Raw genomic sequence first — 72,089 nt, 5'->3', positions numbered from 1 at the left:
AGTCGGCATATTGTAAACTCCTTTTCTGGGCGAGATTAGGCCTAAAAAAATGAGGAGATTTTTTTTTTCTTTTACTTGCATTTTTCAATGATTATTCTCCCTCCGGTCCACAATAAGTGACTAATTTACTTTTGACACATCCATTAAAAATATGCTAAATCTATACAAAAATACCTAGTATGACTAAACTACCCTTAAATAAATATTTAATGTGAGGAGTAAGAAAACTTTTTAGGGATATATACATAAGGATAATTTTGTAAAAACAAATTGAATTCTTTCTTGATTATATAAATGGATACTTATTTTGAACCAAAAAAATAAATTGGTCACTTATTGTGGACCGGAGGGAGTATCAAGTTATATTTACTTATCTAAATTCTACCAACCCCTCTTACAAGCACCTACGCTTACATATAACATTCTCCCCTTTGATTTCCCTTTTGACCCGTTAGCTACTGCTCTTTTGGTGACTCAAACCCATATAAATGGGAGTGATGACCCTCTGAGCAATCCTTCTTATCTTTTACGGTATACCTTCTTAGCTTCTTTTACTTTCAAGTATAAACTAGAGCAAATTTCCTAGGGGCTAGCCTCTTTTTGTTGCCAATGATAGTCTTAAAGTTGTTGCTGTTATGAATAGTTTGTACACTGGATACTACATTGGATACTACATTGGATACTCATGTTGTGAATAACTTAAAGATTAAATTTCCTATTTTATGTCCATCATCTTTACTTTTTTTGCCTATAAAAGGCCATGTAATTGCAATGAAAAATTACACCAAAGTAAAAGAAGAAAACACTTCTCCATTCTCTCTATCTCTTCTTGTTTACATTTTACTGCATTGCTTTTATTTTATAACACGTTATCAGCACGAAGCTCTTTATTCTTAACTCCCGCTAAGTTGAGCCATATTTTATTAAGGTATGTATCATTATAATCATTTTATTTATGGCAGTACATATCATATGCTCATTGTTTGCAGATTACTTGTGCGCTAGGGCATCTTAAATAGTTTAAGTACATTGCAGTGATAAAATAACTATTTCCTTTCGTGCTCAACTCTTAGAGGACCTCAAAGTCATCAAACTAGCTATGCACTAATGTCATACTTATAATATTCATGGACTCCCTAGATCAAAACATATCTTTAAGGCATTTTGAAGAACTGTGAGAAATAAATTGACAAGCAATAATTTTATAGTTTAATTACTTTATATTTATTGGAACATATAAATAATGTTAGTCACGTTCAGTTCTATTAACACATATATATCAATAATATAAAGTGAAATGAAACAAGTATGTAATTTCTACTTTATGGCAAGAATAAAATGAAATAGTAGAATTGTTAATATGATATAGCTCTATTTTCATTTCTTTTACCTTAATCGTTTTGTTTTCATTAATTGTTTATTATTATAATTATTTCTCTAACTTATTCATCTTTTATGATAGTTTTCACTATGTCAAATTTATCAAAACTTGAATTTGTGGCACTTGACATCACCGGGAGGAACTATTTATCATGAGTTCTTGATGCTGAAATTCACCTTGACGCTAAAGGTATTGGAAATACTATTATACAAGGAAATGAAGCATCAAATCAGGATAAAGCAAAGACCATTAAAAACTGAATATTTAACCGTAAAAGATCCACTTGAATTATGGATTAATTTGAAGGATCGATATGACCACCTAAAACTTACGGTATTACCGAAAGCTCGGTATGAGTGGATACATTTAAGGTTGCAAGATTTTAAAACCGTAAGTGAGTATAATTCTGTTATCTTTAAAGTAAGTTCTCTATTAAAATTATGTGGAGACACTATCACAGATGATGACTTATTGGAAAAAATATTTTCTACTTTTCACGCTTCAAATATGGTGCTACAACAACAATACCGTGAAAAAGGTTTTAAGAAATATTCTGAGTTAATCACATGCCTACTTGTGGCTGAGCAGAATAATACTATATTAATGAAAAATCATGAAGCCCGTCCCACTGGGTCAGCTCCATTTTCGGAAGTGAATGCTGTAGCAACATATGATAAGTTTGAAAGAAAACAAAATAATTACCGTGGTCGTGGACATGGTCGTAAACGTGGACGTGGCAGGGGGCGAAACAATTATCGTCATTATGGTGGAAATAAATTGGAGAACAATAAGGGTTCTCAAATTAATCATTCAAAAGGTAAAGCTAGTATGTGTCACCGATGTGGTATGAGAGGTCATTGGGCACGCATTTGTCGTACGCCAGAACATTTTGTCAAACTTTATCAAGCCTCCCTCAAGAAAAAAGAAAATAATGTGGAGGCACACTTGACCTTTCAAAATAATGATGATGAAGCATGTCCCTCAAATAAATATGATTCTAAGGCACATCTTGCATATAAAGATGATGATTTTGAAGGCCTAACAAATATTACTCATTTAGAAGTTAGAGACTTCTTTGAGGATATTGACTGAAGAACTAATCATCTTACTGGGGAATGAAGCTATAAAAGTTATTATGTTTATGTTTGCAACTAGTTTATTTTTCTTGAGTGTATTTTCTTAATGCATCATGTGTTGCTAGTTTCTACATTTCTAATGTATTTCTTAATGTTTTTTTTTCCTTCTTGTCTTTCATATTTCTTATGATGTATTATTTGTCTTTTTTATGAAGAATATGAAAATTTCCCAATCTTCAGTTGGACTCAAGATTAATAAATATGATATATGTCTTCTGGATAGTGCTACAACACACACTATTTTAAAAGATAAGAGATATTTCTCTTATTTGGTAATGAAAGAAGCGAATGTTAATACAATATCTGGTAGTACAAGATTAATTGAAGGTTCTGGAAGAGCCAATTTATTACTACCAGGAGGAACAAATTTGGCTATTGATGAAGCACTATATTGTAGTAAATCTTAAAGAAACTTATTAAGTTTCAAAGATATTCGCCAAAATGGCTATCATATTGAGACTACAAATGATGAAAAGATTGAATATCTTTATATTACTACAATAATGTCTGGTAAGAAATATGTGCTTGAAATGTTACCTGCTCTTTCCTCCGGCTTATACTACACAAGTATTAGCAGGATTGAAACACATGCCGTAGTAAAAGAGAAGTTTACTAATCAAGATAATTTTATTATTTGGCATGACCGGTTGGGCCATCCTGGTTCTAATATGATGCGTAAAATAATTGAGAATTCACATGGACATGCAATGAAGAATCAGAAGATTTTTCAATTTAAGGAATTCTCTTGTGCTACGTGTTCTCAAGGAAAATTAATTATTAGACCATCAACTATTAAAGTTAGGATGGAATCCCCTGCATTTCTGGAACGTATACAGGGTGATATATGTGGGCCCATTCACCCTTCATGTGGACCATTCAAATATTATATGGTTTTGGTAGATGCATCTACAAGATGGTCACATGTGTGCTTACTATCAACTCGCAATATGGCATTTGCGAGATTGTTGGCTCAAATAATAAAGCTAAGAGCACAATTTCCAGATTATGCAATTAAGACAATTCGTCTTGATAATGCCGGTGAGTTTACATCTCAAGTCTTTAATGATTATTGTATTTCAACTGGGATAACAATTGAGCATCCGGTTGCTCATGTTCATACACAAAATGGTCTAGCAGAATCATTGATCAAACGTCTCCAATTAATTGCTAGACCAATGCTTATGAGAACAAAACTTTCCATTTCAGTATGGGGTCATGCTATTTTGCACGCAGCAGCACTTGTGCGGATAAGGCCCACAAGTTATGATAAAGTCTCCCCATTGCAATTGGCTTTTGGTCAGGAGCCAAATATTTCCCATCTTAGGATCTTTGGTTGTGCGATATATTTTCCAATTGCTCCACCACAACGTACAAAGATGGGTCCTCAAAGAAGGTTGGGGATATATGTTGGATATGAATCTCCTTCTATTATAAAATATCTAGAGCCGATGACTGGAGATTTATTTACGGCAAGATTTTCTGATTGCCATTTTAATGAATCAGTATATCCAACATTAGGGGGAAAAATAAGCAGATGAAAAAGAAGATAGATTGAAATGCATTATCACTGTCTCATTTAGATCCTCGAACAAATCAATGTGAACAAGAGGTTCAAAAGATTATTCATTTACAAAATATTGCGAATCAATTGCCAGATGCATTCACTAACCTACCAAGGGTGACTAAGTCGCATATTCCAGCTGCTAATGCTCCAATTCGAGTTGATATCCCGACAGAACAATTAATTAAAGCAAATGAGTCTAAGCCATGCTTGAAACGTGGTAGACCAATCGGTTCTAAAGATAAAAATCCTCGAAGAAGAAAAGGAGCAAGTGATCAAAGTGAACATAACACAGAGGTAGTGGCTCAAGAAGAGCCCCAAGACGTAACAAATGATAAGACCTTAGGGGAGGTCCAGGCACCTAAAAATAATGAAAATGAAGAGATATCAATAAGTTACGTCTCAACCGGGAAAAGATGGAACCGAAATAATATTGTTATCGATAACATTTTTGCTTATAATGTTGTTGTTGAAATAATGCAACAAGATGAGGATCTTGAACCAAAATCTGTCAATGAATGTAGACAGAGAAATGATTGGCCAAAATGGAAAGACGCTATCCAGACAGAGTTAACTTCACTTGGAAAACGTGAAGTCTTCAGACCCATAGTTCGAACACCTGAAGGCATAAAGCCAGTAGGGTATAAATGGGTTTTTGTGCGAAAACGAAATGATAAAAATGAAGTCGTTAGATATAAAGCACGACTTGTGGCACAAGGGTTTTCCCAAAGGCCTGGAATTGATTATATGGAGACATATTCTCCTGTAGTGGATGCTATCACCTTCAGGTATCTCATAAATATGGCAGTACAAGAAAAATTTGATATGCATCTAGTGGATGTTGTTACAGCCTATTTGTATGGATCATTAGACAACGAAATTTTTATGAAAGTAGCTGAGGGATTTAAAGTGCCAGAAGCGTATAAAAATTTTCGAGAAACTTGTTCAATAAAGCTTCAGAAATCTTTATACGGATTGAAACAATCAGGACGTATGTGGTACAATCGCCTGAGTGAATACCTGTTGAAAGACGGGTACAAGAATGATCCAATTTGTCCCTGTGTCTTTATAAAAAGGTCTAGATCTGAATTTGTTATAATCGCCGTGTATGTTGATGATTTAAATATCATTGGAACTCCTGGGGAGCTTCCAAAAACAGTAGACTGTTTGAAGAAAGAATTTGAAATGAAAGATCTTGGAAAGACAAAATTTTGTCTTGGTCTACAAATGAGTATATGAAAGATGGAATATTTGTCCATCAATCGACATACACCGAAAAGATTTTAAAGCGATTCTATATGGATAAAGCACATCCATTGAGTACCCCGATGGTTGTGAGATCACTTGATATAAAGAAAGATCCATTCCGACCTCATGAAAATTATGAAGAGCTTCTTGGTGCCGAAGTACCATATCTTAGTGTAATTGGGGCATTAATGTATCTTGCCAATAATTCCCGACCAGATATAGCTTTCTCAGTAAGCTTATTGGCAAGATTTAGTACTTCGCCAACACAAAGACACTGGAATGGTATTAAACATATATTCAGATACCTCCAAGAGACCATTGATATGGGTTTATTTTATTCAAATGAATCCAAGCCATCATTGATTGGTTATGCAGATGCAGGATATTTGTCTGATCCACACAAAGGTCGATCTCAGATAGGCTATTTATTTACAAGTAGAGGTACAACCATATCATGGCGTTCGACAAAACAAACTATGGTTGCTACTTCTTCAAATCATGCAGAGATAATAGCCATTCACGAAGCAAGTCGAGAATGCGTTTGGTTAAGATCTATAACTCAACACATTCAGCAAACATGTGGTCTTTCTTCGAAAGAGAATATTCCAATAATAGTGTATGAAGACAATGCTGTATGCATAGCTCAATTGAAAGGAGGATATATCAAAGGAGATAGAACAAAACACATTTCACCGAAATTCTTTTTCACTCATGATCTTTAAAAGAATGGTGAAAAAGATGTACAACAAGTTCGTTCAAGTGATAATTTGGTTGATCTGTTCACTAAGGCATTACCAACCTCAGTATTTGAAAAGTTGATATATAAGATTGGAATGCATCGTCTTCGAGACATTAAGTGATTTTTCATCAGGGGGAGTAACTACACGCTGCACTCTTTTCCTTAACCAAGGTTTTGTCCCACTGGGTTTTCCTGGTAAGGTTTTTAATGAGGCAGCAAGCAATGCATATTATAAATAACTATGTACATCCTAATATTTTTTTTGTAAGTTTTTAATGAGGCACATTATGTTACATGGACATCCAAGGGGGAGTGTTATGAATAGTTTGTACATTGGATACTACATTGGATACTACATTGGATGCTACATTGGATGCCCATGTTGTGAATAACTTAAAGATTAAATTTCCTATTTTATGTCCATCATTTTTACTTTTTATGCCTATAAAAGGCCATGTAATTGCAATGAAAAATTACACCAAAGTAAAAGAAGAAAATACTTCTCCATTCTCTCTATCTCTTCTTGTTTACATTTTACTGCATTGCTTTTATTTTATAACAGTTGCATATTACTACCTGCGTTTTAATAGTTGATTTAGCTCTTTTTACCTCATTAAGAAAACAATAAATATAAAGTATAATTTACTAAGTTATCCCTGAAATATTTTTTGAGAATTGAGCAGTATTAAAAAAATTGGTACTTATAATGTTAAAGGTACAATTGAAAATAAATAAGTAACAAATTTAGTCTTAAATTCCTGGAGTGATAATTATTTGAATAATTTTGTTTTAGCTAAAGTGACTATTTGGACGGATGGAGTACTGTATTGTAACTAGTGTATTGGTGAAAATCAATATTACATTTGAAATTAATTGTGTGGCTAACGTAGCAAGACACGTGGATCATTAGAAAAGTGACAACTGGATAAGAGTATTGAAAGAGATGCGAGTCTTAATAGGTACGAGCAAAGCATCTAAGAGATAAGAAGAAACGGTCGCTCGTGTCTCTTCATAATTTGAAGAGACACCGGCGGAATGAATCAAGACAGCAAAAAGTACAGATTCGTTAATCTGTAATTAATGAGCATGAATGAATAGAAATGTTATAGAATCTTCACGAAACAGTTACGACTAACAATTATTAAATGCTCATAATGACTCGATTATGATAGGGAAGAGACGTTGTACTTAAAAATAGCTATAAAAGGAAGAGAAATGACATTTGTATGGATACGTTCTGATCACTATTGGAATATACATATTTACTTTGTTTTATATTGATTGCTTTGTTATTTCTCATTCTAATTTTCCTTTCCCATTGCAAAAATATTCCTTTATTTGATTATCAGTAGCCCGAGTACTTTTAAAAATAAGCTTTGACCGAAATTCCTATTTTTTAGTTAAACAAATTGGTTCTGTTACCGGGAAACTGATAATCTTCTCACTTTCCAAATCTATTCTTTTGTCAAAAAATCATGTCGAACGTCAACGACAACGACCAACAAAACTTACAAAACCAACAAAATCAGCAACATTAGTTAAATCAGCTAAATCAACAAGGAGATGGAACTCCAATCCCCTCACCACGAAACTATCCTCGACAATCTCGAGAAGGGACACCTGACATATCTAAATCGAATATGAATGACCAACATGAGAACGATCAAGCTATTGATGCAACATTGAAGCAATTAATCGTCGAACAGGTCAACGATGCTCTTCAAGCTTTTGTTAGTAGGTTGTCAATTGTACCACCAACTCCACCTCCAAACAACACTGCAACTATAGAAAATCCCCGCTTGAGACTAGCTAATTCAGGCAGCGGAGGAACTCCCAGCGAATCTCGCGATGGAGGGTCAGGTAACCCAGTTAATTCTGATTTACAAAGTTAGTACTAACTTTGCAGAAGTAGCTCAAGGAGCAGAGCGATCGCATAGAGCAGATACCTGGTGTACCATCTATAATCAAGGGAATAGATATGGAGAAATATTCTTAACAACTTTGGAAGCCAAGTGCCGCACCTTTGCCAATTCCAAAAAAATTCAAGATGCCCGATATCCCGAAGTACGATGAAACAACTGATCCACGAGATCACGTAACTACATTTACAACTAGCGTAAAGGGCAACGACTTGACCAAGCAAGAAATTGAATCAGTATTGGTCAAAAAATTTGGAGAAACACTCACGGAGGGAGCAGTGACATGGTATTCTCTTTTACCGAAAAATTCTATTGATTCTTTTGCTGAGCTTGCATATTCATTTATAAAAGTATACTCGGGAGCTCAAAAAGTTGAAAAAAGGATAGAAGACATTTTTAAAATAAAACAAGGAGATACGGAGATGCTCAGGAAATTCGTAGACAAGTTCCAGCGTGAAAGGATAATGTTGCCCCGTGTACCCGATAACTGGGCGGCTATGGCATTTTCCAGTAATCTAAATGAAAAAAGCTCTGAAGCCACGAGGAGACTTAAAGAAAGCTTACTAGAATTTCCCGCAACAACTTGGAATGATGTTTATAATAGATACAGCATGAAGCTGCGGATAGAAGAAGACACTATCACTCAGTCTCGGAAAGATGAAAGAGTAAGTTCAAGGCGGGCAGAAACTAAAAAAGGTCTGGTAAAATAGGTACGAACCTTATATGGGACTAGCAGGAAGGGATTCACGTTCAAAACAAGAAAACCCAAGGTATGACCCTAGATCAAGGGACAGAGATTCGGGTTCGTCATCAAGGTTCGGAAAGGAGCGAAACACGCGAGATACGCGAGACGACGACAGAGGTTCAAGAGCAAAAATTGGTGGTTACAGTTTTAATGTTAGCACATCCGAGTTGGTGGCTGTTTTAAGAAGCATTGGAGATAAGGTACGGTGGCCAAAAGAAATGAGATCGAACCCAAACAGGAGAAATCTCGATTTTTTGTGTGAGTTTCACAATGATTACGATCACAAAATGGCAGATTGCAGATTTCTACAAGGTGAAGTAGAGCACCTATTAAAACAAGCTAACAAGGTTACTTAACTGAATTATTTAGTGAAAAGGGAAAGCAAACATATATGAAGAATAGGCAGGAATCGCCGAAACCTTCATCACCAAAGAGAACGGTTGTCATAAGTGGAGGGATGAGGTAAACGACGTAACATATACGGCAGCAAAGAAGGTGTCAAAAATCACAGTCACCCACGGGAAGCGAGTTCGTCAAGTTTTGGAAGAAGATAGTATAACAGTTGATGATGCTGATGCAGATGGCGTGTTGATCCTACATAATGATGCACTAGTAATATCTTTACTTGTACATGATACTAACGTAAAACAGGTTTTGATTGATCCAGGTAGTTCTGTAAATATCATTTTGTTAAGAGTGGTAAACGAGATGCAAGCCAATGACAAATAGGTACCCAAAGCACGAACCTTGTCAGATTTTGACAACTCGAGCGTTGTAACAAAAGGGGAGATAATACTCACCACATTCGCAGAAGGAATAGTCAAAGATACCAAATTTCAAGTGGTAGAAATGGACATGGCATACAATATAATTCTCGGCAGACCGTGGATTCACAAAATCGATGATGTTCCGTCTACCCTACATCAAGTTATCAAGTATCCTTCATAATGGGGAATGCGACAAATCTGTAGTGATCAACAGGCTTCCTGAAACATTAACTCAGTGGCAGATTCAAGCACGAAAAGCGACGTTGCAGATGAAAATAGCAATTATAGAATTTAGTTGAGGATTTAGCAACACAAGCCTCAATTGTAGACGGACAAACAGATGTAGGCTCAAGGCCTGATACTATTCAAGAACCAGAAGAAAATGAAAATATCAAAACAACAATCGAGGAACTGGAAGTTGTGGAATTATTTGTACATTGGCCGGACAGAAAAGTCTACACTGGAACCATCAGCCCGGAGATAAAAAGTAAGTTAATTGAATTTTTAAAAGCTAATGCAGATTGCTTTGCTTGGTCGCATTCAGATATGACAGGTATACCACCGGAGGTAATGACCCATAAGCTAAATGAAGATCCAACATATCCACCTGTCAAACAAAAGAAAAGGAAGCAAGGGTCCTTCAAGAATCAGGTGATTCAGGATGAAGTACAAAAGCTCTTAAAAATTGGGTCTATCCGCGAGGTAAAATATCCTGATTGGTTAGCTAATACTGTAGTAGTGCCCAAAAAGAATAGTAAGTGGCGAGTTTGTGTAGACTATACTGATTTGAATAAAGCTTGCCCTAAGAATTCTTTTCCATTACTGTACATAGAACAACTAATTGATGCTACTGCAGGACATGGGCTATTAAGTTTTTAGATGCCTATTCAGGATATAACCAGATAAAAATGGATCCTTTAGATGAGAAAAAAACTTCCTTTATTACAGACAGGGGGACTTACTGCTATAAAGTTATGCCTTTCGTCCTAAAGAATGTTGGGGCCACATACCAGAGGCTAGTGACCAAGATGTTTCAAGAACATCTAGAAAAAACATGGAGGTTTATATAGATGATATGCTAGTCAAATCACAACAAGCAGGGGATCATATCTAACACCTGTCAGATACGTTTCAAATTCTCCGCAAATTCAACATGAAGTTAAATCCTGAGAAATGAGCATTTGGCGTGTTGTCAGGTAAGTTATTGGGATTCCTTATTTCTAACCGTGGAATTGAGGTAAATCCTGCACAGATTAAGGCTATTGAAGAAATACCGGATATACTTATGAGCAAAAAAGAAGTGCAGAGGTTGACAAGTAGGATAGCAGCGTTGGGAAGATTTATTTCCAAATCTTCGGAGAAATGCTTTAAGTTCTTTTCAGCCTTGAAAAAGCAAGTCAGTTTGAATGGACTAAAGAATGTCAACAAGCGCTCAAAAATTTAAAAGCGTACTTGTCAAACCCACCATTGCTGGTTAAACCAAAGGATGGAGAAAAACTACTCATCTACCTTGCCGTTTCGGAATTGGCGGTAAGTGCCGTATTAGTTCGAGATGACCAAGGTAAACAATTTCCAATTTACAATGTTAGAAAGTCTTTATTGGATGCTAAAACTCGATATCCTCAATTTAGAAAAACTTTCACTAGCATTAATTATGGCATCTAGAAAATAAAAGCCTTATTTTCAATGTCATCCTATCTCTGTAGTAACTGCCTACCCCTTACATAATATATTGCATAAACAAGAGTTTTCAGGTAGGTTAGCCAAATGGGCTATAGAACTAAGTGAATATGATATCATATACCAACCTAGAACTGCAATAAAGTTACATGTTTTACCAGCTTTTGTGGCAGATTTTAGCCCAAGGATGGTAGCAGATGCAGAAAAAGAACTGCAGGTATTTAACGGGTCTAATCCAGGTACTTGGACCTTATTTAGCGATGGCTCTTCAAATGTAAAAGGAGCAGGTTTAGGCATTGTCCTGATCCCACCTGCGGGAGAGACTATATGACAAGCGATAAAATGTCATCCTATTACTAATAATGAAGCAGAATATGAAGTTGTGATTGCATGTCTAGAATTGGCACGAGAGCTCGGAATAGAGCAGGTCATAATCAAAAGCGACTCGCAACTCGTAGTTAACCAAATGCATGGGACTTATATAGCTAGAGAGGCAAGGATGTAGCAATATGTAGAAAAGGCACGGGATTTAATTAGACAATTCCAAACTTGGAAAATTGTGTAGATACCAAGAGATGAGAATTTCAAAGCAGACGCGTTAGCTAATCTTGCATCTGCTGCAGAAGTGACAAATGAAGAGAATACTTCTGTAATATATTTGTTTCATTCGGTACTCGACCAAGAAAAAAACGAGGTAAATTTCAATAATCTAACTTGGGATTGGAGAAATAAGATTGTCAATTTTTTGCAGTACGGAATACTACCTGAAGATAAGAAAAAGGCTCAGGCACTTCGTTGAAAAACTGCTCGTTACTGTTTAGATCGAGGCAATCTATATCAAAAAATGTTCGGTGGCCCTCTAGCAAGGTGTCTCGGATCTTCTCAAACAGAATATGTGATGAAGGAAGTACATGAGGGGCATTATGGAAATCACGCCGGAGGAAGATCCTTGGTAAAAACTTTAATTAGAGCAGGATATTACTGACCAAAAATGGAAGAAGAGGCAAAAAATTTTGTGGCTAAATGTGACAAGTGCCAAAGGTATGGTAACAACATGCATCGACCAGCAGAGTTATTACATCCGATTGTTGCACCGTGGCCTTTTATGAAGTGGAGGATGGATATCATGGGTCCACTACCACAAGCCAAAGGCAAGGTACGATTTCTATTAGCACTCACTTATTATTTTACTAAGTGGGTAGAAGCAGGTGCCTTCAAACAAGTATGAGAAAAAGAGGTCAGAGACTTCATCTGACGAAACATCATATGCCTGTTTGGAGTTCCAAAAGAGATCATATGCGATAATGACCCACAGTTTATAGGAGTCAAAAGGCAAGTGGCCAGAGGTGCTACCTGGAGTCTTGTGGGCTTACCGAACAACAACAAAAACAAGTACATGAGAGACACCATTCTCACTTATGTACGGTGTTGAAGCCTTAATTCCAGTTGAAATAGGAGAGCCAATTACGAGATACGCCCAAGCAACCGAAGAGTCAAATGAAGAGGAGATGCGGGTAAATCTCGATTTGCTTGAAGAAAGGAAAGAGACAGCTTTGATAAGGATGGCTGCACAAAAATAAGTTATTGAGCGATATTACAATCGGAAAGCTTGTCTTAGATGTTTCAAGATTGGGGACTACGTACTCAAGAAGTTTTCAATCCACAAGAGCAGCCAATGCGGGAAAGTTGAGTCCAAATTGGGAAGGATCTTATAAGGTTCGAGGTATCGCAGGAAAAGGTGCATATGAACTTGAAACCATGGATGGCAAGGTTCTACCTTCAAGTTAGAATGTTGTTTATCTGAAGAAGTACTATTTCTAAGGAAAGGAAATACCCACGGTCAGGTATCTCTTAATTACGATTTTTGTTTTTGAATAGTTAAAATTATACTAATAATTTTATATGATAGGCAAAAAGCTAGTCCGCGCCAAATGATGATATTAGACCTGAAAGACACGCGGAAGTAACATAATTTTCGGTCTAGGGTTACAACTTTTCTGATGGAAATATAAAGGGTTAAGCAGTCATCATCTAAATTATACCTCGGAGTCTCGTATGTTTTTCCTTTTCAGGAAAAGGACTGCGTGGAAGGAATAATCAAGTGCTCGAGATTTCATGCTTCAAAGCTCAAACACTTGGGGGACTATATATATATATATATATATATATATATATATATATATATATATATATATATATATATATATATATATATATATATATAGAGAGAGAGAGAGAGAGAGAGAGAGAGAGAGAGAGAGAGAGAGAGAGACTAAAGTCTACCCAGCAAATCGAAAGTTCAGAGTAAAGCCACGAGCCTGATTAAAAAACCTATGAAGAATACACTCGTGGATGTAAATTCCAAAATCTTACGAATGTTTAGGTTAAAGGCAATATTTAGTCATGGGTTGTCAAGATATACCCTTGAATATTTTATAAATCTGTTGTAAAGAAAACAGTTACGAAAGAGTTATAGAATGATACTTAAATACATGTAAAGTATTATTTAGTTCGAAAGTTTGAATGATACAAAACTTTCCTCAAAGTTATTTAAAGAAACGTGTATGTTCCTATTTCTTCTTTCGTATATTTACACCATTATGAAGTTGAGACGTCTTTTTCATTAAGTGTCATATATAAAAGGGACCTCTTTTATAATTCGTGCTTGATTCAAAAAGTCGCGAAATTAACAAAGCATTTTTAAATGAAAAAGTTAAAGGGTAAGACAAAAACCCAAACATTAAAATTAAAGTGGAAAGTAAAGCCCCAAACTTATAAAGAAAAAGGCATGGGTAGACCACTAAACCAACTTCAAGATAGGTGTAGCCAGGCTCTTTTACATGATAATATTGATGATCGGCCACATGATTTATACTTGGATAGAGTCAATACATTGCCTAAGGAGATCATATTGTAGCAACACTAATGATTGGAAGACTATGCTAGCTTCAATTCTGTGGTGGAGATGTTTGGAATTCATTTTAGCCTATGGACTGCATACCCTGGCGTTTGGTGAGAGCTTGATAGGTGCTGCTTGGTATTTGCCATTGGAAATTGGATTCACATACACTGACGGGAGAAGGAAGCATTCAGCGGACAATGTTGTAATAACTAGTTCATTCGACTTTAGCTTTTCTATCTTTTTAGTAGCTAGTAGCTAGTAGCTTCATGGAACTTCTATTTTGGTTTGAACATCTTGTAAGCTTTGGACCCATTTTGGGATTTTATTTATATATTAGCCACTAGGCAGCCTGCTTGGTGGTATATTTGCTAAAAAAAAGAGTAAAATAGAAACTCGAAATAAAGATATCATAAAAGTTGAACAAAAAACTTTATAGTATCTTAATAACTTAGTTAAAACTAAGTATGAACTTAGTTCCAACTTGATTATCTTCACAAAAAACCCCGAAACGGACTAGGGGTATGATATACCAATAGACATTAACCCTAAATGGGACTAGAGGTAAACCTTTAATTGTTCCACTATATAAAAAAAACAACACTTCAAATTTTCTTAAAAACTTTTCACTGAGGGGCAAAATCTGAACCAACAACGGTATCATCAGTGCTAGGATGGGCAACTTGAGCAGAAGGGGGTTGAACAGCCACTTCACCAGGATTAGCCTCATCATCCTCGGGAGTATCAGCCACGGGTGAAGAAAAACTCTGGCTTTGTTGGATTTTCTCAATTGTTTCCTTGATATTTTCTATCTCAGCAGCCAAGTTAAAACCTTCCTGGCTTACCTCCATAAGAGTATCATGACGTGCATTCAAAAAAGCCCAACTTACTTCAACAGTAACCTTTTCCTCAAGAGCTTCGTAATCTCTCTCCCAATGTTCAATCTCATTCCTAAGCTCTTCCTTTTCAGTTAAGGCAGAATTATAAGAATCCTATAAGGGGACAAGTGAACTCTCCAAAAATTGAACCATATCGGAATACACCCAGAGATCTTCTTGAGCTTGGGTGAGCATTTGAACAAGCTCACCAGCGTAAACTTCTTTATCATTCAGAAGGGCTTTCAGACCTCTGATCTCTTCTGTGGCCTTAGAAAGCTATTCAGAAAAATAAGACTCAAGAAGGTTCTTGTCCTTGCCCGCTTGATTGGAAGAGGCTTTCTCAACTGCTAGTTCTGCTGCCATAACCTTTATTTGCTGCTCCAAGGTACATTTATTTTCCTCTAAAACCTCCATCTCAAGTTGAAGACTCTCGTACTTCTCTTTCCAATTATCTGCCTCAGTGTGATAGTCATGCATTAACTGTTCCGTATGGACAACCCTTTTCATCGTCTCCGTACTGATGAGATTGATCTACATAAAGAAAAAAAGGGATGAGATCCTAACGAAAGGAAAATCACATAAGATAAAAAGGAGGACTTTATACCTTCAAGGATGACTGCACAATATCATTCATCCAAGTTAGAGAGCTATGACTTTTCAGTTTTGACTTCTCAACCGGGCCTATCAGAGGTTTCAGCCACATGTCAGCCTGGCCTAACTTCTTCAAAAGGTTACCATCTGCAGGAATCTCAATGGTAACTTGTTTCATTGCCCTACTTCCACTAGAAGAACCAATTTTAGCACGAGAAGTTGTAGTAGTAGGAACAGTTAAAGAAGTCAGAATAGCCACGGGTGGGGCAGTAGCTGCAGCAGTTGAAACAGGCAACTAAGGTTCCATTGGAACAGACATAGGAAAAGAGGTAAGGGGCGCTTCCTCAGAAATTAAGCCAAAGTTTTCATCATCAAACCCATGATAAAAAAGGTGTTCAGTAGAGTCACGGGGTGCTGCGGGCATCTCTTCATCAAAACTCATTAAAGTAGCTTCTTTGGGCTCGACCACAGAAACAGGACGAGGAGGAGTAGCTTCATCATCCGAAATGACACGTTTTCTGGCCCGTGGCTTACGAACTAATGAGCTTCCATCCCACTCCTCTTCATCTTCAGAATCCTGTGGTCTATCGCCTTTTTTTCTAAGAAGAACTCAAGATTATTTCCCGGGCTCTTGCTAGAGAGAGCCTTGAAGCCGTAATTGATTCAGCACTCACACACCAAATGGGAAACCCTAACGAAGAAAAGGGTTAATAAGTCTTGAGATGATAGCAAGAATAAAGAAGAAAGTGAAAGAGAAAGTTACCGCGAGTCTTAACTTTCCATCCAAACCTGTTTGAAAGGTATTTCCAAGACCTTACTTTCATAGGAGCAATTGTTAACAATTTTTCTACCCAACCACAGAAACCGGAAATCTCCTCAATAGTTCCCATGGTTGCTGAAAAGGAAAAGTAAAACAGTTATAGGAAGTACAGGCTCTACACAAAAAAGAGAGAAAAAAGTAAAAATTAAAAGGGAAACTTACGTGCAAAGTTCCACTTCTCAAGGAAGGGCATATTCTCTTCACCTACTAACCCACTTGTAGGAGTAGCAACAAATCGGGCGTATCAGCCACGATCTTTATCATCCTCAGGGCTGACTAAAACTCTCTTACTTCTCGCCACGAGAGTAAAAATCCCATGACGGAATAATTTGGGAGTGTAGAGATGGATTAGATGATAAAAGGTGAAGGGTAATTGAGCCATGTTAGCCAAATACCTAAGGCATTCTACAGCCCTCCATACAATAGGGCCAATCTGTCCTAAAAACACATCGAAGAAATGGCAAAATTCAATAATGACAGGGTCAATACGAGGCCTAAAACCTAATTGTATACGACAGAAATCGGTGGTTAGATTTTACAATCATCAAGGCGTCTCGAGGTTTCCCAGTGATCGACTTCGAGGGTTCTTAGCGATCGACTTCGAGGCAGTGTAAATCAGTGGCTCCGGTGGATCGATGTGAGGTTCCCAAGGCACGTGACCAGAGCTGACAAAGACTATTAGGCTAGTCCAGGTCCGCATCATGGCATTAAATTGTTGTACCAGCCCCATATCTTTGTAATAAATGTATTTGTACTACATTGGGATTCCCCCACACATATAAAGGGGATCCTTGTCATTTTGTAAAGGATTTGATGCTCAATATTGAATGTAAGCACGTGATTTTTGCCCTTTGAAAGAATTACTCCCAAAAATTCAAAATAAAATAATTTTTCTTGGTGTGCAATTTTGAGAATTTTTGTGACATTTTTGGATGATTATTTGTATTTGTCTGTGCATGTTTATTGTTAAATTAATAAAAAAAATACAAAAATATGTCGCATTTTGCATGTAGGATTTAATTCTACAATTGTTAGTAATTAAGTTTGTTTTCCAAAAATTGAAAATTACAAAAAATAGGCATCTTTTGCATTTTTAGCATTTAATGTCCAATTGTACAATTTTATGCTTAATTATTACTTAATTGTGTGTTAATTGTTATTGGGAGTTAAGTTGCGCTTTTATAACTTAATTTAGTTCTTAATAATAATTTAAGGATTTTTAGAATTTAGTTTTATAAAAATAAAAGAAGAAAAGAGAGCAAAAATACAAAGAAAAATCAGATTGGGCCACTTCTTCAATTTCAAACCACAAGCCCAAAAAATTGTCCAACCTTCCCCATGACCCGGTCCATCTCCACACGGGTCGACCCGGTCCGCCCCATAACCCCAATACCTAACCCCTCTTCATTTTTTCATTTTTCTCCCAAACACAAAACAAAACAAAGAAAACCCTAAACACTAAGACATCCGCCCCCCTCTTTTCTTCTCCAAAACCCTCACCATGAACACACATCCATGGCTGCCATGGCTAAGCTCCAACAGCTTCATCTTCTCGACACACACACATACACGAACAGCCCCTCTATCGACCACCCTATCTCCATCATCGTCCTCAAGCAGCCATCGTCGTCCTCAAGCTGCTTCACTACTGCACAACCAAGCTGCACCCGCTGCGCTGCTGCTGCCTTAGCTTCGACCAACTTCCATCACTGCTGCGTCTTCATCTCCTCCATGGCGAGCTCAGGCTCGTCCATGGATGCCCTCAACCTCGCGTCTGTTTCTGCTCCGTCTCCAAACGACCACCATCTTGCTAACCAAAACAGTCCCCGACGTTCGTCATCGCCATCGTCCCCAGCTGCTCACTGCTGCGTGGTTGCACGTTCTTCTCCATTGATGCTGCGTCGACCAGCTGCTTCTGCCTTCTGCTTCATCGACCTCCGCCCAAACGACCACTGCCTCGAGTCACCTGTTGTTCCTTCCGCCTCGAGTCACCTGTTGCTTCGCCGTCGAGCTCGAACTCGAGATCCCATGGCTGCCCACGCTCACCTCTGTCATCTCCGAGCTCCAGCCATGGACGTGGGGTTTTGTTTCACTTGTCTTCATCCAAACGACCAGCTACTACTGCTTCTTCTTCGCTACGTCCAAACAGACCCCATCGTTGCTGCTTCATATTTTGCTTCGTCGCCTTCAGCCCCAAAACGAGACTCAACCATCTCGTTTGTTCGAGCTTTGGTCGAGGTTTGTCGAAACAGTCCATACATACGAGTTCGTCGTTGGTCAGTCATTGTTCGTCGTTTCGATCCGGTTAGTGGGTTTTGAGTTTTATTTTTGTCCGTATTTCGTTTTGATATTCTCGAATCTAAAATCGGTAAATGTTTGATTTTTGTTTTGTTCGTGTTCATTGTTTTGTTAATTTTTCAGTTTGTTCATGTGAATGTTGTTAGATTCAAAATTGAAGTTTAATTAATTATTTCTTCAGTTTGTTTCATGTGTTGTTATGTATTTTTTCAGAAATTGTTAATATTGTTTTAATCGTTTGAATCCGTCATGTTTGTTGTTTAAAATAGATTTAATTCATGTTCATCTTTGTTTGAAGTTCGTTTTTAATCCAGTGATTTAATGTGAGTTTGTTTTGTTTTTGATTTGTGGATTTAATTTGAATCATGTATTGTGTTGTTAATATTGTTGTTTCCTTGCTCATCCATTTTTGGTCTAAGTTAACCAGGATTGGTTCCCAATATGGTTAATTTATTTTCATTAATTTGAAGTTGTATGATTCATCTGTGTTCATATGATTTGTTGTTGAATTTGTTTAGAAACTGGTCGTATTTGCTATATTTTGGTTGAATTTGATTAGGTGAATTGGTTATAGCTGATGGGGTAGTTTGGTAAATTGCAGTACGTTCAGGGGTAAAATGGTAATTGCAATAAGGTCGGAGGGGTAGTTTGGGAATTGTACATTTTTGAATAATTCTTTATGTTAAGCATGGGAGACAAGACATAATGTAGTGGAGGAGAATATTGTAATTGTTTATGTTAGGCATGGGGGACAAGATGTAATGGGGTGGGGTTGATACAATTATTAATATAATGGGGGACAAGACACAAAATAGTGGGGAATAATTCATTTGTTTAAGAAAGTGGGAAACAAAGCATGCTTTGAGGGGAATATTTCGGGTTGGGGATTCAAGACAAGAGTCTTATTATATATAGGGTCATTTGACACATTATTAGGGAGACTTTTACACTTGAGAGCTGACAGACTTTTTTGACACTTGAAAAAAAAACAGACTTTATATACTTGAGAGCTGAACTGAAAAAACGGGGAGTTTAAAAAAAGAAAGAGAGTTTTAGGACTTGAACTTAGAAAATACTTTTACACTTGAAAAGACTAAGACTTAGAGGAGAGAGACTCGAACTTGAAAGAATCTTGAGAAATCAGAATTTGAGAGTAAAAGAGAGAGACAATTTGAACTTTCACTCGAATAATTTTCGTTTGCCTTTCCTCGAGTGTTATTCAAAGTCAGTAAACTACTGCATCTTGTAGCCGTCTCTCTTTTTCTTTGACTGCGATTGCACTTTGGTATTGCTGAGTTTTCAATCTGTTACTAGGTTATTCTACTGGTTGTTACTGGTTTTGCGGTGTTGCTGAATCTGTTGTTGCTGTGTTATTACTGTTGCTGACTCCTCCTTCTTTTGTTCTTGTACTGCCATTTCCAGGTATACATTTGTACACTCTCGGCTTGACGCGAAATGAAATATTAATCAGGCTTTGTTCCTGTTGAATTCCTCTTGTTTAGATTTGTGTTTGAATATAATTTTCCTTTCTTTGTATAAAAATGTAGTTGACTGATTAATGAGTAATGAGGTTGCATAACTTCTTCATCTAATAATGTTAGTTTAAATTAATCAAAGAACAGGTAATCTGTTTTGATATTATTGTGCGTAAATCTCATGTTCCAGTGATATTAAATAATAGAATATAGAACGGAAGCAATCTCTCTTTGTACAAACTCGATTGCAATTTTCCATTTGCATTAGCCGTAAACTAATAACTAATAAGTTCGACTTTTTCAGCATGTAATTAATTGAGGGATTTCCTTTTATTTTTAGAGACGAACTTAATAGAAGAAATGTAGTCACTATAGGTTTATCCTTTTAAATAAAAATGAGACGAGTCTCGCCAAATAAAACACACAGATTGCGGGGCCCTCACAAAAATATATGTGTTAATTACTTAGAATTCGGGAGGGCCGTTTAGCGAATTTCACGGCCTTCCCAAAATAATAACGCGATATTCTCTTTAGGCGCGTGTTTAATAGTTTACTTTCTTAAGCTTGGGTGTGTATTTCATGCGACCCAAATCCAAATCCCAAAACATCAAATAATATGTGTTCCGGATTGTGGGTGCATTTCATGTGACGCAATCCAAAGACGTGTTTTAAGCGATGTTCACATTCTTTTAAAAATAATAATAATAAAGTGGTAAAAAGTTAAAATTGACACATCAGTTCATAATTGTATTAAAATCAGATAAATAAGCCGAATATGACAGTTGAGCGACCGTGCTAGAACCACGGAACTCGGGAATGCCTAACACCTTCTCCCGGGTTAACAGAATTCCTTATCCGGATTTCTGGTACGCAGACTGTAATATGGAGTCATTCTTTTCCTCGATTCGGGATTAAAATTGGTGACTTGGGACACCCTAAATATCCCAAGTGGCGACTCTGAAATAAACAAACAAATCCCATTTCGATTGTCCTTTAATTGGAAAAACTCCTTCACCCCTCGCGGGGGCGGAAAAAGGAGGTGTGACATTGAATATATAAGAACATTCTCTCTGCTCTCTAACATATTCTCTTGATCTCGTTACTTCCATTTATTGCTTATATTCATTGTGTTCTATTTATTGTTCTTCATTTATTGCTTATTATTGACCATAAAGAGCCACCATCAAAGCTGCCATAACTGTTAATCCTCCATCGACCGCCCTTGACCGGGCGCCCGATTTGACTTCGAGGCCCCGTGTACGCAAGCTCGAGGCCCCGATCTCCAGCCACTTGGTTTGATTATTACACTATCTACAGGTTGTTATCTCATTTTCTAATCTCTTAATTAGCATCTATTGTCCAACAACTAGCATAAAAATAGATCACATATATTTAGAACCACAAAATCAAATCTAATTGTAATTACCATTTTCACGGTAAACAGTTTGGCGCCCACCGTGGGGCTAAAAATAATAGTGATTATTTTCTTGCTGGTTTACTACATAACGCAAGTTACCTTTCACACTCTTTTTTGTCCAAGATCTTTGATTTCAGGTCAAAATGTTTAACTCAGTAAACGCACGTGAAAACAACAATCTTGAGGACCATAGAGAGAATGGTATGGATGTTCCAGGTGTTGGTGTACCACCACGAAACCCTGAGAATGCACCAGAACCAATTCCCGTGGATGTGGTCTCGCGCAACGCTCAACACGTCAAAATAAGCTTCCACACCAATAGGAGCATACACCAAGAAGATCAACAAGAAGCTCAAAAAACCCCGATTCAGGAAGAACAAGGGGTTAGCCTTCACGTCATCTTCGAAATGTTACAAGCACAACAGTTGGTGATTGCTCAGCTGCAAAGCCACCAAAAGACTTCCAGCATAGTAGCTCGGGAAACGAAACCCTGAGAATGCATCAAAACCAATTCTCATGGACGTGGTCTCGCACAATGCTCAACACGTCGAAATAAGCTCCCACACTAACAGGAGCATACACCAGGAAGATCAATAAGAAGCACAAAAAACCCCGGTTCAAGAAGAATAAGGGGTTAGCCTTCACATCATCTTCGAAATATTACAAGTATAACAGCTGGCGATTGCTCAGCTGCAAAGCCACCAAAAGACTTCCAGCATGGTAGCTCGGGAAACAGCTCCCCAATCCGATCAGGTACCAGAAAGATCAAGCAACAACGACTCGTCAATCGACCCTGCCATCATAAAGATGCTCGACGACCTCACAAAGAGGATCGAGTCGGGCGAGAAAAAGATAGAAGCCAACGACAAGAAGCTAGAGACCTACAATTCTAGGGTCGATCAAATTCCAGGCGCACCCCCAATTCTGAAAGGTGTAGATTCAAAGAAGTTTGTACAAAATCAGTTCCCACAGGAAGCGCCCCAAAACCAATTCCAAAGAAGTTCAGAATGCCCGACCTTTCGAAGTACAATGGAACCTCAGACCCCAATGAGCACATCACTTCTTACACTTATGCAGTGAAGGGCAACGACCTGAAGGACGACGAGATCGAGTCCCTCATACTGAAAAGTTCGGAAAAATGCTTTCAAAAGGGGCAATGATGTAGTATCACAACCTGTCCCCAAACTTAATAGATTTATTTGCCATGCTGGCAGATTCTTTCATAAAGGCACATGTTGGTGCCATCAAAGTAGCTACAAGGAAATCTGACGTCTTCAAAATCAAGCAAAGGGAGAACGAGATGTTGCGAGAGTTCGTATCTCGCTTTCAAATGGAATGAATGGAACTACCACCGGTCTCCGACAATTGGGCAGTGTAGGACTTTACTCAAGGTTTGAACGAGCAAAGCTCGGTAGCTTCGAAATGGCTGAAGCAGAACATAGTCGAATATCCTGCCATGACTTGGTCGGACATCCACAACCGATACCAATCAAATATCAGGGTCGAAGACGACAAACTAGGAGCCCACTCGGGCTCGGTGTATCCTAGCAGGCTTTCGGTGAAGGAGTCAAAGCCGAATAAAGAGAGATACAAACCATACACTAAAGATAGAAGAAACGCCCCAAGTCGCAACATACCCCGCAATGACCGAAGGATAGACCGAGGCCAGAATCCTCGGGGACTTGTTAGCAGAGCTAGATTTGACAGGCACACAGAGCCGATGGAGCCGCCCCGCTTGTCGGAATACAACTTCAACATGACGTTTCAGACATCGTATTCGCCATCAGTAAATTCAGAGACACCAGGTGGACAAGGCCTGTATAGTCGGATCCCTTGCAAAGAAACCACAACTTAGTGTGTGAATTTCACAACACGCACGGTCACAGGACCGAAGATTACCGACAACTCCGAGAAAAAGTAGCCCGACTACTCAGCAATGGTCACATCCGAGAATTCCTCAGTGACCAGGCCAAAAATCAGTTCCGGAAAAGAGAGACGATAAAGAAAAATAAAATAAATGAGCCACAACATGTCATCCACATGATCTTATGAGGCATCGATGCTCCACAAGAACCCATGATCAGAAGAACAAAAATATCCATCACCAGAGAAAAGCGAACTTGAGGTTACATACCCGAGGACGCTCTCACATTCAGCGACGAGGACATCGAGACCTTGTCACAGCCTCACAACGACGTATTGGTAATATCTTTCCTCGTAAATACATTTCAAATTAAACGTGTACTTGTGGATCCAGGTAGCTCGACCAATATTATCGGGTCGAGGGTGGTAGAGTGGCTCAGACTGCTTGACCAAATCATGCCCGCCTCTCGAGTCCTCAACGGGTTCAATATGGCGAGCGAAACAACAAAAGAGGAAATCACCCTCCCGGTCAACGTGGCTGGCACAACTCAAAATGCCAAATTCCATGTCATCGAAGGAGACATGAGGTACAACGAATTGATCGGGAGGCTATGGATACACTGCATGAGAGTAGTACCATCCACCCTCCATCAAATGATGAAATTCCTGACAAAGATGGGGTAAAAACCATCTACGGGGAGCATCATGCGGTAAAAGAGATGTTCCTGGTGCACGATGTGGCACCAACACCAATACCTCCACCATCGAAGGAGCCGAAGGATAAAAAACAGTAAGATAGCGATAACAAGCTACATTCTCGGCTATGCCCGACTAAACAAAACGAAGGACCATACCGAGTCCTTATAATAAACGATTGAATCACATCGATGTCTCGAAGCGCTGTCAGCACTAAGGTATGGTCATCTCCCTTTTTCAGTTACATTTTATACTAACCTGAATGCAGGTATCCAATCAAAACGGACGAAGCGCTTTCCAACTCAAAGGCCTTAGGTTCCAAAGGCATACGTTGCACTTTTTTCCTTCGACTGGGTTTTTATCCCAAGGGTTTTACGGTAAGGTTTTTAACGAGGCACCATCTATATACTACCTAAGGAAGACTCAACAAGTATTCAAGGTTTCTTTTTCAATCAACCTCGAATATTAGAGGGCATCCCCCTGGAAGGTCACCTCCTCGGAGAAGCCAAGATGCGCTAAATGAGGTCTCGATAGGAAAATAATGTACCGGGCCAAACGGTTGAACGAATCGTGTCCGTATAGAATAACCGAGCCCTTAACAGCAAAAACGTGTATACTTGTACCAAGTAATCAAAGAATACTTTCCAAAGCATTTCGCGTTTCAAAGAAGCTCGGTATTTTTGCAAAAACGGCTCCAGAGCCAAAAACGTCCCGGACACTCGGGGACTGGCGTCAACAACTCGAAACCGTACGACCTCCGGGTTAGAGCTTCAAACTTGTAAGCCCTCAATGAGGCAACATCAAGTTCACAAAACGGCTCCAGAGCCAAAAACATCCCGAACACTCGGGGACTGGCATCAAAAACTCGAGGACGTATGATCTCTGGGTCGGAAGATTAGAACTCATAAGCCCTAGATGAGGCAATACCAAGTTTACAAAGAATGGCTCCTGAGCCAAGAAATGTTCGACGACTCGGGGACTACCACCAATCGCCACCCCCATCGACTTATTAAAAACCTCGAGGCATAAGACCCTATGTGGGCAGTCTCGGTCTCGTAAAACCTATATAAGGCAACAACAATATATGTAAGACCTCAAGCAAGGCATGAACCACACTTGTACCAAGTGACCAAAATTGTAAGACCTCAAGCAAGGCATGAACCATACTTGTACCAAGTAACCAAAACTGTAAGACCTCAAAGGCACGTAAAAATTTGTAAGCCCTTACAAAAGGCATAACCCCGATCTTAAAATTAAGGCTATATATCAAACTTGTAAGACCCCTAAAAAGACATACCATCGATATAGACGCTGAAACTACTTCACTCGGGAACTGAAAGCTCCGGAAAAACACAATGACTATAGTCATAAGGCTGTACCAGCCAAACCAACGTGACTCGAGGATGCCCGACCATCGCTACAAAATCACAGGCCTTCAATTACTTCGAAAATACTTCATAAAGAACCAGTTAAACATGTTACCCTCGACACAGGCAAAAGAGCTTCGACTATGTTAGCTCCAAACTATAGGCTTCGAGATACTCAGCCACCTAGCCAAACCTCCCGAGGTGCTCGATCATCACCATATAACGACTCATAATCGAGGTTTTTATCAAACCATTGAAGAGTCAGACAAACACAATTTCAAATTTCCTTAACGAGGGAAAAATAAAGCCCATACTAGAGGTCGTACCGACCCAATGCGTAAGAGCCACTACCGCCAGCCCATACTAGAGATCGTACCGACCCAATGCGTAAGAGCCACTACCGCCAGCCCATATAAAAGGTCGTACTGACTAAACGTGTAAGAGCCTAAGGGCCAACTTTAAATTCAAAAACTTAAGGGTCGAATGAGCTCAAGTCGAAACCCGACTCGGAGCCTGAACCCAAAACAATTAACTAAATATGCCTAAGAGCAAAAGCATAAGAGCTCAAACGTCAGCTTATACTAAAAGGTCGTACCGATCGAGCGTGTAAGAGCCTATGGGCCAGCCCAATGGGCCCCAGGGCCATTCTATAAATCTGAGGATTTCCTTTTAACTCGAAGACCAATTTATCTGGCTAACGGCTGACAAAGGGAAGTACATGAAAAATGAAACCGCGAGGTTTCCTCTTATACATATATGAGAAAAAACTACAAAACTCCATTTATAGTGTTCTTTAAAAGCACTATGCACAAATTTAGAAAAGAAAGGCCTAATCTGCATCCCCCTCAGGGACTATGGCCCATTGATCTCTTTCTCGCTATCTTCGGCGTTGAATAGAAGGAACTTAGCGTCATATTCATCCGCCTTTGCCTGCTCTATCTATTCTAAGAGAACGAAGCCCCTGGCATGGATCTTCTCAAGGGTTTCCCTCTGAGATTTACACCTGACATACTCGTTGCACCTACTCTCCCGGTCGAGGGCCCCTCTCAGCTTAGCTCGAGCGTCGGTAGCATCTTGCAAATAGATGGCCACTTTTTTATCAGCCTTGGTTCTGATCTCTTTAGCTTCAGCCCGAGCATCTACAACCTCGGCATTTATCTTTAGAAGCTCAGACTCGAGCCCCGCAATCATGCTCGTTCGAACCGAACTGTTTGCACGAGCATTTCGGAGTTGCACTTCAAGGGCGAAAGCATTGGCCAAAGCATCCTTTTTGGCCGCAACTTGGGCATCTGCCTGAGCCTTTAGCTCGTTACACTGACGCTTAAACTGACCAACTTTGCCCTAAAGTCTCTCCAGATCCTCCGTTTTTCTCTACAGCTGAAACAGGAGAATATTAGCCTACAAAGGCAGAATAAGGAGCACACACCGGCTCAAAACAAGGGTTACCTGTGTTTTGAGATAGCCCTCGTAGTTCCGACTTCGATCTACCTCATAACGCAGGCATACTAGCTCATCTCCCCTTTTCTTGCAAAGAAGACTGAGGGATTTCTCCCCATCCAAAGCTTTCCGCAGCCTGGCTTCACGGCGAAGTAGCTCGGACTTAAGCTTGTCAAAGGCCTGCAAAAAGGGAGCTCAATAATAAGGGAAGACGCAAAACTAAAAAAGCCTGTACCGGCTGCCAAAACTCACCATGAAACTGAGTCGTTGAGCTTCGTCAGAGTTTGAACACACATCTACTGGCTTGGCCTCATCAACCCCAGTAAAATTACTCTCGAAGGGGGTATGGCTGCCCGGCGCTCCATTTGATTCGCTCAGCCCCTGGCCTCAAATGTCCCTCGAAGTGCCTTCGACGGGAATGGGAGGCGGCGACAAGAAATAAACTGTCCTTCCAAAAATAGAGGACTCAGAGGCCGCAGGATCAACTGACACGCCTCTTTTGACCTTCTAAGTATGGCTCGCTTCACTACAAGCATCCTCGCCCTTCGAGGATTCCTTCTATTTGTTATCAATCCTCGGTCTTGAGGTTGGCAATCTTTCCTCTTTCCCGAGGGGACACAACCTCATCTCGGAAAACCCTCCAACACCTGTGGCGGTAGAGTTAGTGCGCTAAAAATAAAGTACCTTTTCTGAGAAAACAAGCCACTATGCACCTACCATGATGTTTTGCCTCCCATCTCCCCTTGGACAGGTCTCGCCATTTGCACTTATCATAAGTCGAGCAAGCTGCCAGCTTACGAGACTATTCTGCTAGATCGGGAACCTCGTTTGGTAGCCAAGAGATCGCTACAAAAAGAAAACAGAAGAACATCTTGACGGAGCTCGCCTCCACCATGGACAAAAATAGTAAAGGCACAAGTGTACTACTTATGTGTGAAATTCCATTTCTCAGGAAATGGCAGAAACTCTCCATGGATAATATCGATTGTCCGTGCTCGAACAAATCAACTCATCCACCACCGGTCCTTGTCCTCTTCATCGTTAACGATGAGGGGCCGGGTGGATCGACGTCGCAGAGTAATCAAGCCCTGATAATGCAAGGGCCGATATAACCTAATGAGATGACTATGGGTGAATTCGAGCCCAGCCTTATCCGCAAAGTACCTTATCATCAGCACTATCTTCCAAAAGGATGGGTGAGCCTGTTCCAAGGTAACCTGATACCTTCTACAAAATTCAAGCACGACCCTGTCAAGAGGGCCCAATGTAATGGGGTACGTATACACGTTCAAGAACCCCTCAACATGAGCCATGATGCTCTCCTTCGGGGAACGTGCCTACAATACCACCTCTCTCCCCCATCCGTATTCTTTTCTGACTGCCTCGTGATGCTCATCCTCTATCGAGGAGATAAACCTCGATGAATGCTCCCGATGGCCCAGGACATTGGGAGGTTTCTCTAACGAAAAGTCCCTCTTCGAGACAAAGCACCTCGATGCTAGCTCACCAGACGTCGGCGCTGTACCACCGACCGAGCACAAAACTAAGGAAGAACCCTCCTCTTCTTGACAAGCGGGAGAAGGAACAGCAGCCATGGCTATGGTAAAGCAAGGAAAGGGGAAATGAGAAGATTTAGGCAAAAACTTTGAGGTAAAGGGAAATTGGCACAAGAAAGGGGAACCCTATGAAAGAGATAGTCGCTCAATATAGTATTATCTTCAAATAAAGGGAAAACAAGCACATATATAGGGCAGGTGGCGACTATTCACCTACTCTAGAGACCAACAAAATCTGGCCATATCAATATCATTTTATGGGAAGTGCACTGGCGGGACCACCTCGGTTGATTCGCAATCGTGCATGTAAATGACACTGTTATGAAAGCGCTCGGAGGTCATCATACCTCGAGAATTTTTGTCATTACAGGCATCGGCCCTATAGAAACTATCGGCCCAAATTTGAGATGGTGCCCAATCTCAAAGGCCTCGATTGCTCCAAGTATATGCCCCAAAGAGACAACATCAGAATTCGAAATCAAAAACATTAAAACATAGAATGCGAAATACTCGAAGCAAAAAAATTGTCGTACTTCCAAAAACACATTTACAGCAGGGGAGCATTTACAAAGCCCTTCCCCTAAAAAACTCTTGTACAAAACGGGAAAAAGAGACGACCTAAATCTACTCTTCACTCCCACTACCCTCGGAATCATCATCGGAGCCCTCATCTGAAGTGGAAGAAAGGGTAGATTTTTCCTCCAAGGTTCAGGCTTCCTCGATCTCGACCGAAAGATCAGCGCCCTTATTGCTCGCTCCTCAAGAGCCTGCCTCCTCGCTTGCGCACGAGCATAAGCGACGGCCCGAGTCAACTTCTACTTGGCCTTCGCCAAAATCTCTCGAGCTCTCTCATTCGCAGTGGTGGCATCTTTCTTATACGAGGATGCCTTTTCCTCTGCCATAGACTTAGCCGATGACAGCTCGACAATCTCCTCCTTGGCACTTTGCAAGAGGCCCCGGGACGACGTCAGCTCCGTCAGTAGAGAGTCCCTCTCCGAGGCCACGACCCCATTTTGCCTCCTCAGGTCAAGGACCTCTGCATCCTTGGCAACTATCTCCTCTTGAAGACGCCTCACATGAGCATTCTTTTGCTCAACCTACAAAGGTGAAACAAATTGGTAAGTATCAGGTTACAATAAAAGGCAGGTTTGCAAAATACAGTACTACCTGCTCATTAAATCAAAGAAAAAGAAAAGAGAAGGGAGTTTTTGTTGGTTCCGGTTTAGGCCAAAATAAGGTCTAGGCCCAAAAATTTCCCTCATTTAAATTGCCCTATACCAGCCCAAATCCTCTAAAAACTGGTCCAGCCCCCCACTTGACAAAACGATGTCGTTTTAGTAACGACGATCCTAGCCGTTGATCGTTCTTGATCGAACAAACCAGAACTCAATACCTTTACCCCTTATAACTGTCTAAACAGACTCCCTAACCCCAAAATACCCCATTCTTTCTTCTCTCTCAGAGACTAACCCTAGCCGCCCTAAAACCCCTCACCAGCTTCATCGTCTTCCGCCGCCTGAAAATTGCCTCATGGCGGAGGACCACCACCAAATCACCCCAAAACTTAACCAGACAATCTTCAGCCCAATCTTTTCACTAATCCACCTTTAGTTCCCCCAAATTGCTCACCAAACTGGTCGAATTTCAGATCTTAGAAATCATGAAAAACCTAGGTTTACCTTTTCTTTGATTTTTTCTTCTAAATCGGGTTTGTTTAACGTTACAACTCACATAAATGGATTTCTCTTGTTGAGAGTTATCGATTGGTTTTAGTTTCAAAAAATTTGGCTCTAATTCAATTTCCAAACCTCCCCAGAATCATATCTCACTTAACCCTCAATCCAAAACCCATCAAAATCTTCCGACTTTCAAAATCAGAAAACCCAGAAATCTTAATGGTCATTGGTGTATCTGGTTTTTCAGAGGTCCTCATGGCAAGATGTCCCATCCAAAATTCAAATTTTGGATGGGTCTCTTGACACAAGGACTTTTCGCGACTGGGTGAATTGGTTTCAAATTAGTAGAATGTGGTTTAGGTATACCCCTTTTCTTTCTTTCTTTTTCCTTTTCGTGCTTGATTCATTTTACTATTATTAGTTGTTTTATTTTTCTCTTGTTTTTCCGTTTGATTAGCAATTAGCTTAAATCATAGGTTTGTTCGATTTAATCAAATTCAGGTTAATTAGGTTAGTGTTAATTGCATCATTGTCTTCTATTTTTCTTCTTTATATTGTTGTTTTTCTTTTATTTTGTTGTTTTGGAATTCAAGTCTGTTTAGGTTTATTATTCAAGAGTAGGGCCATTCAGCTAATTACTCTAACTCAATCATTTGCTTAGGTTTAAATCAAGATATTTGTTTAGCTAAGTTCATCTAATAAGATGCCTTGATTTAGCTTTAGTTATTTGATTATTTAGGTTCGAATGAGTTAAGAATTGAAAGGGAAATAACAGAAGTTTAAGGGGGTCAATTGAAAACCAACATCAGAGAGTCTCAATCTAGAATTGTTTGGAAGGTTCTAGAAGACAATGGTAGGGACTAAAATGTAATGAAACAGCTGAAATTAGGTCAGATTAGGTAAAAGGGTAATAACAAGAACTTACAGGGGTTTAATTGGGAAGTTAAAATGGAGAAAAATATCAGAAGGTTCTAGTATTGGACAGTTGTCCCTCTTTTTAGTATGAAAATGCTTAATTTGCGTAAAAAAAAGACAGACAGATGTTAAAAGATGTTGTACTATCTGACATTTCAGAATTTTAGGGTAGAATATTCCTTTTTTATGCTATCTTTTTGCATTCTATATAAGGAATAGACCATCACTCACTCTCACACACATTTTCATCAGCATATTCACGCTCAAAATACAAACACACAAAAGGCCTCTGAGATTTAGCCCATTTTTCATTTTTAAGACTGATTTTGAGACTCAAAAATTATAAAAAGTTTGAGAAGTCCTTTCTCATTTGGCAAGGAGTTTTGGCTTTAGAGTTTCATTTGGTCCTGAGTTTTCTACTGCTATGTTGTTTCGTTTGTTGTTGCTATTTTCTATTTTTCTTGCTGTTGCTTTTCTTCCAAGATTTTCCAGAGATTTATTCTCTTCTTTTTCTACTGTTGTCAAGGTATACATCCATGAACTCACATGTTTGACTTGTAGTTTCTTCTATGATTTCTTGGGTCTTTATGTGTCTTTTGTGATGTAGTTTCTTATATTTCATGTAAAAGGTTGTAAATGTTTAAGCATTTGGAATGGAAATCTATTTCGATCTTACTGTTGCATTACTATCTTTCAGGTACTTTAAAGCATGTTATCTCTCTTAGGTCCTATTCTGATATTCTGGGCTATTTTGAGCATGAATTTTAATGCAAATGATTCCTAATGTTGTACTAAGTATCGTTGGCAATAAACTCGTTGTGAGCACGTGATTTTTGCCCTACAAGAACTACTCCCAAAAATTCAAAATAAAATAGTTTTGCGTTGCTTATGATTTATTTGTACTTTTCTGTGCATGTTCATTTTTACTTTAATTAAGAAAAATACAAAATATATGTGTTGCATTTGTATTTACAATTTATGATTAATTAAACAGTAATTTGTTTTACGAAAATAAAAAATCGAAAAATAACGTACTTCGCATTTTTAGGGTTTAATGGCAAATTGTGTGATTATCTTTGTATTTAATTTTGTGTGATATTTGTTTTTAAGAGTTAATTAGCATTTTTAAATTTGGTTTTACAATTTAAATTAGGATTTTTAGGATTTTAATTTTGAAGATTAGTTTAAAAGGAAAAGAAAATTGAAAAAGGAAAAGAGAATAAGAAGAGGAAATCTGGTTGGGCCAATTTGGCCAAGCTCAAGACCAAAACCCAGTTCTTACCCAAGAAAATCAGCCCAATACCCGCTCCAATCCAGTCCGTCTCCAGGTATGCCCAAACGACGTCGTATCTGGCCAATAGACCTAAGCCATTGATTTGTTTTGATCGAACGGTCCAGATCACCCCTCCCATAACCCGTTTTTGACCCATTCCCTGTACCCGGTCTAACCCCATCCCCTCGCAAAACCAGACGATGTCGTTTCTCATTAGTGAAGTGATTAAGGTCGTTGATCGTGAATGATCCAACGGCCAAGATCAAATCCCCACCCCACTATATATTCCTAAAACCATACCCCGCCCCCTAAGTCATACCCCCACTTCGCCTTCGTCTCTAACCTAGAGACAGTCCCCAACACCCGCCGCCTTCAACCACCGCCCTCCGCCCACCGGAAATTGCCTCACGGCAGTTCCGGTGGTCCAAACAACCCCAAAATTACACCATAGCCTCCCCACGACGTCCTCTTTCCAAATCCCATATCAGCTTTCCTCGAATCAGTACCCAACATTTCGAATCTTAGATCGAAGAATCGAACCAAACCCTAATCCGTCCAATGACCACCAAAATTACACCACAGTTTCCCCTCGACCTCCCCAACCTAACCCCTCTAACCATCACCCTCGAATCATGGCGACTGCTTCGAATCTCAGATCAAAGGCACGACCTCAAACCTCAAACCTACCTAATCAGTCCCAAGGTAACACCACTGAACCACCTAGCTACCCCCGTCCCAAATCCCACCCAGGTTATGTCCAAATCTTGTTAGAGCCTTTCGAATTTCAAATCGAAGGCAAACCCTAGAGGAACCAGCTTCAGACTGTGTACGAGTTAAAGGTTTGAGGTCTTAACCAACTTTAGTCGAGTGTTATCAGTCGATAACACTCGATTAAGGTCCGTTTTGGCTTCAACATTTCAAGACGAAGTGTCAATGAGAACAGAGTTCATTTGGTTTCTGATTTTGGAGGTATTTCTCCTCTTTTCCCTTTTTCCTTTTTGATTGTTATTTGTGTTTTCCTAATTAGGTTTCAGTGTTGTGATTGTCAATTATTTCTTTCCCCCTCTTTCGGACCTTTTCCCGGTCCAAATTTTCATCACTGTATTAATTGGATCTTATAGTTAATTGGATTTGATTAAAATCGCTCGAACCCCTGTCTGTTTGTTTTCCCTCTGGATTAGTTTCTTCTTTACATTGTTGAGTATCTCAGTTTAGGCAAGTTCAGTGAGTGATTGTATAAAACTGTGATCGTTTGATATTACTGTTGGTTCAAATTGTCTTATTATGTTATGTTTGATTCTTTCCTCCCCGTTGCCAATCAGTTGGTTACATATGAATTTGTGATATTACAATATATCATTCATTTTGTCTGGGTTTGGTTTAGAATTGTGAATGCAGTCAGTTATTCCCATATACATGTGCATCTTAGCAATTTAATATCAGTTTGATATTTGATCTAATCTGTGTAGTTTGAGTTGTTGTTTGATTTTGATTAAGGGAATTGGTTATAGCTGATGAGGTACAAGAGATTGGACTAGGACAGTAAATCACAGTAGTTTCAGGGGTAATTTGGGAATTGAAAACTTAAAGAAATGGGTAAGTTGAATGTTCTATCAGTAAAACACTTAATTAACATTAAACTAATGCATTTGTTTAGTGTTAATGGGGAACAAAACATAATGGTATGGAAGGCTTAAAAGGGATTGGTTAAAATAAGTTGCACATACCTGCTTGAACATTAAATAAGGAAAAGACAAGGGATAATGGAAACAAAACATATTCTAGTGGAGTTTTAAAGGTATCATGGGCAGAATGAGTTTCTTAATTCTGCCTAGTGTTCTTACGAGCTGGCAGGGTCAGTCTTTGGGTATAAAGGGAGGGACTTAAGACAGAGTTAGGGGGCAGACCTTAAGGAAAAGAGTTGAGAGAGCTTTTACTGTTTCATAACCTGAATTAACTTGTCAAAATCTCAGCCAGTAGTCCAGCTCCCTAAGAATCATAAACAGTTTTAAAATTCTCTGATTCAAGTTTCATAGATCACTTTTGAGAGTTTTTAATCAGTTAGAAAGGGTCTTGAAAATCAGTTTCTAAAGCTTAAAGACTGGAGAGCCTGGTCAGTCTTTGAACAATATTCTGAGGAGTTCAGAGAGTTTTTTTGAGAGAGTTCTTTTGAAAGACAGTCAGTTTTGGAACTAATTTTGAAAGCTTAAAATCAGTTTCTGAGAGCTTAAAAGATCAGTTTTGTAGTAAAATTTTGGCTTGACTCAAGCTCGGTTGAGTCTGTTTGTGGCTGTTTGGAACTTCAAATTGCTGCTGTAAACTGCTGTTGTATTGCTGCCCGTATTACTGCTGCTGATGATCTTTCTTCTACTTTATTTCTGTTCCAATTCCAGGTACACATCTTGACTTCAATAATTGTGAAGCTGAAATGTAAAGGATGAATTTGTAATTGAAGCCTGAAGATTTTAATTTAATTCAATTTCTGATTTGTATATTGGAACATTTTTGTTCGTTAAGAATGTTTAGACTCTTGTTTATAGTTGCATTGGCTAAACTGAACTGGGCTATGCAATAACAGGATTATAGGCTATTATAGCTTAGTTTTCTTGGATTGGTTTTTCCAGTAAATCACCAAATTGTAGTTAATTCCTTGTTAGCTGATTCTTGCACCTGTTGAGTACTGGTTGTAGCCAAATTCATGGTACAAAGTAGTTCATGATTAGTCATAGTTAATTTCATGTTAAAGACCTTTGTGAATCCGTTCAGCATAGTATAAGATAAAACCTGAAGTGGCTGTTTTGTGTCATTCTCAACAAGTAATTTAAATATGACCAGGCTGTATAGGGATTGTAGTAGACTGCCAAAATTTCCCTAGATGGTTTACTACGGCTGTATAGTGTGACTTGATTTCAGTAGTTCTTTTAGAATCTTAGTTAAAAGGCCTACCTTGAATGTTTAATTTCAGTAGTTATAAAATAGGCTTGAATGGTTTTTAGTCTCAATGTGTCCTTCAGCAGTTCTATTAGGAAATCGTGAATCATTAAAGTGGTTAGTGTTAGTTTATTTTTTTCATGACAGTTCTTAAGCATTGATTCGTTTCAATAGTTGTAAAAATAAGTTCAAATAGCTCCGGATTTCATATAGTTCACTCCTGTATCCCAATAGGTTAAAATACCAAGTTAATCAAGTACTAGTTCAGTACTGATAATGTAAATAAAGTACTGTTTGGGTCTGGGCCATCAGATGATTCGTTTGGAGCTGATTGGGCTGCCCAGATTCGTGTTGCGATGTTCCCGTCCAGGCTCGAACCCCGGGCTCGTTGGGCTGCAAACGTCCTTGTAGGCCCAATGTTGGAGGCAACCTTTCTCATAGTAAGGTTGTTGACGTATTAATTAATTAGGGCCTTTTCTTTATTTTTTAGAGATAAAAATAAAAATAGCAAATCATAGTCGCTTTTAGGTTTGCCCTTTAAATAATAAATGAGACGAGCCTCGCCAAACAAAAATACGTAAATTGCGGGGCCCTTAATAAATGGTTAAAATGAAACATTTAGAATTCGGGATGGGCCGTTTAGTGAATTTCACGGCCCTCCCCAAAAATAATAACGCGCTAGTCATTTTAGACGCGCTCTTAATAATTTACTTTCTTAAACTCGGGTGCACATTTATGTGACCCAAATCCAAATCTCAACGAAGTCGAAATGTGTCAATAACCACGAGTGCATTGATGTGACGTGGTTCGAGATATGTTTTAACGACGTTGAAATTCTCGTTAAAAATAATAATAATAAAAACGGTAAAAAGTTAAAATTTGCACATAGGTTCAACATGTATAAAAATCAGATAAATAAGCCGAATATGACATTTGAGCGACCGTGCTAGAACCACGGAACTCGGGAATGGCTAACACCTTCTCTCGGGTTAACAGAATTCCTTATCCGGATTTTTGGTCCGCGGACTGTAATACAGAGTCAATCTTTTCCTCGATTCGGGATTCATCCAGTGATTTGGGACACCATAAATCTCCCAAGTGGTGACTCTGAATCAAATAACAAATCTCGTTTCGATTGTCCTTTAATTGGAAAAACTCCCCTACGCCTCTGCGGGCGCAGGCAAAAAGGAGGTGTGACACTCGTGACAAGGAAAGGCTCTTGTTTCAAATAAAGAGGGTTGTAGTTTAGATGTTACGACTAAATTGGTGAAACCAAAGCCTGGCCATAAGAAGTGGTTGAAGTCATTGCACTCTTGACTGATTCTTTTTTTAAGACTGTAATACGAAATTTTGGCATGTAAACTTGGTTAATCAATTCTGTATTTGTATTTAATCATCTAGATCTAGCATGTTTAACTGCAATGTTTGTTTGATTCTTCATCTCTTTCAATTTCGGAAATCATTATATGTGTAGAAACTCGATCCTAGCGTTAGATGTTGGTTAATTGATAATTAGTTGTGTTTAAATGATAATACCTAATCTGAATTCACTTGCCATTTAATTTAGGATTTGTCCGGTTTTATTCTGATTAGATTTCCACCAGCAATCATGGATAGAATCTGAAATTGAAAACAGATGGATTAGCATTCCTCATTGTAACTATTAAGTCACTTTGGTGTAATGAGTATATGTTGAAAATAAGGCTCAAATTTCTTGTTTGCTATAGTGATCAAGTTTGCAATGTCATGAACAGTCACATGTTTAATTTCTGAAAAACATAGTTATCCATGCTTAACTTTGTAGTTTGGAGTGCTCACTGTTGGATTGATGAATTTAATTGGCTCATTTCGTGTCTTGGCTAATATGGTACAAGTTCCTGGGCTCTATCAAGGATAGCCCAGTTTTGGCTTGGGTATGTCAAAGTTATTCAGGCCCATTCACAAATCAGTACTGATTACAGCCCAAAGGGCATGTGGCCACATTTATCAGTCCCTTTTTTCTTATGAACCTCAAATCAATACGACATCTTCATACAGTAACTTCCATAATTCAGGTCTTTCACGCGTAATCTCAAAGTAGCTTAGGAGATAATTTGAACATCGTAGTTTGCTTTAGGCGTGACTATTAAATGAATCATTACGGCTATGGGTACGGTTCCCGTAGCATAGTCGTGATACCTAATCCCCAAATTCGGATGCACATTTTATGTGACCCGACCACAACTTCGAACAAATAATAAAATTCACATATTGTAGATCGTGGGTACGGTTCCCGTGACATGATTCGCAACATGTACAAAAACACACAGGTGCACGACAATCGTGACTTGTTCCAGAAATAAATTCATAAATAATTAAAAGTTGGTAAAGGTTAAAAATGCACAATAGGTTTAAAACATATAATAAATTAGAAAATTAGGCCAATTAATAATAGTTGAGCGACCATGCTAAAACTACGGAACCCGAGAATGCCTAACACCTTCTCCCAGGTTAACATAATTCCTTACCCGGATTTCTGTGTTCGCAGACTGTAAAACAGAGTCAAATTTTCTCGATTTGGGATTTAAAATAAATCGGTGACTTGGGACACCATGAATATTCCAAGTGGCGACTCTGAAATTAAATAAATAATTCCATTTCGATTTATGTCACTTAAATTGGAAAAACTCCCTATCCCTTTTATCCCCCTCGGGTAAAAAGGAGGTGTGACAGCTCTGGTGACTCTGCTGGGGATAAGAACCTAGAACTTCTTGTTCAGGGTTCAGAATTCGAGCTTAGAATAACTGTTATACTTGGATTTTATTTATTATCTAATTTTTATTACATGTTTGAGCCTAATGTGCTAAATGCCGTTTTTTTACCATTTTAATATTGTTTGAGCTGTATATAAACTGTTATGAAACCCTTCTTCTCTCTGAGTCTTCTAAATCTTTTGGGAAATGTACGCTGGCATGACTTCTTTTCTGTTAGAGTCATATCCCAATTTTAGAACGAGGTTCGGACAAGTTTTAAAGTCGGATGATCTTTTGGTTACCGGTACGCTGCCCCCCTCCCTCCCCCGGCTCGAGTTGTCCGCTCGGGTAAGCCAGGTCTAGAACAATACACCCAAGGTTTAAACCTAGAATAACATAGCCTCATGCCGGATCCCTAGTAGGAACGCTTGTTTGCATCATGTGCATTTGACTTTGGGGACTCAACACAAGGGTTGGGTCCGTCTAGGACAGGTGTACCCGAAATAAAAAGACCATCTTGATGCATTTTACGTGCTATTTGTATATTTATTTGCTTCGATTTGCATGTTGACCTGCTTCTTGAATAGGGAAGAAAAGTCAAGAAAAATCAAATTGAGGTAAGAGAGAGAAAATTACCCATTGTTGAAAAAAAAAACTGGTGTTCAAAATATCCCGAAACTCTGCCGAAATTTTGAGATAAAAAAAAGAAAAAAGAAGAAAAAGTCATTTTAAAATAAGTCCTGCTTTCTTATTTACGACAAATTTACCGAACTATGCGGGTTTGGTTCTCACCGGATGTGGGATACGTAGGCAACCCTCATCGGGTCCAGCCCGTTCCTTTTTGCAAATAACCAAATATGAAGTGTCGTCATTTTTGTCATAAATAAAATTAGGTGATGCCATTTTTGCCTAAATAGCCATAAATGTCCTAACAAGATGCTAGAAGGCCGTTTTTGCAAAGATAGCCACCAACGGTCCCTTTATCAATTTTTGGCCACCCAGCAAACCTGCCCTAAAATCTTCCCTTCTGAAGTGCTAAAGGGTCGTATTTGCAAAAGTAGCCATGATTTGTTTTAATTTGAATTTCTGCAAAAATCCCCTTTTGATCAGTTTTAAAAAAAATGAAAGCTCACATGTTTTAACCCAATCACCCTAATCTAATGTGTAGAATGAGCACAGTTCAGAATTTATCGGTGAAGGTTATAATTGAGATTACATTAGCACTCCACATGTGGTGGGAGGATTTGGGGAAACAGGGGCGAGACAAGGTCAACCACTATCTGGGGGCACTCACTGGATTATTGAAGATTAAGCCTAGGAGTGATGTAATAGAGACATTAGTAATATTCTGGGACCCCGCTCACAACGTTCTGCATTCTCAGATTTTGAGCTTACACCTACATTGGAGGAAATGGCGGGTTATGCTGGGAGTACAGATGGTTTAAGACACAAATATTTGATAGCTCTAAGGACCGTTACTGCTATAAGTTTCTAGACCTACTAAAAATAAGCAGGCGGATCCAGTATGCAGATTTGGCGGGGGGATTTTCCACTTTACACTTTTTGTACCAGCGATATGGGCATTTAGGAGGATTGGAGGACCTAGAAGGTGGACTTTGCAGTAACGGAAACTGATCAAAGTAGGAAATACATAGATGCTTTGCTTTCATGGTGGCATTCCTAGGCCTCTTAGTGGTTTCCAAGGAAGGACGGGAATACTGATTTGCATGTATCTGGAGTCGTCTATGTTTTGACTACCAATGCCAAGAGTACCCTCGCACCCATGATCGTATCAGATATATTCTGAGCTCTCACAGCCTATAAAGCCGGAGTAGAGTTTTTTTAGGGGTGCAATCTGTTATTGCAAATGTGGATGATTGAACACCTTTGTCACCGTCCTCGATACATGAACTACGAGTCTACGGGAAAAAGCTGCATCGAGTAGTTTGGTACACGGGTGACTGGATTTGAAATACAGGAAGGAGTCAAAGGTTGGACATCTCACCTTTGTTCCATAACTGCGAATCAGATATAGTGAACACTGGGTTGACTTCCTATTGATGAGATTGTGTACATGCCTGCCACCGATCCCTACTTCCTACTAATGGGTCTCCGAAGCATCCAACCCTATGCCACATACCGGGTTTTGAGACAACTTTGAAGATGCCAGGTAGTTCCCAAAGACGAAGATCTTAGTATTCATATGGTCGAAGTCCGCTCCAAAGCTATATTTCTTGAAGAAGCGGTTCACCATATTTGGAACGAATGCCAGTATTTGAGGGTGAACACCCGAGTACGCAATTTATTTAGGGGCAAGGTCTCGCCTGGTTATCTTGCTTGGTATAGAAAGAGAGTCGCAGCAGGTGACGAATCTGAAAGGCTAACCAAAAGGCCCTACACCCAAGAATTTGTTGAAGTATCGCAAGAACAATAGGCTTGGTTAACCAAAGAGAATGAATATAGGGCTACCATAAGCAGATTGGAAGGGCAAATTAGAGACATTAAATTTGATAGTGGTTTGCAGGCCGCTGCGGATGAAGGAGGGAAGAAAAGGTTGGCTCGAGAAAACGAAGTCCTCCAAGCTCAGATTCAGAGGATGAAAATAGCTGCTGAAAACCTTGGAAGAAGCAAAACAGATGAAAAGCTCATAAACGTTCTTAGGCGAAAAATGCGTGATTATGGGGCTGATTTGGAAAAAGCCAAAGATGAATTGGCAAAAGCCCGGGCAAAGTTGGCAAAGAATGTAGAAGAACGGGCAAGGTTTGTTCAGCAGCTAAAAGAAAAATATTACAAATGAGTCACAAGTTTAAAGAAAAAGCTGACTACTCTTGAGAATGAAATGGCCCAGCAAACAAAGAACTTCAAAGCGGAAAGAGAGCATTGTTATGCATTGATGTCTCGATTGGAAGAGGACATGCAGCAGTTGCAGGAGCAAAACCATATGGCCACCTAGGTTTTGGAGGCCAGGTCTCAACAGATTGGATGCTTACTTCAAGAAAAAGGCATCATTAGAGAAATGATTAGAGGAATTGCTGATTATATCGTCATGAAATGCCATAAGTGCGAGAATATGATGAGGTCCATGTTTTTTGCCACTGTGATGACTTTTGTCCATCAGATAATGGACGACCTAGACCGCCTCCAAGAATATATTGCACGCAGGCCCGCGTCGAGACCGATTGATGTCCCGCGGGACCCTGGAGTAGTTTTGGAGGCTCTTATGTATTCCTAAATTTTTTCAAGTATGTATTTTAGTTTTTAGAGTCCGTTAGTCTTTTTTGAGTATGTTTTTGTTTTCCAGTTCTTAAGTCTGTATGTCGGAGTCTTTGTAATAGAAAAAAACAGAAGTTTTTATTTAATGAAATATTGAAAACCCAAAAATTTTCTTTCTTTATTTCGCATCTATCCCCTGAACTATGTAATGATCTGATTCATACGGCGTCATGATACGTAGGTAATTCCTATTGGATCCGATCATAGCTATAGACAACCCGAAAAAGGGGGGGGGGGAAATAAAAGAGCGCAAAGAAAGAAAAGATTCAGGATTTGGAAGTGGACAAAAAGAAAAAGCCGGGATGAGACATACAGCCATTGAAAAAATATTTAGAAAAACGTTTAACTATTTAGGTGCATTGCATTCCCCAACATGTGATTCCCTATGTGTTAAATGTCTCAAACTAACCGGTTTGTTGTGTATGTTGTTTAAGAACAGGTTCTGTTTTTAGGTGGTTGGTTTTGTGGTAACCTGGCTTCGCACCCTTACTTCACAAGATCTAAAGGGAGTGTCGCAATGATGTCAGAGAGTCATCTACCAATAATTAACCCCTCAGAGGATAGCCCGGTAACGATTATCCCTGCCTCAGAGCCAGCAACTAATGAAGAAAACAAATTACTGTGTCTCCGCATGTTGGAGATGTGGGACGCTTGGTCTAATGGTAGAGAACCGCCCAGTGCAATCCCCGGATTTCCCGAACTGATTCCCAGGACAAGTGGAACCTCCAACGTCCCTATTCCCGTAACCAACCCGTTCATCCCATTCGGATACCCCACTATGTCAGCTAATTTCACCGGTATGCCTTCTAAGGTTCTCCCCCAGGCACCATTTTCAGGAGTATATTCCATGATATTCACTGCACCATCGGTCTCAACTACGACACAGCCAACAGTGCCTAGTCCATATGTTGAACAGTTAGTCTTCACTTTCCACGTACCCCAATTTCGACTAGACACGGCTCATGTCACCCCAAATTCCTACCCTCAGCACACCCGGTATGAGTCTCCCATGGAACAAGAAAGAATTGCGAAGAACCCCGAACAAGAAGAGATAACTCGGAAAATAAAAAGCATCGAACAAAGTCTCAAGAACATGCAAGGCCTGAGTGGCCAAAAGAGTGTCTCTTACGCTGATCTGTGCATGTTTCCTCACGTTCACCTTCCCATTGGTTTTAAAACGCCATAATTCGAAAGATATGACGAGCATAGAGACCCGATCGACCATTTGAAAAGATATTGCAATCAACTAAGAAGGGCGGGCGAAAAGGAAGAACTTTTGATGGCCTATTTCGGCGAGAGCTTAATCGAAATTGCATCAGAGTGGTACATGGACCAAGACATCTCCCATTGGCACATATGGGACGACCTGGCACGGGAATTTGTCATACAATTCTAGTACAATGTGGACATAGCTCCGGATAGAAATTCTTTATCCAATCTCAAAAAGAAATCTTCAGAAAGCTTCCAAGAATACGCTATCAAATGGCGTGAACAAGTGGCTAGGGTAAAACCATCAATGGATGAGGCCGAGATGGTCAGTGTCTTCTTACAAGCCCAAGAGGCCGATTATTTCCAAAACATGATGTCTGCCATGGGCAAACCGTTTGCAGAAGCCATAAAGATTGGAGAGATGGTAGAAAATGGTTTGAAAACAGGTCACATTATGAGTCAATCAGCTATAAGAGCCATTTCCCAAGCAATCCAGAGTGGTTCGGGAGGTTTAGCAAACCGGAAAAAGAAAGAAGAGGGAGCGATGATGGCTTCAAGCTTGAAGAATTCCCTTCAACCCCGAGGTTACTTTGGTTCCCCTCCCAGGCCCCCATAATATTACTACCCCCACTAGGATGAAGCAATGAACGCCCAATCATACACTCGTCCATAACAACATTACAATCAGAACCGAGCTCCACCTCCAAGAAACAACAATCCTCACCAAGCCCCGTATAATCCACGTCCACCACAGAATAATTACCAATATAACACCTGTCCCCGTGAACCACCCAGAAAAGCTAATTTCATACCCATTGGTGAGTCATATTCCAGCCCTTTCCCTAAATTAGTCCAAATGGGCCTGTACCTCCAAACAGGAAGAACCCAGAATTGCCGTCCTATCGGCCAGGTACCAGATGCACTTCGCACTCATGGGTGGAAGGGCACGACACTGAAGATTGTTGGACCCTTAAGAGGGCAGTCGAAAATCTAATAGAACATAAGCGGGTAGTGTTGAGGGATGATAAAGTCCCCAATGTAACTGATAACCCATTACCGGCTCACAATAATGGGCCAGTCATTGGGATGATCTGTGAGGACAAAGAATTCGACCCAGCTTTGAAAGCTATCATCGCTATCCTGACTTAGAAAAGAAACCCAAAGCGTAAGCAAAACAAGCTAAAGATGAGAAAAAGATCAACTTCACTCCCAAAAGCGCAGAAAAGGATGTGGAAACAAAGACAGGGGCAACACCACCTAAAGATGTCATTCTCTATGTTCCTAGGGCCCCCAGAAAGGAACAATTCGTGTTGAGCCCTCCCAAAAGGCTTGAGTAAAACAAGGTCATGCTGAAGGTACCAAAGATGTACTTACCAAAGGGGAATTATATGGCGCGGGGGCCGATAATTTCACCCAGGCTGACTGAGCCCGTGGTTATCAGCCGTGCACTATAGAGTCCCATGAAAGACCCCGCTGCCATCCCTTGGAACTACAACAAAGCAGTGGTCAGATACAAAGGAAAAGAAATCATGGAGGAAGTAAATGAAATGAACCAATCTGGGAAGTACCTCAACCTAGAAGAATTGAACAAAACAAAGCAGAAGCGGTTTCCGCTTAAGAAGCCAGTTAGTGCTGAAGAAGCGGAGGAATTTTTCTGAAAGATGAAAACCTCAGAGTATTCCTATGAGCATGTGATTTTTGCCCTATATGAAATACTCCTACAAAATCCCAAGAAAATAGATTTTTCTGTTAATTATTTACCATTTTTTAGGAATTTTGTAAAATTTTCTTAATTATTTGAATTTCTATGCATGTTTAATTTTATTTTAATCATGAAAAATACTAGAAATATCATGCATTGCATTTAGGATTTATTTTTACATTTTTATAATTAACCAGTAATTATTTGTTTTATAGAAATTCGAAAATCATAAAAATAGCTCATTCTTACATTTTTGTCCTTTAATTTTTAGTTTATTGATTTTCTTCTTTTAATTTAGAAGTAAGTGATGTTTATCATTTTTATAATTATTTAAATAGTTTAATTTCATATTTTAGATAATTTAGGATTTTAAATTATTGGGATTTTTAATTAAAAAAAGAGATTAAGATTTAATAAAAGAAAAGGGGAAAAATGATTTTTAAAAAAAGGGCCCAACACACTTGGGCTGCACCTTTGGACCCTCAGCCCAGATACCCCTTTTCTACTGCCCCAGCCCAAACAACTACCCAAACCCGCCTAATTGACCCGCCCATTTCCCCTCCATATAAAACCCCTCATAACATTTCCCTAATCAAACCCTATACCTAGGAAAAATCAGAAAACGGCGCTCCTTACACTGTTCATTCATCTTCTTCGATCGATTCAGCTTCAAATCGCCTGAAACTCAGGCGAGTTCACTCAAATGGTCCCCTCCCCTCCACGTCACCTTTATTCCAACGGTTTTTGTCAAAAAGAAACGAATATTCTCTCCGAATTTTGCACGATTTTTGTACGAATGGAACGATTTGCTGGATGAATGGGAGCCGTGGATAGATAAATCGATCCACGCCTTCCATTTGTCCCAAAAATCGTTCAAAAATGTGAAGATTTTCGGATTTTTTGGGCAGAAGATTTGAGAATTTTTGAAGGCTATATATAGGAGGTGAGTTTTATTGTTTTAGAGGAAGAAAAAATCAGATAAAAAATCCAGGAAGAAATTTTCGGAAAGGTTAGAGTAAACTTCAGGGTTTTTGAAGTTTTTCCTTCTCTTCAGGTCTTTTTAGTCTACATCTTTTTTTAGAAAAAACGAAGAGCAAGAAATAAAAATGGTCTGAGTTTTCATTCCGAAAGAGTCAGAAAATTACAAAAAAAAAGAGAAAAATTCTGCAATCTGTTGACTCTTTTTTTTAAAGAGTGGAGTTCAATCGAGTCTCAGACCAGTCCATTCGTGATTCCGAGTCGTATTCGTGATTTCTGTTCGGGTTCTTGTTGCTGCTGACCCTTACTATGATTTTGGAGCTGTGTTTCTTTTAGTTGTTTTCTGCTCATAGCTTAATCGGGCTGGAGTTGAAGGAAGAGTTTACAATTCAGTTATTTGGTGCCAGAGATCCACTTCCTTGTTGTTTGTTCTGCTGTAATCAGGTAGACACTTTGGGTTGAATGATATAAAGCTCATATTTGCTTGGGTGAGATTTGTATGGAATTATTCTGGTTTCATTTGTTTCATTTCCACGATTGATTGATAGCTAAGTCTTGTTTCCTTTTGCGAGTTTGCTAAGCTATTCTGATTTGTTTGAAATATGGTGTAGCTTCAAAGGAGTAACTTGGTTAAGTTTGCTTTTTTACTTTGAGAAGTGAATTTTTCCAAAACTTTCATATTTATGTTGAGCTACTGAAATACTTACTAGAAAAGAAGGCATTTGGTTAATGTTCAGTTGGCAGGTTGTTGTGTATTTTGAGTTGCTTAAATAAGGTGATATCGTCAGAAACTTGATACATGTATAGATAGTTTTTTCACTGTATCAACAAAAACGATGAAGGGGTTTAATTCTAGCTTTCTGAGAATTCACAAAGTCCTGCTTTTCTTTCCCTTCGTCGTTAAATTGAACCAAGCATAGTGTTAACGTTGCAGCTATGTTGTAGGTCTCTTGATTCAGTGTTATTTGTTTCTGAAAACTTTTTCAACTCCGCTGTAAAAAACTAGACTGTACAAAGATTCCAAGAACATAAACTAACTGGACAAAGATTTCTAACATTTCCCTTCTTGGAGAAAAGACTATTAATGGGTAGGAACACTAGTTTTAGGAGACGCCCAAAATGAGTACTCCTAAAAGGTAGTGTAAGAAACAATGGGATGTTTGCTAGTTAACAGAATGGTGTACTTGAACGACAAAAATCTGTATCCAACATGTCTTCACTGGTAACATTTCTAATACCTCCCCAATTATAACTTGTGAGAATTGTTTGAAGTCTGCCTATTACTGATTTAAATGTAGAGTTTGAAATGCTAGCAAAGAGTTCGACACAAAATTAAAAAAAAACATTATGGAATATAGTTTAGTTGAGGTGTATTTGTTATAATCCTGTTGGATTCAAGAAAAAGAACTGGATTCATAAAGTGTGGTTGGTTGTAAAGGAACTTTGAATTTCAATTCAAATCTGCTTTGTAATGTTGATTGTAATGACCGTGTATTAGTATTTGAAAAAATGTTAGGCTGCTTAATTGAATCTAGGATGTCCTTGGTTCAAGTTTATATCGTGTAGGCATCCCCTTTCTGATTCCACATTTTGGATCGTTTTGGTTTGGAAAATTGAGAACGTGAAAACTGTGTTAAAGAAAATTTTGGTGGAACATCTCTGAATTTGTGTTCAATAATATCCAAGCTCTATGAAATTATATTGATCCAAAGCAATCATATCCTTGCGTCTGGAGCGTCCATGGAAGCTCTAATGTAACACATTGAAACTGCAGATCTTGCTATTTGTTAGTATACATACTAAACAGTAATACAACTTTGACTCTGTTAATTGAGTATGGTTTACTTATGCTAAAAAGCCTTTCTTGTTAATCATAGGGGTGAATCTGCACAACTTGCTTTGTTTTATTATGCACAACAAAATTGTTTTCCTTCAAGTCTATAATCCCTCTTGTAACCATAGCCCCTTTGTAAATAATTTCAACGTAGGAAAAAAAAATAATTCATGAACATCGTAGATTGCTTTTAGGCGCGCAGTTAAATTATTACAACTCCGGGTACGGTTCCCGTGATGTGGTTGTGATAATTAACTTTAAATTAGATTAAAATAAGAATACCTTTGGTTTGCCTTTTAAAATATATAACCCTTTTTCTTAAAATAATTTGAGGTGTGCCATGCCTTAAATCTATTACACATGGCCCTTGCAAATTTAGATCAAGAACTAATTCTTCTTAAAATAATTTGGGGTGTGCCATATACAAATAAAATCCTTTAATTTATGGCCCTCATATAAATACAAAATTAGTTTAGAAATGCCTTGAACCTTCATAGTTTTGCTTTAGGCGCGTTAATCAAATAATTGTCATAGCTACGGGTGTAGACATGTGATTTTTGACCCTCCCCAAGATTTTCATATTTTAGCATGTAAATATTTAATTTAGGCCTAATATAGCTATTTCAACTCATTTTTACTCTTTTACTTTATTTTATTACAAGAAAACGAAAATTACAAAAAAAAGGTTTTGTTTTAACGGTCGGTCTTATTTTAATAGTTATTTTGTTTACGTAAGATTAATTAATAAGTAAGATCGTATTTTTTTAGTCTCGTTCGCGGGGAAAGAATAAAATTTGGGATCAAGCGACCCGTTTTTAGGCCTAATTTTTGGACCTAGCCCATAATTCCCAAACCCTTAATTCATAGGCCTATACCCCTTAACCTAAATATAACCCTAAAATCCTAAACCTATAAAAGGAAGCTAGACCTACAAGACCTAGGCGGACATATACACAAAAAAAAACCTAAAAACGCCTAGAGAAAAAAGAAAGGAGGCGCTGTTGTTGACCATTTTCGAACCTCCCTCCTGTTCTTCACCTTCTTTAACGTTTGAGGATAGCAGCCATGACCATCTTCTTCAACAACAAAAATCACAGATCCTAAGTCCTAACACACACAGGGAAACGACGGGTCTCCCCAAGTGAAAGACCCCATCGATGCTCTATACCTCCATCTCCGAACCAAAAAACCAGTAGCAGTACCCTCGTCCGTCCACCCCCTGAACTTGAAATCGACTCCAAAAACCACCAGCATCAACCTTCCGTTTCCACCCAAAAACCCGCCGGAACAGACTACCCCCAAAACGCATGAAATCAGTCCCAAAAATTGCATCAAACCAGCTGCGAAAATAGCAGAAACGCGGCTGCAAATCAGCAAAAAAACGCTCAAGAATAGTCCAATGTCACGTCTGTTCTGTTTCTTCTCTTCGATTTCGATTTTTTGCTTCATAATGGACTTGAGTTTTGACAGAATTTGAGGTGTTCGGGTTTGATATTGGCGAAAGCTTTTTGTGAGTTTTGTTTTCTCTTTCTGGGTTAAAGTTGAGTTCATAGCTGTTTTGTTGAGTTCGAATCTGTTGCGGCTGAGTTTTCATCTTGACGACGCCTTGTTGTTTTTCACATACTGGCCCTTATTTGGTTCACCTTCCTTGTTTGCCTTAGTTGAGAGGTACACAACTGTAAACTTACACTTTTCTTGTTGAATTAATTGAAATTGGCTCATGTTCATTCCCTACTTCTTCTATTTTCTTTTACGATCTTGATGAATTGGACATTGCTAATTTGTTTGTGAAAGAGTGGCTGGGATCCACATCTGTTAATGCTGAGTTTGTGGTTGTTTTTTGACTAAAATTGTTGATAAGCATTCTGCATATCTGTGACCTTAAATTAATGATTATACTGATTTTCAGCTTCCCTTTAGTAGCTCATAACTGCAATTTAGTGATAGTGGTTATCGCTCTAGGCTTCATTTATGTATTTTCTATTATTTGTTAAATAAATTAGTTGAACAAGGTTTTATTGTAATTGAATCTGATTTAGAATTTTGGAAAGTTGGTTCAGTGTTTTATTGATGGGTCGCCCTATAGTTAGTAAAATCAAGTGCTGTCGTGTGGTTTAAAATAGCTGTGATTCAAGCTTGTTTGTAATTTGTCCATCAATAGTTCTTCTATAGCTTCTCCATATAATTAATTGACTAATAAATTAAAAAACATATTTTTGTTTCGTTGACTAGTAGGCGGACGACTAAATTTGGTGTTTCTTGTAATCAAATGAGGGAAAGCTGTTCAGAATCTTTTGCAATGTCATGTAGACTTTGATTGTTTATATTTTTCTATTGATGATAAACTTAGTAATATCAGAGTTTTATCCATATCCAAATTCTTTAAACATTAAGAGTTCAAGCTTCCTTTGAAATTGGAATCGAGTTGTGCCATGCCAAATAAAATCTCAAAATGCATGATCCTTACTTAATTTTTAATCCTTAGAAATCGAGATGTGTCATTTAGTTAAATTTTCCATGGCCCTCGCAAACTTGAAAATGCGTAGTTACTTTAGGCGCGTAATTTAAATTAACTTCCTTAAACTCGGGTGTGCATTTTATGTGACCCAAATTCAAATCTCAACAAGGTTAAATAAAATGTGTCGCGGACCGCGGGTGCATTTCATGTGGCGTGGTTCAAGACGTGTTTTAGATAACGTTGAATCTCCCTTAAAAATAATTAAAAGCGGTTAATGAGTTAAAATGTACCATAGGTTAAAACATGTATTAAAATAAGATTATAGGCCAATTATAATAGTTTAAAGCGACCGTGCTAGAACCACGGAATCCGGGGGTGCCTAACACCTTCTCTCGGGTTAACAGAATTCCTTATTCAGAATTTCTGGTTCACAGACTTCAAAAGGGAAGTCGAATTTTCCTCGATTTGGGATTTCAAAATAAACTGGTGACTTGGGACACCAGAAAACGAACCATCCCAAGTGGCGACTCTGAATAAAAATGATTAAATAATCTCATTTCTAATAATGTCACTTAAATTGGAAAAACTTCCCTATATATATATTCCTTCGGGTGTGTAAAAAAGAGGTGTGGCAACGGGTACTGTTCCCGTGACGTAGTTTGTGACGCCTAATTACTAAAATCAGGGGGTACATTTATGTGACTCGGCCATAATTTAATCTTTAAAAATTAAACATGTTGTAGATCATGGGTACGGTTCCCGTGACATGATTCACAATATGTAACAATAATTAATCAAAAGCGATTCTCAGGTTAAAAATGCACAATAAGTTTAAAAATGTGTAATCAATCAGTTAATAAGGCCAATTTTAATAGTTTAAGCAACCGTGCTAAAACCACGGAACCCGAGAATGCCTAACACCTTCTCCCGGGTTAACAGAATTCCTTATCTAGAATTTCTGGTTCGCAGACTTATAAAGTAAAGTCGAAATTTCCTCGATTTGGGATTTTAAAATAAACAGGTGACTTGGGACACTAATTAAAATATTCCAAGTAGCGACTCTGAATTAAATAATCCTATTTCGAATAATGTCACTTTAATTGAAAAAACTCCCATATACCCTCGGGGTGTAAAAAGGAGGTGTGACAGCTCTGACGACTCTGCTGGGGACTCATAACCCAGAACTTTTGTTCAGGGTTTAAGAATTCGAGCTTAGAATAACTGTTATATTTTGGCTTTATTCATTATCTGATTTTTACATATTTGAGCCTAATGTGCTAAATGACACTTTTTACCGCTTTGATATTATTTGAATTGTATATAAACTGTTACGAAAATCTTCTCTTCTCATCTTCGAGGATGTGCACGCTGGCGTGACTCATCTTTCTGTTAGTGTCATACCTTGAAATAAAAAAGAGGCTCGGATAAGTTACAAAGCCGGATGGCCTTTTGGTACCCGGTACGTAGCCCCCCCTCGACTCGAGTTTTCTGCTCGGGTACACAAGTCTAGAACAATATACCCAGGTTTTAAACCTAGAATAACTCAGACTCATGCCGGATCCCTAGTAGGAACGTTTGTTTGCATCATGTGCATTTGACTTTGGGACTCAACACAGGGGTTAAGTCCGTCTAGGATAGGTGGACCCCAGAATCAAAGACCATCCTGATGCATATTTTACGTGCTACTTGTGCAATTATTTGCTTCGGTTTGCATGTTGACCAGTTACTAGAATAGGGATGGAATTGAAAAATAAAAATAAAATTGAGGTATGAGAGAGATAATTACCCGTCTTCGAAAAAACCTGTTGTCCAAAATATATCAAAACTCTGCCGAAATGTTTTGAAAAAAAAAGAGAAAAGAAGGAAAATGGTTTCAAAATATTTTATTATGTCAAAACTGACCGAACTACGCAAGTTTGATTCTCATCGGATGTGGGATACGCAGACAACTCTTACTGGGTCCAACTTTATTTTTGCGAAAATAACCCAAAAAATGAAATGTTGTTATTCTGTCTTAAATAAAATTAGGTAATGTCGTTCTTGTCTAAATAGCCCAAAATATCCCCAAAAGGACGCCGAAAGGCTATTTTTGCAAGAATAATTACCTACCGCCCTTTTTCAAAATTTTGGCTACCTAGCAAGCACAACCCTAAAATCTTCCTTTTCAAAGTGTTGAAGAGCCGTGTTTGCAAAAGTAGCCATGTTATTTAAATGTTTTCAAAATTGACCTCTTTTGTAAAATTTGCTTTGTTTTAAATCAATCACCTTAATTTAAATGTGCAGAATGAGCACGAGTCAAAACTTGCAAGATTCCTTTGGAACTGTATATGTGATGGGAAGATCTGGGTGAATCAGGACGAGATATTGTCAACCTTTACTTCGGGGGTCTCACCGGGTTATTGAAGATCAGGCCTAGAGGAGACATAATAAAGGCACTGGTTACGTTTTGAGATCTAGCTCACAACGTGTTTCATTTCTCGGATTTTGAACTCACACCCACTTTGGAAGAAATAGTCGGGTATATTGGGAGCATTGAAGCTCTGAGACACAAGTATTTGGTCGCTCCAAGAGCTGTCACTCCACACAAGTTTCTAGATTTACTAAAGATAAGCAGGGGGTCCAATACCCAGATTTGGCAGCTGGTTTTTCCACTCCACAATTCATATACCAGCGATACGGATACATAGGGGGTTTCAACAATCCAGAAAGCAGAATTTACAGCAAAGGGAATCGACTAAAATGGGAAGAACACAGGTGCTTCGCTTTCATGGTGGTATTTTTGGGTCTTGTAGTGTTTCCCAGGAAATATGGGAATATCGATGTACGGATAGCTGGGGTCGTCAACACTTTGCTTACTTAGGCCAAAAACACTCTCGCACCCATGATAGTGTCTGAAATCTTCCGAGCTCTCGCAGCCTGTAAAGTCGGAGGAGACTTTTTTGAAGGGTGCAACTTGTTGCTACAAATGTGGATGATTGACCATCTATGTTATCGTCCTCAGTACATGAACTATGAGTCGACAGGAGAAAGCTGCATAGGGGAGTTTTATACAAGGGTCGACGGGTTTAACATGCCAGAAGAGGTTGCAGAATGGATATCTTGCCTCCGCTCCGTCACTGAAAATCAAATAGAATGGACGTTAGGTTGGCTTCCTGTTGATGAAATCATATACATGCCAGCTACCGGTCCTCACTTCCTCCTGATGGGTCTCAAAAGTATCCAGCCTTATGCCCCATACCGGGTTTTGAGACAGCTAGGGAGATGTCAAATAGTGCCCAATGATGAAGACCTTAGCCTTCATGTGGTCGAGATCCGTTCTGATGGCCAGTTTCACGAAACAGTGGTTCGCCAGATTTGGAGTGAGTGCCATTATCTGACAGCAAATACCCAAGTGTGTGATCTATCCAGAGGTGAAGTCTCACCCAGTTACCTCGCCTGGTACAAAAGGAAAGTTGAGTTTGGAAGGCCAGCTAAAAGACCCCACCTCCAAGAGTTTGTCGAAGCATCACAAGAACAGTGGGAGTGGTTGACAAAATAAAATGAATATCGGGCCACCATAAGCAGGTTAGAAGGACAGATCAGAGACCTTAAGTTCGCTAGTCATGTGCAAGCCGTTGCAGATGAGGGTGAGAAGAAAAAATTAGCCCAAGAAAATGAAATCCTCCGGGCCCAAATCCAAAGGATGAAGATAGCTGCTGAGAATCCGGAAAGAAGCCGAGCAGATGAAAAACTCATTCATGGCCTTAGGAAGAAAATATGTGAGTACGGGGATGATCTAGAAAAATCCAAAGGCAGTTTGGCAAGAGATAGAGCATAGTTGGCAAAGAACGCCGAGGGGCGGGCAGAGTTTGTTCGACAACTAAAAAGGAAATACGATGGAGAAGTCACAAACTTGAAGAAAAAGCTAACCACCCGCGAGAATGAGATGGCCAAACAAGCCAAGAGCTTCAAAGCCGAGAGAGAACACTACTACGCTTTGATGGCACAGCTAGAGGGAGACCTACAACATTTGCAAGAACAGAATCACACTGCCACTCAGGTCTTGGAGGCTAGATCTCAGCAGATTGGGCGGTTGTTGCAAGAAAAGGGCATCATCAGGGGAAGGGTTAGAAGAATCACCGACTACATTGTGATGAAATGCAACGAGTGTGAGGACATGACCAGGTCCATGTTCTTTGCCACAGTAATGATCTTTGTCCGCCAGATAATGGAGGATCTCTATCGCCTCCAAGATGACATGTCGCGTAGGCCCGCAGCAAGACTAGGTGGTGTCCTAGGACAGGATTGGAGGCACTGATGTACTTCTGATTGTGTTTTCTTTTTCGAGTCTGTATTTTCATTCCCTAAAGTTAGTTTCGAGTCTTTTTTTAAGTTTTTAATTCTCAAGTATGTAGGGTTGAGTCTTTGTAATAATGAAAATTAGAAATCTTGTTTTAATGAAAAAGTTTGAAAAAACCAAAAATGTTTTTATTTATGTTGCATTTATTCCTTGAACTATGTGATGATCTGATTCACGCGACGTCGTGATACATAGGCAATCCTCATCGAATCCGATTATGATTTTTGTAAATAACTCAAATAAAAGAGAAATGTGAAAAAGAGAAAACCAAAAAAAGAAGAGAGAAGACACAAGGAAAAAAGAATGAGAACGAGAGAGAAAATGAGAGTGCAAAAGAGAGCAAGATAGAAGATCGGGGAGATAAACAAAAATCGGGATGAGACATGCAATCGTTGCAAAACATGTAGAAACACATTTAACTGTATAGGTGCATCACACCCCTAATGTGCGATTTTTTATGTGTTAATTACTTCAAACTAACCGGCTTGTTGTCTACTGTTGAGTTCAGGTTCTGTTTTTAAGGTGATTGGTTTGTGGTAACCTAGCTTCACACCCGTACTTCACAAGATCAAAGGGCAGTGTAGAAATGTCATCAGAAGGTCTTCCACCAATAATTCCCATCTCAGACGATAGACCGCTATCGGTTATCCTAATCTCAGAATCAGCGGCCACTGAGGAGAATAGGGCACTGCGCCTCCGCGTGCTAGAAATGTGGGATGCCTGGTCTAATGGTAAAGAGCCGCCGAGTGCCATACCCGGTTTTCCCGAGTTACTTCCCAGAGCAAATGAAAATTCTAATGTCCCAATAAATTACCCAAATACCCCACTTGGATACCCCACCATCTCAGCTCACTTCACCGGAACACCTTCTGAGGTTCGTCCCTAGGTGGTTTCGGGAATGGCCTCCAACATATTTACCACACCACCAACCTCGGCTGCGGTGCAACCCACTTTACCCAGGCCAAGCTTTGATCCATCATCGTTCACTTTCCAAGTACCATCTTTTCCGCCAGAACCTACCCAGTTCACCACCAATTCTTACCCTCAACAACCCCGGTACGAGTTCACCGCGGGACAGGAGAAGGCTACAAAGAACCCCGAGCAAAAGGAAATTACCCGAAAAATGAGGAGCATGGAACAGAGCCTTAAGAATATACAAGGTTTGAGCGGACAAAAGAGCGTATCCTACGCAGATCTATGTATGTTCCCACATGTGCATTTGCCCCTGGGTTTCAAGACCCCAAAATTCGAAAAGTATGACGGGCACGAGGATCCCATAGCTCACCTCAAGAGATATTTCAATCAATTAAGAGGGGTAGGCGGAAAAGAAGAGCTCCTAATGGCTTATTTTGGAGAGAGTCTAGTTGGCATTGCATCTGAGTGGTACATGGACCAAGACATGTCTCGTTGGCCCACCTCAAGACCAAGACAATGTCCCATCCGGAATTCAAATTTTGGATGGCTTTCTTGACACAAGGACTTTTGGCGACCGAGTGAATTGGTTTCAAATCGGCAGAATCCGGTTATACCCCTTTTCTTTCTTTCTTTTTCCTTTTCCTGCTTGATTCCTTTTACTGTTATTAGTTGTTTTATTTTTCTCTTGTTTGTTTCGTTTGATTAGCAATTAGCTTAACACATAGGTTTGTTCGATTTAATCAAATTCAGGTTAATTAGGTTAGTGTTAATTGCATCACTATCTTCTGTTTTTCTTCTTTCTATTGTTGTTTTTCTTTTATTTTGTTGTTTTGGAATTTGGGTCTGTTTAGGTTTATTATTCAAAAGTAGGGTCAATCAGCTAATTACTCTAATTCAATCATTTGCTTAGGTTTAAATCAAGATATTTGTTTAGCTAAGTTCATCTAATAAGATGCCTTGATTTAACTTTAGTTATTTGATTATTTAGGTTCGAATGAGTTAAAAATTGAAAGGGAAATAATAAAAGTTTAAGGGGGTCAAGAAAACCAACATCAGAGAGTCTCAATCTAGAATTGTCTGGAAGGTTCTAGAAGACAATGATAGAAGCTAAAATGTAATGAAACTGCTGAAATTAGGTCAGATTGGGTAAAAGGGTAATAACAAGAACTTACAGGGGTTTAATTGGGAAGTTAAAATGGGGAAAAATATCAGAAGGTTCTAATATTGGACAGTTGTCCCTCTTTTTAGTATGAAAATGCTGAATTTGGGTAAAAAAAAAGGATAGACATCTGTTAAAAGATGTTGTACTATCTGACATTTCAGAATTTTAGGGTAGAATATTCTCTTGTTATGCTATCTTTGTGCATTCTATATAAAAAATAGACCATCACTCACTCACACACACATTCTCATCAGCATATTCACGCTCAAAATACACACACACAAAAGGTCTCTGAGATTTAGACCATTTTTTCATTTTTAAGACTGATTTTGAGACTCAAAAAATTCTGAAAAGTTTGAGAAGTCCTTTCTCATTTGGCAAGGAGTTTTTGGCTTTAGAGTTTCATTTGGTCCTCGGTTTTCTACTGCTGTGCTGTTTCGTCTGCTGTTGCTATTTTCTATTTTTCTTGCTGTTGCTTTTCTTCCAAGATTTTCCAGAGATTTATTCTCTTCTTTTTCTACTGTTGTCAAGGTACACATCCATGAACTCACATGTTTGACTTGGAGTTTCTTCTGTGATTTCTTGGGCCTTTACGTGTCTTTTGTGATGTAGTATTTTATATTTCATGTAAAAGGTTGTAAATGTTTAAGCATTTGGAATGGAAATCTATTTCGATCTTACTGTTGCATTACTATCTTTCAGCTACTTTAAAGCATGTTATCTCTGTTAGGTCCTGTTCTGATATTATGGGCTATTTTGAGCATGAATTTTAATGCAAATGATTCCTAATACTGTACTAAGTATCGTTGGCAGTAAACTGGTGACAAGAAAAGGCTATTGTTGCAAATAACAGGGATGTAGTTTAGGGGTTATGACTAAATTGGTGAAACCAAAGCCTGGCCATCAGAAGTGGTTGAAGTCATTGCAGATTCTCTTGACTGATTTTTTTTAAGACTGTAATACGAAATTTTGGCATGTAAACTTGGTTCATCAATTCTGTATTTGTGTTTAGTCATCTAAATCTAGCATGTTTAGCTGCAACGTTTGTTTGATTCTTCATCTCTTTCAATTCGGAAACCATTACATTTGTAGAAATTGGATCCTGAGGTTAGATGTTGGTTAATTGATAATTAGTTGTGTTTAAATGACAATACCTAATCTGAATTCACTTGCCATTTAATTTATTATTTGTATGGTTTTATTCTGATTAGATTTCCACTAACAATCATGGATAGAATCGGAAATTGAAAACAGGTGAATTAGCATTCCTTATTGTAACTATTAAGTTACTTTGGTGTAATGAGTATATGTTGAAAATAAGGCTCAAATTTCTTGTTTGCTATAGTGATCAAGTTTGCAATGTGATGAATAGTCACATGTTTAATTTCTGAAAAACATAGTTATTCATGCTTAACTTTGTAGTTTGGAGTGCACACTATTGGATTGATGAATTTAATTGGCTCATTTCATGTCTTGGCTAATATGGTACAAGTTCCTGGGCTCTATCAAGGAGAGCCGAGTTTGGGCTTGGGTATGTCAAAGTTATTCAGGCCCATTCACAAATTAGGACTGATTACAGCCCAAAGGGCGTGTGACCACATTTATCAGTCCCTTTTTTTTATGAACCTCAAATCAATACGACATCTTCATACAATAACTTCTATAATTCATGTCTTTCACACGTAATCTCAAAGTAGCTTAGGAGATAATTTGAACACCGTCGTTTTTTTTAGGCGCGACTATTAAATGAATCATCACGACTATGGGTACGGTTCCCGTGGCATTGTCGTGATACCTAATTCCCAAATTCGGGTGCATATTTCATGTGACCCGACCACAACTTCGAACATATAATAAAATTCACATGTTGTAGATCGTGGATACGGTTCCCGTGACATGATTCGCAACGTGTACAAAAACAAACAGGTGCACGACAATCGTGACTTGTTCCAAAAATAAATCCATAAACAATTAAAAGTGGTTAAAGGTTAAAAATGCACAATAGGTTTAAAACATGTAATAAATCAGATAATTAGGCCAATTAATGATAGTTGAGCGACTGTGCTAAAACCACGGAACCCGAAAATGCCTAACACCTTCTCCCGGGTTAACAAAATTCTTTACCCGGATTTCTGTGTTCGCGGACTGTAAAACAAAGTCAAATTTCCTCGATTTGAGATTTAAAATAAACCGGTGACTTGGGACACCATGAATAAACCATGTGGCGACTCTGAAATTAAATAAATAATCCCATTTCGATTTATGTCACTTAAATTGAAAAAACTCCATATCCCTTATATCCCCCATCGGATAAAAAGGAGGTGTGACAATAGGTACGAGCAAAGCATCTAAGAGATAAGAAGAAACGGTCGCTCAGGTCTCTTCATAATTTGAAGAGACACCGGCGGAATGAATCAAGACAACAAAAAGTACAGATTCGTTAATCTGTAATTAATGAGCATGAATGAATAGAAACGTTACAGAATCTTCACGAAACAGTTACGATTGACAATTATAACATTTCATTAATGTCATTAAATGCTCATAATAACTCGATTATGAGAGGGAAGAGACGTTGTACTTAGAAATAACTATAAAAGGAAAAGAAATGACATTTGTATGGATATGTTCTTATCACTATTGGAATATACTTATTTATACTTTGCTTTATATTGATTGCTTCGTTATTTCTCATTCTAATTTTCCTTTCCCATTGCAAAAATATTTCTTTATTTGATTATCAGTAGCGCGAGTACTTCTAATTTCTAAAAATAAGCTTTGACCGAAATTCCTATTTTCTGGTTAAACAACTAGTAATAGTAGTATTTCTTAGTTAATTTTCAAAAAAAAAATGTACTATTTCAATTCCTCCCACGTAATTAACCTAGCTACTCAAAATCTTAAATGGCTATTTATTTCCAAAAATAGATTGTGTAATTTGGTTTTATTGCTGAGCACCACAAATCTGCACAACGTTCTGTGCTGCAGCGCAAAGCCCTGCGAAGAATAGAAAGGTTTCTACCAACAAGTATACTTAATGAAGAACAACGTACAACGAAACTAAAACACTCGTATTATCATACTTACATTTGCTCAACAAGAGCCTCCTAAGTATTGGTTAGAGATTGTATGATAGTGGATGGTTAGGTTTGAGATATAAAGAATCACTTCTTACTTTACAGAATCTCTAATTTGTGCCTGTTTAACCAAAAATTTGAGTCTTTGGTCAAAGCTAAAAAGAAATTCAGGTTACTGATAATCAGGAGACAAAATAAAATACTTTTGAGAATGATGGTAAAAAAGCAAATAGACGTGTATTTCAATGAATTCTCAATAGTATTCCGTGTCCTTACAAATGATGATACTTCTTCCTTTTATAGATAATTCTAGGTAAAGGAATGAAGCCTCAGCTTTAATGATATAATCATGAGTAATAAATGACATTAAATAAGCCGTTATATAATCATTCCTGTTAACTACCAATTTTGTAACGTATCAAGTATTTAATAATGAATTTGGACTCCTTTCTGTCATCAGATCTTTGTCTTCAATGCCTTCTAATCCGTTGGCTGTAAATAATTTAAATTGGTACGAGACTCGTATCTATACGTCGTCTCATGCCTATTTAAATTCTTCTTCCCGTGGCTGTCTCCATCTGTGCCTCTTAGTCAATTGCTGCGCTTTGACCATTTAACTAATCCACGTGTCATGCCACATCATCTTTAATATAAACTCAGTTTTTTCCCAATACAGATAGTCCCCCCACTTTCCATTTATTTATCAATTAAATACTTGGGAAGTGGATCTTCATGAAAAAGGAATTTTTGCCACATTTAATGCTCATGACAGTATTAACGCCTCAGTAGTCTTTTCCATTTAATGTTCTGCCCATGTGTCATTTTCTAATTGATTCCGCTATTCACACCATTTTTCGAGACCTCTTCATTCTCACTATTTACGAAGTGATAGCTGCCTTTATTATTGGCTTTCCATCATTACACTTCTAAGGTTGACGGTTCCCATTTTACACATAACTTTTTCTTCCTTTGTCTTCTTCACAAATCTTCAGCACACACTTCCTTCTTAACAATGTCTTCTTCAAACCCTAACCGTAAAAAAGTTCCAATTCTCGATCAATTTCCCAACGCCCCTGTTAGACACAGAAGAGGCGGAGGAGGTAGGCTTCGAACAGGGTTAGAATCTACTCGAGGCGGCTCCTCTGGTTCTTCTTCAAAGAGTTCTATCCCAAAGGCCCCTTCTTCTAAAAGTAGGGAAATTCTTGATTCTTCTCAACAACCCTCAGTTGATGAAATAGTTCCCAGCGATTTGTCTTTTGAAAGTGACAAAACGTCTCTTCAAAAACAAATTACAAATTTAGAAAAAGCCGATAATTACCCCACAATAGTAACCGAGCTTACAATCCCCACCATAAGAAGAGATTGTAACTGGAAGGATAGTCTCCGAATGTCAATTCCTTCCCCAAATCAAAGAATTTCCTCTTTTAGAAGTGGGTATTCTTCTGTTTATACTTACCCCTTCACTTTAGGTTTTAATCCTCCGATTGACCTAGTTATTCTCGATTTTTGTCGTTTCTTTACAATTTGTTTGGCCCAAATCGGTCCATTAGTGTGGAGAACAGTGGCTTGTTTGAGATATTTATCCTCCAAGGCCAATGTCAATTTCACCTTTTCTCACCTCATTCATCTATACCATCCTAACTTAATACGCCATGGGGTTTTTACCTTAACTGCAAGGAGCAAAAAAGTTTTGGTAAATCCTGAAGATGACAAAGATCGTGGATGGTATATCCGTTACGTTGCTGTTCGTACGGTGGACTTGATTGGCGAAACAAATATTCCCTTCCCTAAGAAGTGGAATTTTGAACGTAGGTTTCCTTTTATTTACCGTACCTACTTTTGAGAATTTCAAAAGAAAGTTTGTTTTTAACCTCGTCTCTTCTTGGTTTTTTGTAGCAACCATGGGAGATGTGGAACCTATTTCCAACCTCCGTGGTTAGGTAGACTCACTTTTGAAGATTGCTTCTAGGGAGCAGAGAACTTGGAAATCAATTTCTTCCTTACATGGCTGGAAGGTCAAAACACATGGTATCCCCCTTTTTATATGAATTTTTTTTACATGTTAAGCACTTTTTCCTCAACTTTAATCATGTATATCCATCCTTTAATCAGGATTTGGCATTAGAGGAATGACGGCTGAAGTAGCTATGGCCATTCGCATGTCTGCGAATGCTGCTCTTGATTTGGATAAGGCTCGAGCCTTGCTGCCAAAAAGGAAAGCTATAAAGGAAAGTTCTGAAGAAGAAGAGGAGGGTACCTCCCTAATTACCAGGCCAAGGGTCAGGAGACGAATAATCATTGATGATGAAATTGAAAACACTCCTGCTCGAACCTCCACCACCGAGCCTGTTTTGATTCATTCTGACGAGGACACCGAACCAAGAGATAATAATGAGTCAATTCAGCATCTTTTTGACAGTGGTTTCGGGAGTGGCGAGCTCGGCCCTATTTATGATGAAGCTCCTCTTTCCTCATTTGTTCCTATTTCCTCCATTCCTCTGCCAACCGTAAGTATTTCTTTACCAGTTTTGACGACTTCCGTTCTTTTGCCAGTTTCTACCGCTCCTATATCCGTTCCCTTGGCTGTTTCTACCGCACCTGCTTCCGCTCCTGCGTTGGTTTCTACATCTTTTCCTTCCATTCCTGTTTCTACATCTTCTCCTTCCATTCCTTCCATTGCTCCTCTTCCCTCTGTTCATCATACAGAGACAGGTTCTAGCAGTGGAAGTATGACTATGAGAAGTGTTACTTTGGAGGTTCCTGCCAATCGTAGCCTCTTGAGGAAGACCGGTAGAGCCGATGTTTGGCTCGAACCTCTAATTGGAGATATCGAGAAGAAGAAGATGGAGAGCCATAGCTGCTTAACTCTGATGAATGACGTAGTTCATTCTACTTTGAAGGTATTTTTTCTTCTTACCAACAAGTTTTTTTTTAATTATCTTCAATCTCTCATTTCTATGAGTTATCTCTGTAGGCTAACCTTATTGGCACGGAATTAATGGGAAGAATTTTCCTACTGGAAAGAAAAGCCCGTGAGTCTGAAAAGACTGTCCACGAGGCCGAAGAAATAGCTAGGGGAGCCCAGCTTGAAGCAACCAATTGGAAGGAGCAGTTTGAGAATGCTCAAGGGACCATAGAGGAGTTGCAAGAAAATAAAAATCTCCTGGAGCAGCAAAACCGTGGTTTAGCTTCTGAACTGGCAACTGCCAAAGCTTCTTCAAGCCAATTGAAAAGAAACAAAGAGCTTTTGGAATGCTCTTTGTCAGAACAATTATCCAAGGCTAGTGAAGAAGTTAGGGAGCTAAAGGCACTTTTGGCTAGGAAGGAAAAGTATGCAGGAGAGTTAGTGCAAAGCTTGACTCAAGCTCAGGCTGACTTACAGACTTCTTCTGACGAGATTCATGCCTTGAAGAGTTCTCATGCCTCTCTTGAAGCTTCCCTTGATTCCCATTTAGCTGAACACCAAATCTTAAAAAACGATCTTGCTATGTGGGAAAAGGAATATGGACTTCTGGAGGAAAATTTTAACATAGAGGTGAGTTGGGCTTTCCTGAAATCTCGTCGTGATGCTTTGACGGAAGCTGCTCAAGAAGGTTTTGACTTGCAGTCTGAACTGGCCAAAGTCGTAGATACCATCGAGAAAAGCCAACAGTCTATTGATACTCCTTCTCCTGCACTTGAAGTTCCTGGAACAGAAGAACTTTTAAATGAAGAAGTGACTACTGCAGCAATTGGGATTACAATTCCTGCTTCAGCTGAAACCGTTCATGTTGCTGCTTCTTCAGAAGTTGCCACCGTGCCTGTGGCTGAAAGTGAAATTAATATTGCAACTTCTGATGTGCTAACCCCTTCAATTGGATGATGGTTTTATCCCTTAGTTTTTAAGGGATTTTTTGGTGAAAGTCCCCAGTTATCATAATGGGGCACTTGTATAAACCTTTATTGACTAAGTTTCTACTTAATCTTTTTAATTATATTAAGAAGTTTTGTTAGTACTTCAATGTGTTCTATTCTTGCCTTTTCCTTACTTATTTAGGACTTATAGAGTAGTTTAGCATTTTTATCCTTTGAAAATGCTTTATGATTCTTCTCATGACTTATTAACATGAGGCTTATAAAAGAGGGCCCTTTTATTTTATCGACACTTAATGAAGAAGACGTCTCAACTTCATAATGGTGTTATAATACGATGAAAGAAATAGGAATACACACGTTTTGTATGAAACAACTTTGGCAAGTTTTTATTCATAAACTTTAACAAGTGTTTGACTATTACATGTATTACAATACATCTACAACTTTCTCGTAACTGTTTTTCTTGTAACAGATTTGTACATAACATAGAATAAACAAGGTTTTTCTTCATAACCTATTTCAGTACATAGTCATGACCCTATCTTTATATATTGAGAAGGGTTTAAGAGGTGACTTTGTTTATGAGTTTTGAGAGATGACTCTGTTATTCTCATGAATGCTGAAGACTTCATAATTTTTTCTCAACACTTGACTTCCATCGTTCGATATTAGTATCTGCGTATCTGCATTTCTACACGTATCTGTGTACAATATTGTAGTCCCCCAAGTGTTTGAGCGGTGAAGTATGAAGCCTCGAGCACTTGTTTATTTCTTTTACTTTGGCCCTTTTTCCTGAAATGGAAAGATATGCGGGACCCGAAGGTGCGATTATAGATGAAGACCGCCTAACTCGTGTGTATTTCCATCAGATTAATTGTAACCCTGGGCTAGGAATTTAAGAATACTCCATTTTGCCTTGCAGGTTGTGACTCATCATTTGGCACGAGTTAAGATATTTTGCCTAGCATCTAAAATCGTTAGTAAAATATTAATAAACCAAGAGAGAAATTTTAACATGATAATACCTGACCGTAGGTACTTTCTCAAAAGTAATATCTTTTTAAGTGGACAGCATTCCAATGTGAGGGTAAAACTTTACCATCCATTGTTTCCAACTGGTATGCTCCTTTTCCCGCAATGCCACGGACTTTGTACGGTCCTTCCCATGTTGGACTTAGCTTTCCTGAGTTAGCAGCCTTTGCAGATTGGAACACCTTTTTAAGCACGAAGTCCCCAATTTTGAAAAATCTGAGGCGTGCTTTCCTATTGTAATATCGTTCTATTACTTGCTTTTGTGCCGCCATCCTTATCAAATCAGCTTCTCTTCTCCCTTCAAGTAAATCTAGGCTAACCCGCATCTCTTCATTATTAGATTCCTCCGTTGCCTGATCGTATCGTGTGCTTGGCTCTCCTATTTCAACTGGAATTAAGGCTTCCGTACCATAAACCATTGAAAATGGTGTTTCTCCAGTGCCTGTTTTGGTCGTTGTACGATAAGCCCATAATACTCCAGGTAACACCTCAGGCCAATTACCTTTTGAATCTTGTAACCTCTTTTTCAAGTTATTGATAATAACTTTGTTAGTTGATTCTGCTTGTCCATTCCCTACTGGATGATATGGCGTAGACGTTATTCTTTTGATATGCCAACTTCGAAGAAATTCTGTAATTTGAGCTCCAATGAATTGTGGTCCATTGTCACACACGATCTCCTTTGGTACTCCAAAGCGGCATATTATATTTCGCCATATGAAGTCTTTAACTTCTTTTTCTCATACCTGTTTAAATGCCCCTGCTTCTACCCATTTAGTGAAATAATCTGTAAGTACAAGTAGAAATTTTACCTGACCTTTTGCTTGTGGAAGTAGACCTACGATATCCATTCCCCATTTCATAAAGGGCCATGGGGCTAAAAAAGGATGTAGTAACTCAGCTGGTCTGTGCATATTATTGTCGTACCTTTGACATTTATCACATTTGGACACGAAACTGGTTGCCTCTTCTTCCATCTTAGGCCAATAATATCCTGTGCGAATTAACGTTCTTACCAGTGACCGTCCTCCTGCGTGATTCCCACAATGTCCTTCATGTACTTCTCTCATGACATATTCGGTTTGAGAGGGTCCGAGACACCTTGCTAGTGGTCCTCCGAACATCTTTCGATAAAGATTTCCTTGATATAAACAATATCGTGCAGCTTTTTTGCGAAGCGCGTGAGCCTTTCCTTTGTTATTAGGCACGGTTCCGTGCTGTAAAAAGGCAATAATTTCATTTCTCCAATCCCATGTTAGATGATTAAAATTTACCTCGTTTTTATCAGATTCAAGAACGGAATGAAATAGATGTATGACTGAAGCATCTGTATTGTTTGCCACGTCTGCTGCGGATGCAAGATTTGCTAAAGCATCTGCCTCTACATTCTCATCTCTTGGGATATGCATTACTTTCCAAGTTTGGAATTGCTTTATTAACTCCCGTACCTTTGCGAGGTATTCTTGCATTCGTGACTCTCTGGCTGTATAAGTCCCCAGCATCTGATTAACCACGAGTTGAGAATCACTCTTGATTATAATCTGTGTTATGCCGAGTTCTCGTGCCAATTCTAAACCTGCAATTACAGCCTCATACTCTGCTTCATTGTTAGTTATAGAATGACATTTTATAGCCTGTCTAATGGTCTCACCCGCAGGTGGTACGAGGACTATTCCTAGGCCTGCCCCTTTTACATTAGATGAACTGTCAGTGAATAAAACCCAAGTCCCCGGGTTCGCACCATTAAAAACTAGTAATTCTTTTTCTGCTTCTAAATGCATCCCCTGGCTAAAATCAGCCACGAAATCAGCTAGTACTTGAGACTTTATAGCGGTTCTGGGTTGATAAATAACTTCATACTCACTTAGTTCTATAGCCCATTTTGCTAATCTTCCTGAAAGTTCGTGTTTATGCAAAATATTTCGAAGCGGAAAAGCAGTAACTACAACAATGGGATGACATTGAAAATAAGGTCTTAACTTTCTAGATGCCATGATCAAAGCTAATGCTAATTTTTCTAGCTGTGGGTATCGTGTCTCAGCTTCCAATAAGGACTTACTTACATAATAAATAGGAGATTGTTTACCTTGGTCCTCGCGGACTAAAACAGCACTCACTGCGACTTCAGATACGGCCAGATAAATGAGAAGTTTTTCCCCCACCTTTGGTTTTGCCAACAAAGGTGGTTTTGACAAATAAGCTTTCAAATTTCTAAGGGCTTGTTGACAATCTTCTTTCCATTCAAAATGATCTTGCTTTTTAAGTGCAGAGAAAAACTTAAAACACCTTTCTGAGGATTTGGAAATAAATCTCTCCAAAGCTGCAATTCTTCCCGTTAATCTTTGTACTTCCTTTTTATTAGTAAGGATATCAGGGATTTCTTCTGTTGCTTTGATCTGAGAAGGATTCACTTCAATACCACGATTAGAAACAAGAAAACCCAAAAACTTACCTGATGCAACTCCAAATGCACATTTTTCTGGGTTGAGTTTCATATTAAATTTTTGCAAAATTTCAAAAGTAACAGATAGATGAGAAATATGATCATGAGATTGCTGGGTTTTGACGAGCATATCGTCTATATATACCTCCATTGTTTTCCCTAAATGTTCTTGGAACATTTTGGTGACCAACCTTTGATAGGTTGCCCCAACATTTTTGAGGCCAAAGGGCATTACTTTATAACAGTAAGTCCCCCTGTCTGTGATGAAAGAAGTTTTTTCTTCATCACCAGGATCCATTTTAATTTGATTATATCCCGAGTATGCATCTAAAAAACTTAAAAGTTCATGACCTGCGGTTGCATCAATTAGTTGGTCTATATGCGCTAAGGGAAAGGAATCTTTTGGACAGGCTTTATTTAAATCGGTATAATCTACACAAACACGCCACTTACCATTTTTCTTGGGTACGACCACCGTGTTAGCTAACCAAGTAGGATATTTTACCTCACGGATTGATCCGATTTTTAATAATTTTTGGACTTCATCCTGAATTACCTGGTTCTTGAAGGCACCTTGCTTCCGTTTCTTTTGCTTTATTGGTGTGAAAGAAGGGTCCTCATTGAGTTTGTGGGTCATCACATTTGGTGGTATTCCTGTCATATCAGCGTGGGACCAAGCAAAGCAGTCTAAGTTAGATTTTAAAAATTCGATTATCATACCTCGCATGTTCGTGCTTAAATTGGCCCCGACATAAACCTTCCGTTCAGGCCATTGATCAAATAACATCACTGCCTCAAGCTCTTCAATTGTCGTTTTGATGCTTTCATTTTCTTCAGGTTCTTGAATTGTGTCAGGTCTTGATTCCAAATCCGTCTTTTCCTGTTCAGTTGAAGTTTGATCTTTTTTACCTTCAACTGTTTCCTGTGATTGCTATTTTTCTTTATTTGCGGTGCTCGTACTTGTTACAGCGTTGACACTTCTAGCCATCTGCTGATCCCCACGAATTTGGCAAATTCCCCATGGTGATGGGAATTTAATAACCTGAGTAGAGTTGATGGGACAGCATCCATATCGTGTATCCATGGTCTCCCCATGATCATATTGTAGGCCATTTCCATATCAACTACCTGAAATTTAGTTTCCTTCACAACACCCATAGCAAAAGTTGTTAGAAATACCTCACCTTTTGTTACTACACTTGAATTGTCGAAGCCTGACAAGGTGTGCGCCTTGGGTATCATTTTGTCTTCAGCTTGCATTTCTCGTAATACCCTTAGTAATATAATATTTACAGAACTCCCTGGATCAATCAAAACTTGTTTTACATTAGTATCATGTACAAGTAAAGATATTAACAGTGCGTCATTATGTGGAGTTGTCACTCCTTCGGTATCTGCATCATCGAACGAAATACTTTCATTTTCAAGGACCTGCCACACCCGTTTCCTGTGTGTAATCGTTACCTTAGAAACCTTGTTGGAGGCTGTGTAGGTTACGCCGTGAATATCTTCTCCCCCGCTTATGACATTCACTGTCCTCTTGGGTGAAGGAGGTTGTGGTGGCTCTTGTCTGTTTTTCATATAAGCTTGTTTTCCTTTCTCACTAAATAACTCAGTGAGGTACCCTTGCTTCAATAAATGATCCACTTCACTCTGCAGGAATCTACATTCTGAAGTTTTGTGCCCGTGATCGTTGTGAAATTCGCACCAATGATCCGGATTGCGTCTACTTGGATTGGACCGCATCTCTTTTGGCCACCGTACCTTATCTCCCATGCTTCTTAAAACAGCTACGAGCTCGGAGGTAGAGACATTAAAATTATATCCGCCGAATCGTGCCTTTAAACTCCGGTCATCATCTCGTGATTCTTGTCTGTTCCGATCATTCCTGAACTTTGAAGAAGAGCCAGAATCCCGATTCCTCGATTTTTGATCATATTGCTGGCTATCTTGTTTCGACCATGGGTCTTTTCCTGCAGGTCCCATATATGGATCGTACCTGTTTTTACCTGATCTTTTTTCGATTTCTGACCTTCGGGTACCGCCCCTTTCTTCATGATGAAGGTTAGGTACGGTATCTTCTTCAATTCGCAGCTTCGTGCTATACCTGTTGTAAACATCATTCCATGTGGTTGCAGGAAATTCTCGAAGGCTTTCTTTGAGTCGTCTCGTGGCTTCAGAACTTTTGTCATTTAAATTACTTGCAAAGGCTATAGCAGCCCAATTGTCAGGCACACGAGGTAGAGTCATTCTTTCACGCTGGAATCTATCAACAAAGTTTCTAAGCAGCTCCGAATCCCCTTGTTTGATTTTGAAAATATCTTCCATTCTTTTCTCAACCTTTTGTGCTCCCGAATGTGCTTTAATAAAAGAATCTGCAAGCTCAGCAAAAGAATTAATAGAATTTTCAGATAAAAGAGAATACCAGGTTAATGCACCCTTGGTGAGTGTTTCTCCAAATTTCTTGACCAATACTGATTCAATTTCTTGTTTGGTCAAGTCGTTGCCTTTTACGCCTGTTGTAAATGCAGTTACGTGGTCACGTGGGTCTGTAGTACCATCATATTTCGGGATGTCAGGCATTTTGAACTTTTTCGGAATTGGAAGGGGAGCAGCACTAGGCTTCCATGGTTGTTGTGAGTATTTGTCCATGTCTACTCCTTTTATTATAGGCGGAACTCCAGGGATTTGTTCAATACGCTCATTTTGTTCCTTAAGCTATTTCTGCAAGGTTAGTACTAAATTTTGCAAATACGAATTATTTAAATTACCTGGACCCCCTTCATGTGGTTCACTGGGGGTTGCTCCGTTTCCAGAATTATCAAGATCAGAACAGGGATTCTCCAATGTATTATTATTAGGAGTTGGTGTGGGTGGCGCAGCAGGCAATCGACTAACAAGTGCCTGAAGAGCTTTGTCGACCTGTGCATCAATTAGCTTTTGTAAAGCTTCAGTTGTAACTCCTTCAAAATGTTCAGATTGCTCTTGTTGATCAGCACGGGATTCAGTAACAGGAGTGCCTTCACGAGATTGACGTGGTGAATTTAAAGGAGAGGGAACCACGTCATCTTGATTTTGATGTATTTGATTCTTATGGTTTCCCAATGTGTTATTACTATTGTTGTCGGCGTTGTTGTTTGACATGATGACGACAATAGATAAGATATAGCTTAAAAGGAAAGATTATCAGATTCCCGGTAACGGAACCAATTTGTTTAACCAAAAATCTAAGTCTTTGGTCAAAGCTAAAAAGAAATTCGGGTTACTGATAATCAGGAGACAAAATAAAATACTTTTGAGAATGATGGTAAAAAAGCAAATAGACGTGTATTTCAATGAATTCTCAATAGTATTCTGTGTCCTTACAAATGATGATACTTCTTCCTTTTATAGATAATTCTAGGTAAAGGAATGAAGCCTCAGCTTTAATGATATAATCATGAGTAATAAATGACATTAAATAAGCCGTTATATAATCATTCCTATTAAATACCAATTTTGTAACGTATCAAGTATTTAATAATGAATTTGGACTCCTTTCTGTCATCAGATCTTTGTCTTCAATGCCTTCTAATCCGTTGGCTGTAAATAATTTAAATTGGTACGAGACTCGTATCTATACGTCGTCTCGTGCCTATTTAAATTCTTCTTCCCGTGGCTGTCTCCATCCGTGCCTCTTAGTCAATTGCTGCGCTTTGACCATTTAACTAATCCATGTGTCATGCCACATCATCTTTAATATAAACTCAATTTTTCCCCAATACAGTGCCAAAAGTTGATTTTTTGTATTATTATAGTAGTAATAGGAAACAGTCCAAAAATGGTGTGGAAACAATATGGATGAGTCGTATATGCAGTAAATTTTGGTTGAGACGCAGTTGTTGTTATTGAATTGCCACGTGCACCCACTGCCTTATGCCACTGCAATAGTATGTTCATTAGTAATCTCGATTAAATTGGTACTGAATTCGAGTACGTTGTTAGAGCCAGGCTAACGTAGCAATTGAATCGTAGACATTGTAATTTTTTCCTTCTTTAATTTATTTTATTGGCTCATTTCAATAATTTATCTGACAATAACAGTCGCATAGTCAAAGCCTCAAAGGAAGAAATAAAGAAACAAAAGTCATAGAGGATGAGCAGTAATGCATGGCTTTGAGTCCTTGACTGACGAAAGAAACAATGGAGGATTTGATTGCGATTTTTTTTAATGAAAAACATACTGTCGAATTACCAACCTTTTGATTTTTCAAAAGAAATTCTGAATATTCCTAAGAAAAGGCAAAAAGGGAAAGGAAGTACATAACAATGGGAATAATTAGGTGGATTTTAGAAGCTTGGCAAACAAGCTATAAGAGGGTATTTGGATAAAGCTTAAAAGCTGGTCTTTTGGCTTATTTTGATCTTCGGTAAATATGAAATATCAAGAGTAAGTTACGTGCTATAAACCTAAAGAAACTCAGGCAAAATGATTATAAGAAAATAGTTAACCACCTATATTATCCACTAAAAAATGGATTGGATAATGAACTTTTTAAAAATGGATCAAATATGAATAAGAACTATATTATCCATTTAGAAAATGGATAACTAATTGGTCTAACTTTTACATTTGTAAAACCTCAACTTGAAGGTTCCTCAAGTTAGAGAGACTAAGAATTCTCCCAAAAATGATCATATGCAAAAAAATCATGGATAATATGGGATGGTTACCCATATTATCCGCCGGTTAACCCGTTTTTTTATCCGTATTAAATATGGGTTGGGTTGAATAATTTATCCATTTTTTATTATTCGTTTTCGACCCGAACCATATCCGACCCGAACCGCCTGTTTGCGACTCCAACCCTACATATAATTTTTTGGTTTAAAAGCTCTTTAGGTTTGAAATATTTTACTTCTTATCGCTTATGTACTTTTTAAAAATAAAATTTAATTTTTCCAAATTACTCTTCACCCCTCTTTTTTCCTTCTTCTTTCCTCCTTTGATTTCTCTATCTCTCTTCCCATCTCGCTATGTGCTTATCTCCGGATCCTGCTCGCTTCTGACTCTAAACTTTATAGAGGCTGATTAAAGCACTAATGTAAGTATGTGGATTTTAATGTAACTTTTTTTTTGGAACCCCAGGAAAACTCTCAGCCTTTATAGTCTCTGCCCTTCGGGTGTGCACTCTATGGTGAGCAATCTGTGTCCACTGGATCTTTCACTGTATAATAGCCTGCAAACCACACAGGAGATATTAACCGTACTAGGCAAGTTCCGTGCGACAGGCTCAAACCCAGAGGGGCATTGAGGTGGTTCGGACCCGCATCACCCATGTGGACAGCGCCCTCCAAATCCAACTGAGCCGTCCCTTCGGGACTTTTAATGTAACTTTATTGGGTCATAATTTGTATAAAATTTGTTTGGATCAAGATAGACAGAACAATTTGAGTTACGATAAGTCATAACCCACCCCGTCTAACTCAAAATTTTGTCTAACGACTCATTTGTTTGTTTTATAATTTGGTTAATTACAAATCTAACTATCAAACAAATTTCTTTTATTTATCGTGACTATATTAACTAATTAACCAAACCCAAAAAATTATTATTTTCAATATTTTATAAGTTTTCACTACTAAAAATCAGGTAATTTCCGACCAAATTCCGACTATTTTTAATTGGACGGATAAACAATGGTCGCAAACGCAGACCGATCGCAATTGGTCGCAAATTTTCGACCGATTTCGGTCGGAAAATATTGGCCGAAAACTTCCGACCGCAATCGGTCGATAAAATCCAATGCGCTGACTGACAATCAAACTTTAT

General features: G+C 38.7%; 1 protein-coding gene and 1 long non-coding RNA gene across 2 annotated transcripts; both read left to right on the top strand.

Annotated features, from left to right (window-relative positions):
* The first annotated feature begins 44,774 nt into the window (after positions 1–44,774).
* On the top strand, positions 44,775–57,021 carry LOC107811091 (uncharacterized). Its single transcript, XR_001653831.2, has 2 exons — positions 44,775–48,664; positions 54,302–57,021. It is a non-coding gene; the product is annotated as an uncharacterized LOC107811091 (long non-coding RNA).
* A 3,603-nt stretch (positions 57,022–60,624) lies between these two features.
* LOC107799571 (uncharacterized) lies at positions 60,625–62,942 on the top strand. The gene is made up of 4 exons (XM_016622701.2): positions 60,625–60,755; positions 60,844–60,975; positions 61,060–61,847; positions 61,922–62,942. The coding sequence occupies exons 3-4, from the start codon at positions 61,077–61,079 to the stop codon at positions 62,807–62,809; spliced, it is 1,659 nt and encodes a 552-aa protein (XP_016478187.2). The 5' UTR covers positions 60,625–60,755; positions 60,844–60,975; positions 61,060–61,076; the 3' UTR covers positions 62,810–62,942.
* The last annotated feature ends 9,147 nt before the right edge of the window (positions 62,943–72,089 follow it).

The sequence above is a fragment of the Nicotiana tabacum genome, chromosome 16 (genome assembly GCF_000715075.1).
Source record: "Nicotiana tabacum cultivar K326 chromosome 16, ASM71507v2, whole genome shotgun sequence".
Lineage (NCBI taxonomy): Eukaryota > Viridiplantae > Streptophyta > Magnoliopsida > Solanales > Solanaceae > Nicotiana > Nicotiana tabacum.
This window is presented reverse-complemented; position numbering and strand designations above follow the sequence as displayed.

Coding starts and splice junctions, on each gene's coding strand:
- LOC107799571 (XM_016622701.2), top strand. CDS start 61,077: ATGACGGCTGAAGTAGCTATGGCCATTCGCATGTCTGCGAATGCTGCT. Junction 61,848..61,921: donor TAGTTCATTCTACTTTGAAG/GTATTTTTTCTT, acceptor TTATCTCTGTAG/GCTAACCTTATTGGCACGGA.